We start from the raw sequence: 60,948 nt of genomic DNA on the forward strand, positions 1-60,948 counted from the left end.
CGAAGATGAATACCATTTTGTGATGGTTTGTGTCCGGTATAAAACTCTGCGTGAGAAGTACATACCTACTAAATTTATATCATACCCTACTCAAGTTAAATATAACATGCTTTTGGCATCAACGGATGTTAATGTCGTGAGAAGGCTGGCCATGTATATCTATTATGCAAACTGTTCCAAAATAGCCTGTTGATTAAATACTCTCTCTCTCTCTCTCTCTCTCTCTCTCTCTCTCTCTCTCTCTCTCTCTCTCTCTCTCTCTCTCTCTCTCTCTCTCTCTCTCTCTCTCTCTCTCTCTCTCTCTGGTGTGTGTATACATGTGTGTGTGTGTGTGTATCCACATACATACATACATACATACATACATACATACATACATACATACATACATACATACATACATACATACATACATACATACATACATACATACATACATACATACATACATACATACATACATACATACATACATACATACATACATACATACATACATACATACATTATATGCTGACTGACCACATGTATGTACATGGGCCTGAGGCCTACATTCTTCATGAATAAAGATCGAATCAGAGCAAGTAATGGTCAACACAATCGAACGCCTTGCTAAAGTCAATAAAGAGACAGTAAAATCTTCCACCTTTTGATTTAGACAAATGTTTCTGTATCATTCCATACAACGTGAAAATGCTGTCAACTGTTGAACGTCCTTTTCCGAAACTAGACTGGTTTTCATATATTATATCATTGTCATCAGACTACCTTTGAAGACGTTCGTTGACGATTTTTGTAAACATTTTCCCCAAAACGGGTAATAAAGAAATGCCTCTGTAATTATTCACACTGTTCTTATCACCATCTTTATACAGCGGACATATAACAGCTCTGCACAATGATTCCTGATAGACACCAGACTTCATTAAGATACTTTAATGTACGTATAGCTTTCTGTTTCCTAGTTTCTTCATTCACCTGATGAAAGAATAAGAATATACTCGTAACATCGTGTTTTGATTCAAACATATTTATTCAAGAGTATGGTTTGGGTACAAGTTATTCCAACTTAGTGAAACTCTCTCCGATTTACAGTGCTTACATACAAAAGTGAAACAAGCTATATGTACAGGGGTAGAAAGATATATACAAAAGGAGAATAAGACAGTAATACATTGAATACATGAATTATTTAGATCCTAAACATTACATCCAATTACTGAACATCGTGTTCCACAAATACAGAAGTTGACATCCATAAATTCTGTTAAATACCTTTAGGTATTTTACAAGTCCCTATTTTTCACTAGGGCTAAAGCTACACATTTGCCGTGACGTCATAAGGACGAGTATCAGGAAATGAGATAATACCCAGCAAATCCCTAACAACCAGTACCTCCCCTACTCCCCATGTTACCCGTGAAGATCCGGGTTAGAAATGGTCTTTCGCAAGCCATGCTTGTCGTAAGAGGCGACTAACGGGATCGGGTGGTCTTGTTGACACATGTCATCGTATCCCAATTGCGGAGATCGATGCTCATGCTGTTGATCACTGCATTGTCTGGTCCAGACTCGATTATTTACAGGCCGCCGCTAATAGCTGCAGTAGTGCTGAGTGCGGTGTTAAACAACACACCAACCAAACCTACTCCCTATGTGGTTTAATGTTGCCAAAATCCTATATTATATTATATTATATTCTCTCTCGACGTCGGGCTTTATTGCATCAGAGATGGAATTTTATACACCCTGTGCCTTTCATCTGGTGTTTTTATATGTGCATATTTCAAACATATATATTTCTACTTTCATGTTAAAAAAGGTATTGTTCTAAATGTATCTGCCATAGTCTCTCATACCTCTACAAGAATGGCTTGTGTACATACCCATATGTTTTACTTGGTCATAATGTTGCTGTACATAAGGTGAGGAGCACTGATCCAGAGCAATTTCCGTGGACTGGTTGTTGCTTTTGTTATTGTTTTTCTCCCGTGAGTAGCCGGATGATATTCCCACAATTCTTGACTGGTTTGTAACCTCTGCTGCGCTACCCGCATGCGCAATTGATAGTATAAGTATAGATTGATCAACAAAGAGGAAATCGTTTTTACTCGATAATATTTCCATCTTCATTAATTTGATAACAAATGAAAACATTTTGAATTTTAACCATCTGCCAGTGGTGAAATATATTAGGACTGAAAAATAACGAAGTCAATGTACGTCTTTATATTTTGTCTTTAAATCCTAGTTAGTTTATTATCATGTTTGTATGCATTTTGAAACCTAATAAAATGCACACGATCTGCTTATACTTATAACATGACTGTAATATCAAGACATTTTACAGATTGCCACGTCGATTATGTATTATTTCACACACACGCCCCAAGTGCGACCTAGTGTATGTTGTCTGTCTCATCAGGGAGAATAGAAGACGTAGACTAACCCTGGTCTCATTACACTTCACGGCGAAAAAATGATTGTGTATAGTGCTACAACAAATGAATAAAAACAAAATGCAAATGTTAAAGTTAAAACAGACTAAAGTTACAGCAAATGAATAAAAACAAAATGCAAATGTTAAAGTTAAAACAGACTAAAGTTACAGCAACAATGTCAGGCTATTTTACCTTGTTCGAGGAATGTATCCATCAATATCCACATAAAGGAACGACATGCCATTCACCTTCAGTTGACAAAGAATCCTGCTCCATGTCATGTGTCTTGTAACAGTCTAATATGCGAAAAAGTGATATATCGTTTCAGGTTTTTCACATTGGTAGTCTGATTGGTCACCCAAGATAGCACACCTGGCAACTAATTGCATGATGTCCGCCATTCTTTAACAAAATAATTTAGTTAGCCAATAATGAGCAATCAATCGATGTATTGGCGGTTAATCCTTTGAAGGGAGGACACAAGGCACTTTACGACAGGGTGTATTCAGTAAAGATTAGTAAATCTACATGCATAAACACTACCTTTTGACAAATCCACTGTGCAAGATAAAAGCAATTAATCAATCAGCGCGTTATCGGTTAATCCTTTGATCGATGTTTGTTTTTGTAACTCAGCTGATAATCTCTCTTGCTGCACTTCCATGCGCATATTACATAAGATGTAATACATTTGCCACATCAGACCTTAATTTATAATGTTGAGTATTTACTCCAGACACGAGAAATGCCAAATGGGAACCTTTGTCGGGTAATCTGAGTGGTGTTACCACTAATTATAACTGTTATAAATTCATTAACTGACCATCAAGTGAATGATGACAAATAACATATTTGATATTAATGGTAGTAGTGTTGGTATATTAGCATATGCAGATGATATTGTTTTAATTGCTGCGTGTGAGAATGATCTTAATGTAATGCTTGAATGTCTGTATAACTGGACTGTTTGTAACAAAATGACGGTTAATTGCTTGGTTAAAGTCTAAGGTTAACCATTTTAGTGGAGCTTCAGTGGTCAGAACTGACGTTTTATTTTTTTGTGGTGATATGCAATCTGAAGTTGTTGACAATTATACTTATTTAGGTCTTCTTTTATCAGAACATCTAGATTATGGTCACATGGCTAAAGCGGTATGAGTTCAGCTAGCAGGGCTTTAGGTTTACTAATAACAAAGTGTACGCTTTTAGGCGGTATGCAATTTCAAACTTACTCTACAATTATATCACTCTATGGTATGGTCTACTATTGATTATGGTTGTGCAATATGGGGTACTTATAGTTTCTCCTGTATTAATGCTGTTCATAACAGAGCTATGCGGTTTTTTCTGGGTTTGCGCAAGTTTGCTCCTAATAATGCTGTTATCGGAGATATGGGCTGGTACCCAACAATTGTAAATCAGTGGAGGCGTGTGTCGATGGTTTTTCAGACGTCTCTGCCATTTAGAGCTTAATCGAGTTACAAGTAAGATATTTAGATGGAGTCATGACTTAGCGTTAAGATATAAGCGGAATTGGAATTTTAGAGTTTGTAAGAAGTTGTCGGATTTAAAACTGAATCATTTTAAGGATATCAACGTTGTGTACCATATTAATTCCTTTTGTAGTTTCAAAAGTTAAAGAGGTTGTTTCAGCGACTTCGTTTATAAATGGAAACAGGACCTTTTACAACTTGGTAGTTTAACTGGTAGGGGAGGTAATAAGTTACGCACGTACTGTACTTTTAAGGATTTTGGCAGTGAAGTTTATGTTAATTGTAATATGTCGCGTTCTATGAAAAAAGCACTAGCTTTGTTTAGATGTGGGGTAGCGCCGCTTAGAATCGAAACTGGCCGTTACGTTGATTGTCCTTTAACTGAAAGAATTTGCCTTTACCGTAAAGATCTTATTGAAGATGAGTGTCATGTTTTATTGCATTGTCCTTTGTATGCTGATGAGCGATTGCAACTTTTATCTAAATGTACGATGTCCAGATGTATCGTTTTTATCCGCCAAAACATCTATCTATCTATCTATCTATCTTTCTTTCTATCTATCTATCTTTCTATCTTTCTATCTATCTATCTTTCTATCTATCTATCTATGTTTACCACCAAACACGGGTTACAGAAAGGGAGTAGTAATCGCTGTATTGCATGCAATTTTAATTGCCTGACAAAAACGTATGGGCCGACACTGTTTTGAGGATACGAACGGAACTGCATTGTTGCGTATGAAATACATATACGTATTTGCTGTATATACCTATTTATCTAAGTAAATTTCCAGATTTTTCTAGCAATGGCAAGGTGGGTTTGTTTAGTTTACGGATTCAAATACACCAAATGTGTGTTTTTAATAGAATAGCATAGGTAATAAACATCATATTTTTACGACATGATTGAATATCGAGGTGAAAACTACAGAATTTTATAGGATCAAATTGCATCAGTCATTACACCATCCAGACAGTAGAAATCTGAAAATGTTTACACTGCTGGGATTCTTTATGACAGTCAGACAAGAACTACCGGGGATATTTGGAAATTGGAAGTAAGAGGGTTGGGAAGATTGCGTATAAGTTCAACTGAGTAAGTAGAGTATAGTATATTGTGGCTTATTGTGCAGAACAGTTAAAATGTTGCTGATAAGCTAACAAGGAGCCTACTGAATAGATGAAAAGGGGTTAGATTTAAGGTTAGATGTTAAAAAGTAGGCCTGGGGAGGCAGGGCACGGTGTTTATGCTTTGGTTGTAAAACGTGCGGTGAGTGGCATTGACATTGTGAGTTAGTCTGGATAATTGAGTTTATACTGTAATGTGTGGCTGGATAGAGATGTTTTTAAAGCGCGGACGTCGGAGAAGATATCCGCTTACAGAATTTGGATCCCGATCAGAAATGTAAAATGAATGAAGTTTATAAAAATATCGTGGTGGTAATTTATGTGTAGACTAACGCTTAGTCTATGAATATATATAACTTTGATAGAAGCAATAAATTCCACTTAAATCGCAAAGGAGTCCAAGAAAGATGGCAAATTCAGAACCTGGGAAATTCAGAACCTGGGAAATTCTAGTTTTTCTTTAAGGAATTTAGCATTGCAGAAAGGGCTGAGCGGAAGGGAAAATAATGTGGTTTTGGGCTTGACAGTCTAGTTTATGCGGTGTATGGTGTTGTTCATTTGGATGAGCCTAGGTAGGTTGGTATGGAAAGGGGCTTTATTGGCTTTATTCTGAGTTTAAGGGTGCCTTTTTTGGTCTTTTGATATTTTGATGTCAGCCCCAGTCTGGTAGTGTACAGTGATTTAATTTCTTCTTTGTGTGATTGATGTGAAACTTGATATCAGTATCAGATGGGTACCAGTCTTTGCGCCTGTGGCTATTTTGAGGACTTTATATCGTAATGAGTTTAGTTTATCATTATTGGTGTGTAATGGAGGACGGGAGCGGCGCAGTCCAGTGCGAACATGATAAATGTTTTGTAGATGTGTAGGAGGGTTTATTCGTCTGCATCCCAGTGAATGTCACCTATTGATCTCATCAGATTTGAATCGTTTTGACACGATTTGACCAAATTATAAACATTATAATACAGGTAGAAAATTCCATATATTGAACGATGACATCTGGAAACGAAAATGTTACACACTAAAAAGGGTTATTTGGATACACGTGTCACCAATCAGCTTATCAAAACCTATTCGACAACGTGCAGCTGTAGCCTTTGAGGTCCATATATTCTCTATAAATGAATTTTCACAAAGCTCTCGCAAGCCTAAGATCTCGTAACTTTTCTCGTAGCATTCGTACCTCCTATACTGTAACATATAAGTAAACAATAGAAAAACAGCTGGCTTATGTACATATGTGTGTTTTATTGACCTTAACAAAGCATTTGACACTGTTGACCGGAACTGCTTATGGCATAAGCTCATGACTATTGGTCTACATGGGAAGATGCTTAATGCCGTTCAAGCCATGTACCAAGATGTGACGTGTGCGGTACGTGTAAATGATTACATAACTGACTCCTTCAATGTCACAAAAGGTGTGAAACAAGGCTGTAGACTGTCTCCAACCCTCTTTTCCATTTACATAAACGACTTAGCAGCCGAAATAAGAGACATGGACTGTGGTATACCTCTTGATGATGAAATGCTATCAATTCTGTTATATGCTGACGACATAGCACTGTTAGCACCAAATGAGATATGCCTCCAGAAAATGATGGATACAGTTAGCAATTGGTGTTTTAAATGGCGTATTAATATTAATAATGATAAAACAAAAGTTATACATTTTAGAATCAAATCTGTCTGCCGATCTTGTTATGAATTTTCCTGTGATAATAACCCTGTCATGTATAACAGTGTTTACCGTTATCTTGGCTTGTGTTTAAACGAACATATGGATATGCTTAAAACTGTTAAAGAGCTCTGTAAAGCGGCTAGTAGAGCATTATCTGCTCTGTATACTAAGTTTAATTGTGCTGGTGGCATGTCATATGAAGTTTTTACCAAATTGTATGAATCTTTGTTTGAACCGGTTTTATATTATGGTTCTAGCTTATGGGGTATGAACAATTACAGGGAAGTAGAAGTTGTACAAAGTAGAGCATGTAGAATGTTTCTTGGTGTAAGTAAGAATGCGCCTGTTATTGCACTTAGAGGGGACATGGGATGGTTTTCAGTGTCTGTAAGACAAAAGGTAGAGGGTTTCAGATATTTATTAAGATTGAAATCTTTGCAGCAACATCGGCTGCCATATGTAATTCATCGATGGGCAAACGGGATTCCTTCCTCTTGGGATAACAAGTTAATGAATATCGTTCGACAATATAACTGTGCCCATTTGTTAAATAATAATTGGGAAACTAAATCTTGTGTAAAATATTTTAAAGAAGTTTTAATGCATGAGGACGTATTAAAATGGCACGCTAAGCTCTGGGATGATGACGGTAATGCTAATAGGAATAAGCTACGAACTTACAGAAAGTATAAGGTTTCACATGCTGTAGAATTTTATGTAAAAAATGTTATCTTTCGAGACCATCGTCGTATATTAGCTAAGTTTAGGTGTGGAATTTTACCATTGTATGTTGAAACGGGTAGATATACCAAGCCTTCTATACCACTTTAAGAGAGGCTATCTAAAGAGAAAATACTTGTACATATTTTATTGAAGATGAGTTTCACTTTTTGATTCAATGTACTTTTTATAACGACATTAGATTTAACCTTTGAAAGGCAGCTGCAGAAAGCAACGGTAATGTTAATCACCTTTGTGATGAAGATAAATTGTTTTATATAATGAATTCCGATGTTTTACAAAAAGAATTAGCAAATGCACTTTATAAAATATTTAAAAGACGGCAAATGGCGGAATAATGTTCATTTTATATATACAATGTATATCTATTTCATGCATTTTCATTTTTGGACTTAATTTATCATGATTATTTTAAGAATACCCTGTTATTCTTTTTCATTCTCTTTTGTTGTTTTATCGAGGAGTGTCTGTTGTTGTTATCAGTATGTCTTATCTACAATCTGCCTAAATTTCTATCTCCATATATATATTAATGTACTTTTAATGTATTTATAGCGTACTTAGCTAATGTATGGCTGGTGTCTTCGTAAAACATGTATTTATGGACGCACATGTTTAAACTGTTTTATGTGATTCTGACAATTTAATAAAATTACTACTACTACTACTACTACTTTACTAGACTACTTTTACTACTACTACTACTACTAGTATTATAAGTTACGATGGCAGTCACATATCGCAAACAGAATGGTTTATACATCGACTTTCGGCATATATATATCAATGAAACTGCCTAAATAATATACTTATAACATGCATTTATTGATTGTTATTCACGGAGTGATATGACATGGACACTTGGCTTCATTATACAACATTTCTATTGAGTAAACATCAATCAACTTACTGTACAAACTTTACTCATGTATGTATAAGCCTTTCCTGCAGTATTGTACATCACTTGCTTGATAACGGTGTTAGAATCTACACCAAAACGTCGCTTACATTATAGTAAAGGAAATGAGTACATCCATAGAATTTTCCCCGTTGTTCATCACACCAACTTCTAAATGCCACTCAAAGAAGTTAACTATGGTTAAACCAAAGATTAACTGCGTACTATTTTCAGCTTTGATTAGACGAACGTTTGACTGAAACCTGTGGAATGGTTCTGTTATACACTGAGGTACCAAGGTGCTTTGCTGTTGTGCGTCCTTTGGTAGGAGCGATCAGACCATTGGCTGTGGAATGGTTCTGTTACTAATCGACTGAGACAATCCAGTGGTCCAAGAGTGCTTTTGCGCAATTGTCATGTGCGTCTCCGATCCCGTTATCCTTTGGTAGGAGCGATGGGTTTGGGTTCATGTAGGTGAAGATCTTTGGTTAATAAATTTCATCATCTTTATTCATTCAAAGAAACTACAGCTGTATATTTGATCACCCTGAAATACAATACAGTGACATAAACATACATGTATAAGTTCCCATACCTCATTTCTAATTCCTCCGCCTGTAATCAGACAGTATTTTTGGAACTTAATTATACCCCTAATAAGATGAAGAACGATTACAGTTAAGCAGTTTACTGTCAGTGGTGTGTTACAGAATTGGATACAATTGATAAACAGAAATACATAGCATATGGATTGACAATAATATGAATACATGAAATATATACAAACAACTTAATTTAGAAATGTCAACCTTTGTATTACTAAAGGGGAAGCTAGATAGATTGGGGATATAGCTACAGGTAGAGCTAAGCACACTGTCATGTCTAGAGAGAGAGAGCATTACGACATATATGTGAAATGAATATATATTATGCTTGGATTAATGCCTCTAAACTACGATGCGTAATTCATTAAATGATGATAGATATATACACAACATATACATACAAATTAAAGAAAATACATATCGTAAAACACACAACTTATTGTGCATGATTATTCATATAATAAATAATTAATACGTATTACCCATATACAAACAAGGGGGATTACGGATACAAAGCGCACATGTGCCCCATATTATTGGAAAGTGAGCAACCAATAAAATCATAAACTGTCTAGATTAGTCCATACATATATACTACTCACACTTTGCTAAGGATCACAAAAATTCCTAACTTTACTTAAAACATAGATATATAATTTGAAGTTGTATCAATTTAAAACTGGATAAATAATAACATGGTAACTCATCTTTAGGCAAACAGCCACTTTAATCTAACCTTATGCACTTGATACATGAGTAATCATAAAAATGGCTTTCATGGCACCAATTAACCATTTGCAAATCATGGAACGAGTCATTGACAAGTACACAACACCTGTCAATAGCAGGTATGGGATCCACAAGATGCAGTGACATACTGAAACCTAGGATCCATGCTTACAATAAGCTTAGATATTTAAACCAAATTAGACCCCACATCATACTTATTCTGTTGAATCAATGATCTGATCATTAGCAAAGTGTGAATAGTATATAAGACAACGGTATTTAATTGCAAGGCGTACATGTTTCTTACCTTAATAATAAGAAGAAGAACTTGCAAACTGCAATGATATATGTGATGGGCATTTGTCCCTGAACATAGTCGCATTACAGGATATATTTCAGGGTCATATTACATACCCAGCGTATTGCAACAGCGACGTCGAGTACCACTGGGTCACTAGCCTGATGAAGAGCAACGGTAGTTCTCACCTACATAACCTGGCTTTATGTGCAGTAATGACGTTGGATTTGACTGCTAGATGTTCGTACCGTTTCCAGACATCGCTCAACTTGAGAACATGAATATTATCTGCCGCATAACGGAACTCAGAGGTCAACCATGCCATTGGCGGGTCTGTGTTACTGTCATGAGCATTTTTGGTGGGTTTTTTTTAGGTAGTTCTTTTAAGGAACTAAGACAAGGCAAATGATATTTAGCCATCGGAGGCAATTAGGTTACATACACCAGCAAGTTTACAATTCAAGCTCTGTTCAAATCGAGAAGCTTCCAGAATATCAGAGCTGGCGTTTAATGTCATCACGGAATACAGATGTTGTTTCAAGTTAACTTCTTGACAAAACATACATTTCTTCCAGTCAAAAGGGTTTGAACATGAGGGTTTCATTTACATTTTGTAACTGTAAATGCAGTTTATTATTCATTCTGTTGTTTTTTATTTGCCCTTATTGAAAGTAGATACATTATTCAATTACGAATTTACATAAATATCAATGTAAAAGGAGGAATACTTATAACAATTGTACCAGCAACTTGACATGTCTTAAAAAGGCAGCCATCAAAAGTAAAGGGACCATTCATTATTTCTAATTGTCAAATTACCAGCTCTTAAAAAACCCCATTCAAAACAATTACAACTGTGCTCAGTAATGTTTCATAATGTGTTGATAACCATCTGAACTATGTAACAACTAAAGGTTTTGTTAACAACTTATTCCTAATAATCTATGACAATTTGATAAAATATAATTTTGGGATGAAATAATGTTTTTAACAAAATCCAATTTAATTATTGTTTTTGATGAAAGGCAGTTCTATCCTTGTGGTGACTACAATATTAACATTGTAATTATACAGTGGGCATTTATAAAAAACAAGTTTTTCAGTTGATATCCTAGTTTTTCGTGATCAGCACTCTTTAAATGTAAAACAGAGTTAGGTTTTAAAGAAATGAAAATAGATATACAGTCACAGGTGATGATATACCGTGCACACCTACCACTACTTGAGGTGACTATGGCGGCCACTTTGTGTTTCAATTTTGAGGGCCCAAAAGCATTTTTCAGCTTGGAATCCTATTTATTTATGATCACCACTCTATAAATGTCTTAGAATGTCACGTTTCCAAAATTTATAAAATAGAGATACAGTCATAGGCGAAAATACTGTGCACACCTACTAGTATTTTAGGCGATGTTGGCGGCCATTTTGTTTTTCAATTTTGAGGTAAAAAACACTTGTTTCAGCTTGGTATCCTATTTTTTCGTCGTGATCAGCACCCTTTAAATGGGTAAAATAGCTTTCATACCAACCCCTACTAAAAATGCCTCCACATCTTTTATTTGAGCCTTTTTCCAGAATCGGGCCTAGTCTAAGCCGTAAACAGTCTCCATCACACCACATCACATAAGTGTCAACACGAAGTTACATGAATGTAGCTTACTCTGCTGAGATTTCATGATGTCAGGCAAAGGCAAACAACAGACCATTAATGAATCTGAAACATGTATTTTTACTGGTTGCAATGAGTTGTTCATGATTTCATCGTTGAAAATATATGTTTGGTTTTATGATCTAGGCAGCCTCAGATGCATGGAATTGATCCACGATCCCCGTCTTTTATAAACAGTGAAATAATTCAAACTGTATGTGTATGATAATAAAAAATACGTCTTTATTAATTCCTTTATACATTTTATGCATATATAACCAGTTAACAAGCAGTTTTCGTAGATAATCTTCATTGCGTATTGCATTATCTGGCTGCTATGATGGACACTGTGCACACAGGTACATGTAACATCTGCTGAGAGCGTGAATAAAATATAATGTCACTATAAATATATAAGTCTATAAGAAAACGTTCGGATTTGTGCAACCAATAGGTCACTGGTTTGGAGTAATGTTTGTAAATTGTACTGAGTTTGTATCTTTGACTAAATACTTACCCCATCCAGAAATACAACCCATATAACTGTGTTCTTGGCTGTATGTATATATATGAATCTTGTTTATATATATTTTATTATTATTATTACATGATATTTATATAGCGCACATATCCACGTGACTAGTACATGCTCAAGGCGCTGGTATTTCCTTCGATCAGTGGATGTCAATCTGAACGGCACATCGTATTATCAATCTCAACTCCCCAGGGATCATACACCTCTTGCAGCCACACGGCTTTCTCACCCTTATGAGGTACCCATTGACAGCTGGGTGGACTGGGACACATTGTCACAGTACTTTGTCCAAGTTCACTGCACGTTGCTGTACCCGCAACTAGGTGTTTGCACGTATTTATGTGGCCACCATCTGGTCATATACCAACGGATTCGTGGGTTCTTTCAAGTGCACAGGGTTGTGTACTGTACACAAGGGGTTGTGACAACACAAAGTTGACTCCAAGGTTGTTACACCCAGTCACAGGTGGGCTCGATACCGACACCTCAAGCTCGATGGATCACTAGCCTGGCGCTTTTGCCAGCTCGCCCACCGTGTCCCCCATTAGCATTTGTGCTGTTTGTACTTGCAAAAGTGCGAAATTGCTTCTAATACATACAAACTGTAGCACTGATTAATCTTTTAAAAAACATCTGAGACTGTTTGGTGGTATTTTCCGACCTGTCATAGGCATGTTATAGGTCCCGCGTGAAATATATTTGCAGGATGATTTATTTCACCAGGGACCCAATGCAGATAAGATATTGGGAACGAGTTGTTTTTACGCTACATATGACCAAAGCTCCTTTGTCATCAAGTCATAAAATATCAACAGAATTTCACCATGTCCATTTGCCCTTAATAATGTAAGTGCGTATGGATACGGAATCTGTGAATAGTTTTTAAAAATGCATTTCTTACAGCATGTACCCCTGCGTACTAAAGTTAGAGAGAACTACATTTCCCACTGGGGTAGAACACAGGCAAGTAAAATTGACCTTAGTCCTACAACTTATTTTTTGACAGAACAATACTAGAATAGACCATAGCTGATAATGACCCATTGAGCTCATTAATGGAAAAAAATGCTTTAACAATAAAGAAACACGTTGACATTATATATAACATCATTGACTACTACGAATATTCTCTCCTTTAAGAATATCCTTAAAGAGTGACTTGATGTTTTAACCTATGTAGCTGAAGAGTGTTATATTTATACAGTATACAGGAATGCTGTTGTCTTCGTATTTGGTCCATTTTTCAGTTATTGGAGTAATCAACATATTCATTCCATAAACGCCCCAAACGAACACAGTTTCGTTTCCGTCTGGAAGGAGTTTTAAAACTGTGTAAGCTGAACATCACGTTTCTCAGTATCTTCTGCTGCTTCAGCCTGGGTTTGTGGTGCATCTGAATCGGAATACTCATTAGCGACCCCATTTTTTAGTAAAAGGAAAGCTGCAAAAAAGCCAGCTGATGATAATAACTGAAGTCCTACGTCCATCCCTTTTACACGATATCGTAGGCTTGGGATATCATACACTGCGCATGCGCCGACCTCACCACACGTTGTTTCCCAGAGAGTGCACGTGGTGTCAATGACCTTTCCATAAACGATAGGTGATGGAAGAAAACCTGGGGAATAAAATCAATTATCATAAGTGACATCAGAATATACACTCTTTACTTTATATACATTCCAACTCACATTCCAGTTAACTTTAAAAGTTGCTACATATACGTACATATAATGAGTCAATTTGATTTACAGTCTGTCCAAGATGAAGCATATATTTGGATTTTCATTCTTATATGTTTAAATGGAACCTACATGACACAAATAATTACAATACAAATAGAAGGATGCTTAAGTAGTAGCATTTGTTACAGCTTGGGCTGGTATCGTTTAAATGCATGTCCATAAACTGTCATTGCCGGTATGTAAGGGTATTCCGAGGAATAAGTCTCTTTCACCCGCTTTAAGTACAGGGTTGATAGAGTAAGATCTAGCTCTGTGCTAGTCAAATACTAGCAAACACGAGATGCCCCTTATGCTTTCTTTTACTTACCGACAAAACTACTTAGGAAAGACGATATAGCCACAGCCATGGATTTGTCCCTCGGGTGTACTGTTCTTTATAGGAATCAAATAATCAAATAATCAGTCAAAATAATTAAACTATCAAATATATAGTTAATTATAAAGACGTAAGGGAAACGAAACCAGTCATATATCCTTATCGAATCGTGTCGACAAAGTATCTTCTTGTAAATATATGGCACAAAAACATTTCCATTGCCTATGAAATTTCCACTAGCTTGCATTCAGTGGGGTAGTACAAATTTGATATATGCTGCAGCTTTGTTGAAACACAAAAAGTGATTTGCTGCGATTGGAACCTTGGAATACAATCTAAGCTGTTGAGCGTGGGAAAGCTGTTTTGTGTCTGATGGCAGGAAGTTAGTTGCTTCTGATCATGTCTTCTATTAGTCCAAGTGTAGCGATGTTGACTAATATTACCAGTCTCATTCAACAAAGGCCCAAGTATACGCTCTTATTGGAGGAAACGTTTTTCATAATCCTCACCTATTCGACACCTATTGCAGCTGAGTTAAGGATGATAAAAAATACTGACAGAAATGATTCTGTTAAAAAAGTTATCTTATTCCACAAAAAAACTAAAATAGCCTTATTGCCTTTTACTAGTCCTCTTTCACTTAGATATATTGATAGCAGCGAGGATTGACCCAAATGCCTCATATCCAAAATCCAGCAGAGTGAGTTATGTCAGCTCTAAAATTGACTCTTAACTGTGTTGGACTAATGCGTGATGTCATGGAACCTCGGCTGAGAACAGTTAGAAGTCTTGCAAGAACATGAAGAGCATCAGAGAGAAAGGGAAACTATTTCCAGAATTGAAACAAACCTTCCTCGACAGTCTTTGAATGTCCCGAAACACTACTGGGTTATTTGTTTTCGAGACTGTCCTGCAAAAATATGCCACTCGATTTGCTTGATTTTGCTACGGTTGAACATACAGCTTCAACGGTGACCTATCTGAAGGGAATGGATGGCAGAACAAATACATCAGAATAGTCTGCCCATCCATGTAGAGGAGGCCAACACTTGTTCATCCTCATTGTATACCCTTTAGTCCCTCTTCCCAACTCTGTAAGACAGTTCAAAGGCATGTGTTCTGCATGGAGTTTGGAAAAACAAGACTTGAGAGTTCTCCATTGTTAAAAACAAAATTGGGCCCTCGAGGTTATATATTCTATACAGAAATGTTGGATATATTCATGTGGATCGAATTTGAGGGAGCTCATGAAGTCCGGTACTGCGTGCGTGAATGAGAATCTGAAGAAGGTATTTGTGAAATTGAAACTGTAGTACCATACTTAAGTTCTGAAATTGAAGTGCCACACTGCAGTTCTGAAATTGAAGTACCAAACTTCACTTCCGAAACTGAAGTACCTTACTTCACTTCCGAAAATGACGTACCATACTTCAGTTCGAGATTTAAATACCATAATTCAGTTCTGAAATTGACATACATTACTTCAGTTCTGAAACTGACGTACAAGACTTCAGTTCTGAACTTGCGTCATTTGCATGCTCAGCAGTCCATCGGTAGCAGATGTAGAAAGAAATCCGAGCAGTTAACAGTGTCCAATTGTCAGTGACAACTCTTCGATTATAAAAGGCACATTCAATGGTTTTAGTCTCTCAATTGATGTGTAACATAACTCATGACATACGTGAGAAACGTGCTGATACAACAAAACACACGATGGCGTATATGCATTGTATATCCATCATGTACATGCTTGTTTTTAGGTAAACGTTAATATGTGAATCATATATTTTGGCACACACTTACGCTGAAAGGGAAGTAATTTGTTCTACTTGTTAAAGTGCCTATATAGTTTGAAAATAACCCATTGTGGCTCAACATGCTGAAAGAATAAAATCCAGTTCCACGCAAAAAGTGTTGCTGCATAGCATGTTAAACAAACAGGATGAAACAGTTTAACTGGTTGGAAAGTTATTGTGCTGCTGACAGGATACATCGGATAACAAAAAATCAATGACATTCACTCCTGTGTGTTTCTCTGAATAGTGAGGTCCCAGGTCATGGTAATCATCACCAGCTGTCTCCAACTGGACAAAGACGAAAGTATCAGTGAATACATTAATGTGGTGGTGCTTTCCAGCTTGATTGAACGTAAGTATCTATAAGGCTACATACACGCTTAAGCTCCACTTAAGCCTAATTCTCTGTGCGTTTCTAGATACAACAGATGGACACATTGTGTTCCCCAGCCATGTTTCGTGCTCCAGGTGCCGAAATAAAGTATGAGTTTTTATTATGATTCATTTAATATAAAAAGAAACAATGTAGAGAGGGGGACTAAATTACCTAACTATATCGGGACTAAATCGCTTTGTATTTATCTGATGTCATATATATTCTTGTAAACATTAATTAACGGTCTCGCAAACAGGTGTGCGTGTGTGCGTGTGTTTGTGTTAAAACCACCTACTTCATTATGGTCATGACGACAGGGACTATGGAAATTGTCGCCGCTAGGCCGGACAACAGGTCAACGATGATGTAGGGATAAAGGTAGGGGCAATCTAATGGGCATTTGCCCACTGTGCCTTCGTTACCAGGAATCTCGCTGCACCCCTTGTATGTCTGAAATAAAGCCGCATAAAACACAAATATCAAATACTTATAAATAAAAAAACAACCAAATGTCACCGGGGCATTATCTGTATTTAACTGTGAATAATCTAATGACTGATGAAATGAGATACCTTCTAGACATTTTAGAGACTCACAGAGCAATTCTGAGATGACATGTCGCACTACCTTGAGTGAGATACCCACAGTTCAGGTCTCATATTGGCATCCCGAAATACGTACAGGGCACCTTACAGGGAGTGAGATACTTACTGTACCAATCTGAGACTGGCGTCCTTACATACAGAGAACCTCACAGGGAGTGAGATACTTACAGTACCGTTCTGAGACTTGCATCCTGCCATACAGGGATTGATATATGTCACTCCATCAACGCCACACAGAGGCATGTACTCCGTTGACTCACAGTTGCAGACAGTGTCATTTACCATGGAATATCTGAAACATAATTATTTACTGCCACGTATTTATGTATATCTTTCATTATCTTGAAAACAAACTTCAGAATATATTTCAGTATACAATCAGAAGATTTAAGTGTATGCTGTATTCAACCCATCATATCACTTATTAGTGTAAGGTAATATCTTTGCATGATAGTAGTTAAAGAAGAAAGAACTATGATCGTTCGTTTAAATAAGCTGTAAACTGCAAGATTAATTGGATCTCCAAGATCAAAGACACCGTATATTAATTTGTATTGGCTATATTGGGAAATAACAAGCAATTTCGTATCCGAATCAGTACGTATTTGAATATGTATCAAGATTCAAATATAATCATGAAGAAGAATAGCATTTCGAAATTGTTGATAGTCCTAATATGTGTACCTCTTTGTCTTTCAAATCGAATTTCTTCCAAACATTAACATTGATAAATCTCGTAATGCACTCTCTCGCAACCGTTGTGGTCCTCATACACGCCAAATTGGAGTGGTCAGATATCAATATGTAAAGAGAGACCAAAGACTCTGTAACCTGGTACTATGTAACCCCAGTAAAACAGTTACATGGAAAAAGAATACCATGGTATGTTAACTTTGAACTGACATTCAAAGAAAATATGAAACTTTATAGTAAGAAACTTTCACAACTTATATTCCATGCCTTAAATGTCATATGCCCTTGTATGTAATCTGTGAACCTGACTATCTAAATGTACAATGGGTCGATGGCCAACAGTGCGTAGTAAATACAGAATATCAAACTCTCAATGTTCTGGTTCTAACAACTGGTACCTATCTGCTGTCACCTAGACACTACGTGTTTTGGTTATGTGAGCCCTGACACTTACCTCTGTCACCTTTACCCTCCCCTGGACGTAATAACTACCTCTTACCTGCTGTCACCTAGACCCTTGATGTTCTGTTCGTCGCAACCAAAGACCAACGTGAGGGAATAGAGGACAGTTCCAATTGATATCACTATGGTCGTGAGCTTTGTACATCCAATGCTGGTAAGCCGGAATCTGCTGGTGATTATGCCCCCAAGAAGGGTGCCCACTAACGCCCACATCAGCTCTAGAATACCTGCAACACATTCAGGTATGGAAATGTGAACTTCGATAAAAAGTTACTGTGATTTGGTTTCCACTTTCAAACAATCATGTAAACCCCATTCCTAAACCTTAAATGTGCCTCCGTCAGGTTTACAGACAAAGAATCCATCTAAACAGAAAACAATATGTGAGCTCCCCGGTTTATAAATAAGTTTACACAGCTCCAATCTGATTCAGTCACAGAAAGCTTAGAGAGACATTGTGGAGACTGGACATGCCAGTCTCAATGTAACTAAACTGCGTCCTACTCACTGATGCACACGTTAAAACATAATGTCAATAAATCTGTCGTCGCTCCTTACCCAATATGAAGTTCGCCTCAGCTGCCGTCCTTGCAAACTGGGTCTCGATGTATTTTGGAGCAAAGCTTAAATAGCCTCCGACAAAAAAGAAAGCACTGACATTCCCAAGAAGAAGACAGGCGACTACTGGGTTCTTCAATATCCGTAATATGGACCTTGGCATGTCTGCAGGAACAACAGAAATAATTCGTTTCGCAGAACAAGAGAAATTTTAGATTCCAACTTCTGGATGGGTCTTTGTGTATTGCGTTTCCGTAATCAGATATATCAGCAAGAGACCGATTGGTACGGAGAGATGATGGGTAAGAGACATCACATACCGAAAATGCCGGCATTTGTATGACATGGAACAAACAGGCAATGAAACTCCGATGTATAACCACTTGGAATTTGCACTGGGGAACCATCCCCTTAGTCTTGTAGACATGTTTCCATTTATTACCATACACCACCCATTTAATATAACCTCAGAGCAAATTGTTAAAGGAGTAATTACAAGCATGTGACAAGGTACCACACCATGATGTCTTGTACTTTTCATACCCAGAAAGAACGTGTACAGTCCGTTTGAGTCAGAAACGGACCGATGAATTGCATATTTAATCATTGTACAAAATTGCCACGTAAATATAAATAGTACACATGTTTATCATTTAGTAATACCCAACAGCTTTCTTATACACATGTATTTGAAGATTTTCCGGACTCCACCAAAAAACGTTGTTTAAGAAACTTTCATCATTGAAAACGCAAAAGTTGTTATCTGTCGCGGCGGGGTGAACCGCAGAAACGGAACAGCCACTATCTCGTCGTGCACGGGATACACATGCCTGATGAAAAATGAAGTTGAATGCTGACGTGAAACAGTTGATGATTAAAGTGTACGATTTTTTCCGTGCTGAAGCCGAAAGGGGTAAACCATTTTATGCCATTAATAAATTCCGTAAGCGGGCAGCAAAAGCTTTAGGAGTATCAGCAAGGGTACTGACAAATGTTCTGGAACACAAACATTGTGAGGGTGATGCGAAGCAGGTAGGGGTCGTGTCAAAATCACACAAATTAAAACATTTGGACAACTTTCAAAAGAACCTTGTAAGGCAGTCTATCAGCAAGCTCTATTCTGAAAACAAATACATGTCGCTGAAACTTTTTAAAAAGCATTTGAAGCAAGAACACAACCTCAGAATATCAAAGTACACACTCTGGCGACTCTTACACTCTTCCGGGTATCGTTATAAGAAAATTTCGGGGGAGAATAGGTCAGTACTCTGTGAACGCCCTGGTATCGTTCGCTTGAGAAATAATTTTCTCAGGGTTATAAAAAAGAAGCGCGAGGAAGGGTTCGAGCCATTGTACTTAGACGAGACCTGGGTCAATGCCTCGCACACTGCCAGCAGTCAGTGGGTACCCGATGGGGTTGATAAGGGGTCACGTAGAAAGCTGCCTCTAGGGAAAGGACAGAGACTAATCATTCTAAATGCTGGTTGCTCCAGCAAAGGCTTTCTCCCAGGCTGCGACTTGGTATTCAGGGCAAAGTCCACAGATAACAGAGACTACCATTCCGAGATGAATGGTGCGGTTTTCCTCGATTGGGTTAAAAACAAGTTGGTACCAGCTCTACCAGAGAAGTCTTTTATCGTAATGGACAATGCCCAATACCACAGCGTGCAGGACCCCGACAGTAAAGCCCCGACATCGAACAGTCGAAAAGGTGATATGATATCATGGCTCAACAGATTGCAGATCGCTCGGCAACGAAGCCTCAGCTATATGAGATCATAAAACCCCACAAAGGTGAACCTTTCTACAAAGTTGACAGTTAGATAAAAAGTAAGGGTCACGATATTCTGCGACTTCCACCCTATCACTGTGGCCTTAACCCCATTGAAATGATTTGGGGTATTGTCAAAGGAGATATTGCCAGATCAAACACAACTTTTAGATTACGTGACGTAGAGGTTTTGGTTAAAGAATCCCTTAACAAAATCACGAAATTTGGCAAAACTGTGTCAACAAGGTAGCTCTCGTCACTGAGCAAGGTTACTGGTTTCGGGATGGCTTACAACAGGCACCACTAGTCATCCCTTTAAGTCGTGACTATGACACTACGACGGACGAGGGACCGATAGGTCTCCTGGAATAGACTTTGAGATGTCCCCCGCCATGACTGGCTGTTCCGATTCTGCGGTTTCACCCCGCCGTGACAGATAACAACTTTTGCGTTTTCAATGATTATAGTTTCTTAAACAACTTTTTTTGGTGGAGTCAGGAAAATTTTCAAATATAAGAAAGCTGTTGGGTATTAGTAAATGATAAACATGTGTACTATTTATATTTATGTGGCAATTTTGTACAATGATAAAATTTGCAATTCATCGGTCCGTTTCTGACTCAAACGGACTGTAGAAGAGACTCACCGACTATATCGTTTTTCAGAGACTTGGTCGTGTCAGTATCATTAACCATTGATTTCTTAATGTGCCTTGGAAAGCAGCCCAAGGGTACAGCAAGAAAGAGGGCTGCACATCCAAAGATCAGGTACCCGATCCACCATGCCCCTATCCACTGGGGGTGATGGCTGTCTAACTGGGACTCTTGAAACCAAACCATACAAGGAGTATATATTTCATAAAAACATGTTGTGCATGTATGGCGTAAAGAACAAAAATTCCAATAATGTAAGTCCCCTGGATACCAAACCTATATTTGAATTAACATTCGCGTGTAGTTATTCCTTGTAAAGCGTTTTTTGTAGAAAAAAGATTGAATGTGATTACTTCTAATCACTAGTTAGTGCCAGCACAAAACCAACCGCTTAGATCAATGGGAATGTCACTGAACCATCCACCAAGACCGAGAGCAGCAGCTGGTCCAAGGTACGCCATCGTCATAATGATACCTGCAAGACCACGATACAAACGCAACGGAATCAGGACATTAGCTATAAACTCCTTCTACTACATAATACTTCCACTACAGACACTCCATCCGCTACATACACTATTTCCGCTATACACACTTCTTCCTCTACAAGCGTTCTTTCTACAAGCGTTCTTTCTGTTGTGCGCTTTTCTGCGGACGAGCTATCCGTTTGGCTCTAAAGCGGACCGATGAATTGCAATCTAACTTGAAAACTGATAAACATATAATACTCAATGAAACACTGATCATAGTCAAAACATCAGACCAACTCCTTTGTTCCTCTCTTTGCACTCCTTCCTCGTAACAAATAGTGAACTGTGTCAAAATTTTAATGATAGTTTGTTAAACAACTTTTTCATTTTTAGGACATAAATTCTGCAAAAAACTCACAGAGTTGGTCTGATGTCTTAATTGTGATCAGCGTTTCATTTAGTATTATATGTATATTAGTTTTCGAGTTAGATTGCAATTCATCAGTCCACTTTTGAGCCTGGACAGACTATACCACCACACACGCTCCTTCCACCATACACAACCTGCTTCTAGATTCGCTCTTTCCTCTGCATGCGATACATTTTGAAACTTGTGATCTACAAACACATTCTCTTCTACATACACTACTTTTTCTTCATACTCTAATTATATACCGAAAGGTTTCATTTGGCTAATTAGATAAAACTTAGATTTTACAAACAAACTAGATGTTTTTCTCTATTGCATAATGAATTAAAATATTTATCATGTTTACACTCATCTTATAAACTCTCCCCTTCACATCATGTAAGACCTGAGAACGTACCTGTCAGTAAACTCGACTGCTGTTTGTCACGGGAATTATTGTCAACGTACGGTAAACCCAGGGAAAAGCGTGGGGATTTACCCACTCCAAGTAACACCATAAGTACAGCAAGGACACTGTACACCCAACGTCCGTTGTCAGTCACTTGATCCTCCGAAGACGGGCATCGCTCCTGCTCCTGCACGGAATCCAGACACAGACCTGACTCTTTGTGAAGAAGAATAGTTGGAGGCAAGGTCCTCTAAAGTAGGAAGCGATACAGGATTCATGAAGTGTAACAGACCCGACATTGAACTAGCAATACCATACACAGCTAATGCACATGACAGGATCCTAGGTATAAAGCGCTTTCCCCCAAAATGGCTGAAGAAGAAAATAGCTGAAAGATAGCCGATTTCGCTGCAGCTCAGAAGTAGGCCACTTTTTGTACTGCTGAGTCCAAACTGCTTTTCCAGCGCTGTGATCTGTGACACTGTGTACAACTTAACTGACTCCATCACCAGTGACGACATGCTGAACACGGCTGTGAACCAGAGGATGTTGTGGAAACACCGTCGTCCACGTCCTCCAGACTCAGCCATGGCATTGACACTCACGCCGCTGTACGCCATCTTGGATATCTACTGCCTGGTCAGTTGAAGGAGATATAAGTGAGTTATTTCATAATTGCAAAGCATTATGTAAAGCAAGACTTAAAAAATGTCAAAGTTGTGGCATGCTGTGTGTACTCCTGTGTTACTGTTGGTGATTCAAATGTTGTTGAACACTTTATATACTCAGCAGCAAAAGAAACGTCGGTACGAATTCAAAGTTAGATAGGCACTGTTATCACATCATTACAGAAATGAACATAATAAGCGGATCAAAAACAATTTTTGTGTACCATATCTTAAAACATCAATGAATAACTCAGCACAATTCAAAGACATTACGTGAACGTTTGCAGTCCATTCAGACTCTTGACTTTAGTAGCTGGTGTGACCTCCACGAGCGGCAATAACTGCAGCACAGCGTCTATGCATGGAGTGCACCAATCGATTGATGAAGGCCACTGACACCTTGAACCACACTCTCAGAAAGGCCTGGCGTAATAAATCGGCTGTGTTCGGCCTTGGTATGATAGATGTTCAACTGGGTTTAAATCAGGACTAAGTGCTGGCCACTGCATAATGTTGACACCGTTCTGCTGTAGGAAGTCCTGTGTAGCTCTGGCAGTATCGGCCCGGGCGTCATCATGTTGGAAAATGTTGTTCCGGTGACATGCGAAATGTGGTATGACGTGGGGTCTGAGAGCTTGGTCGATGTAGCGCACGCTGTGATGCCGCCTCCTCTCCCTGTACCAAGGTTCTGGAACACCACAGGACCCACTCTGTGGTTCAGGCCTATTCCACCTCCCAATGAGTCTCTTTCCATAACACATTGGTCTGAGTAACGCTGGCCACGTCGTCGCCATATTCTTGTTCTGCCATCTGCAGTTGATACGCAGCACCGACTCTCATCTGTGAACAGAACAGTTACCCATTGCCTGTATCGCCAGTTTTGTGTTGTAGGGCAAACTGTAGACGTTCACGCCGAAGACGAGGGGTGAGGATAGGTCCACGGTAAGGTCTACGGCAATGGAGGTTCCCGCTGTTAAGACGTCGGCGTACTGTATCAGTACTGATTGGTCTTCTGTGTGTTCCCACTGTCTGGCGTGCTGTTTCGGATGCCTGCATGAAGGGATTCTGTACATGCTGTCGCATAACATGGCGGTCCTGTCGTCGTGTGGTCACCCTTGGTCTGCCAGTACGGGGGCAATCATTTGTGGTGTTGGTGGCCCGGAAACGTTGCTGCAGCCTGTAGATGGTCCGAACGTTGACCTGGAAGTGATTGGCAACAGCTTGTGCAGTGTGGCCAGCTTCAAGTCTTTCTAGCTCCTGGTTGCTCTGAGCTGTCGTTAGTCGCGGCATCCTGCTGACGTTGTAATGTGAATGTTTCAACCAGGTTTGGGGTGCATTTCATAGGGCTGGCCCTTGTGAACAGCACGTGCAGCATGAGTTGCATGAAAAACATGGAGAACACCATACCATCTTCGAGATCAGGTTGCGTTTTTGAGACCATTTCCTGGGTTCTATTCTGAGTTAGAGAAAGAATGTCTTTGCTGAGGTGAAATTGGAGATGTTGTCAAAAACATACAAACAAAACATTAAATGAGTTTACAGTTATCCGTTTCTGCGAAGGAAAATTCCAAACTGACGTTTCTTTTGCTGCTAGGATATTTAGGAAACTTGGAATATCTGAAAATGTTTCTTACGGCAGCTTGGATTTAGCCATATTTAGAGTACGTGTCTGACAAAATGTCTTCAAACTAACTTTCAAAATATGATTTCAGTACGTTCTACATCAAACTGAGGTCTGACATTGTTCGAAAAAGCAAAGCAAACTTTTGACCGGCATTTTGCATTTTCCATCAGAGCATTTTAGCTCGCAAGATTTATCCTCACAGTTATGCACTGACACAGTGAACGTTGACATATTAACACCCAATGTTGCACATGTTCTGTTCTGAAGTCATGGAAGGTAAAGCCGCTTGGTTTTAATATTTCAGATTCAAATGTTTAGACATTGTAAGAAGCCAGACAGAGATGTACGAATAGACCCCCTTTCACTGCTTTGAAGTGAGTGAGTGAGTTTGGTTTGTGGCAGAGGTCTTCTGCAAAGGATTTAATGGATCATTTAAACACTGTGTTGTGTTTCAGCGGTTTGTACCATGGTACAAAAGTGTTCTTCGGCTCCGTTCGACAGTTAACTCCACCAACTAACATTCAAGAACTATTCGTCACTTTTGGTAAAGATAAAAACATCATAGTTTACCACTGCTATTGCGTGAAAATATCAAACGTCTATGCTATAGTACTACATCTCTAGTCCATGGTGAGGGGTCGGAGTCTATTATATACAGTTTGTTTGTTGTTTCCCGCCACACGTAGCAATAGTCCAGCTATTTGGCGGCGGTCTGTAAAAATTGAGTCTGGACCAGACAATCCAGTGACCAACATCATGAGCATCGATCTACGCAACAGTAGGGATACGATGACGTGTGTCAACCAAATCAGCGAACCTGATCCCGTTAGTCGCCACTTACGACAATCTATCTTATCTGGATAACTATAAAAAGAAACACATGATAAAAGCATATGCCCAACGCTTTTTTTCAGTGTCCCCATCTTCCGCCCATATAACTGGAATATTGCTGAGTGCGGCGTTAAACAACAAACCAACCCACTAAGTATTTCGCTGTTTGGTTACATCGTAAGGTCATACGTATATGATGTGTCGTCATTAGATTTGAAGTATATGAAACATCCAATGTCTGGATTTATCAACACATGCTCATAATATAACCTGGACCGCACAATCGAGTAAGACTGTGGCAGTGATTTCTTATGGATGTCTAAAGGTTTTGACGCACATATATGTTGCCACATTCATACTGCATTTGATCCCGTGTCATCCTCTCCATTACCCGCTATGCATGCCTGAGGATTGTATGCAGTATAATCATCGTCTATATATACAGCATGCTATAAAACAAGATCATTGAAATGCTGCACAGTTCGAAAGAATCCAGAACAATTACAAAATTCTATCTTACCTTTCAACTCCACTTGGCGTTGCCTATACGTCTGTAATCACACGCACAGACACCTTCCTCTCTTCATGTTCCAGTGAAATGAATCCCAACACGGCATAAATATGTTTGTGTGTTTTAATATTAAGTTACCTGTTGATGACGATTCATGGCTCCTTTCGTAAACATAGATGTTTTATATGTCTGACTTGAGTCCGAGAAAATGTGAAAGTAGTACATGTAAGCCTCCCGAGAAGAAATCATGTAAAATAACAGTACATGTAAGCCTCCAGAGAAGTGTTAAGGCGATAACCTTGAATTGCTGAGTGGCCGAAAGATCCTGAGCAGTGATAGCTGCTTTGTATTTACAAAGTACATAATACACTTAGTCTATAAACTCATTAGCGTGCCATGGAATACAGATGTGGTATTATACGCAAGGTATATATATATAGATCTCAAAGATAAAACACGACTGGTGGGGTACACCATGGACTAGATACATACCTAAATTATGTGTGTATGTCGCCCGCAAATAGACTGAAGATGCCATTACAAAACCTATGTACATCATGAACAACAGACGTTTTTGTGTCCAGTAATAAATAAACATCACAGGCACCCACCCCTCAGCATGGGCTGGAAGTGTGCTACTATATATCATAAACTCCCTCCGCTTACCATTGATTGGGAGGTGTACAAATATAATATAGACATACCTTATGGACGTTTCGATACGGATTCTTGTACCGTTGTCAAGCAGGAATGTAACATGAAGTGGAAGGCATGTATACTAAGTGTTACAAGGAAAACAAAGAAAACAAGATAATAACATAATAGGCTTGGCAGTAAGCTGATAAAGCCAGTGTGTTTACAAAAGGTAAGGCGTACAAGCAAAGATGTACTAATGAACATTGTAGTTTAAACTATTCATGTTACATTCCTGCTTGACAACGGTACAAGAATCTGTATCGAAACGTCGCATTCACGAAATACAGAAGTTGTCATTAATAGTGTTTCTTCACTGTACTTCCCAACTTCTAAAATGCCACTCGAAGTAGTTTACTACTACTACATAGACCTCAACTGATCATATCATTATTATATTGTTATAGATTCCCACGCCTCAACATGTACTACAGATACATTAATGTATACTGTATATATCAGTAACATCTCTGACCATCCACTAGGTATGTGCCGCTTAACGTCATACATTCGTGACCCTACTTCTCACCGACCGCCTCCGTGGTGTAGTGGTTAGAGCGTCCACCCGGAGAGCGGAAGGTCGCGGGTTCGATCCCCGACCGCGTCATACCAAAAGACGTTAAAATATGGTACTTGTTGGTCCCTGCCTTGCGCTCGGCATTAATGGGTACAACAAGGACTGGTCGGCTCGGAGTCAGTATAATGTGTCTGAGGGTATTCATGCTTCACTGCGGCATGGTATCTCAGTGGGCTAGCACTATAAAACCAACTTCAGTCAGGGCTAGTACAAGCAGCCGCACATACACATACACGCGCAATGCACGTCGTCATATGAGCGAAATATTCTCAAGGACGACGTTAAACCCAATTTCACCTCACCTCACCTACTTCTCACCACCGTTCTTGTACCATCCGTTTTACATGGAACACAGAGTGATATATTTGTGCTGGTACCTTGTCATCAGGGAGTACGAACTGCTTCTATTAAGAAACATCTTTACCTTCACCGATACATCTGGAATACCAGTAAATTACAAGGCTCCAGATAACTTTTGGGGGGTGTAAGTGTACTTACACATCATATTGCAAGCGGAGGTATACTGAGAATTTTGAAGGAGTTCTGACATGTTTTTGTGTGAGCGAGTTGATGTGGTTTGTCTGGACGATTCATCGATCACTATTTCCAACCATGTATTTGTATTTGAAGACGCGTGAGAAATAACTGAGCGACTGTGTGATGCGCGAAATGTCAGGTCCGACTGGATATAAATAGGAACAGTGTAGTTTTTAGCCAATCGAAAAATAGTGACGCATATCGTTGCATGGCAACGCAAGGGATTCCTACTGTCGGGGTTTCCTTATGTGTCAAGTCGTGTTTCGCAAAGAAACTCTTGACAAGTATTTATCCGAAATAGATTTCCATTTGCACGATACGCACGGAAATTAAATGTTAGACGTACGAAGGTATTTATGTGCGTACACGATACGCTTGAAATCTTATATTGTGTCGTACTTAATTGATTTTGAGGCGTACATTACGCCTGTACGCCCCTTATCTGTAGCCCTGAATTATCACCAAAACACGATCTCCCACTAAGCAGCCCCGCCCATTGTCGTCTGGAATATTTGTAATATTTGTAACCACCTGGACATCATTTCCACTAAGGTTTTAGGTTTCACTCCTGCAATTATTGCACTAACTAGTACGGCAGAAATGCGTGTCTTGACTCTTGTAATCTGCCATTTTCGTTGCGCTACATGTGTCAACAAAGTCAGCGAGCCTGACCACCCGATCCCGTTAGTCGCCTCTTTCGACAAGCATGGATTACTGATGATCAATTCTGGCCCAGATCTGCACGGATTTTAGATCTTCTAATATCCCGAATTCCCAGGTAGTAATAGCACTATTGACAAATGATTCTTAACGCACTAAATTATCTATGATACTTTTGTATTTATGGAAACCTCATTGCACATCAGTAAGTAGATTTTGGGTTTCCAGTACCAGTCAGTATTGATCAAGCGTTCCATATTTTTGCAAACGCAGCTTGTTCGTGAAATTAGTCGATACTATGAAGGATCGGTATAATCATCTCTAGGTTTAGGTATTTGGGACAATTATATCATCACGCCACGATAAACGAAATTTCCTCTACGTCCAAACGTCATAAAAATGTTTAAAAGAGCTTCAGAAGTTGATAATGTGTGTAACCAGCTAGTGCAGCATGTTCCATGTCAGTTTTGAGCTCATGAATAGGAATTGCAATTTTCCCCATTATCTGAATTAGATGATAAAGAAAGTATTGCCAAAGTTTCACCAAGTTTACTAGGAATATGGGATGTATTGGTTGACAACTGGTCTCCGTCTTGAAGATGGTGAATGCTAGATTGAGAACATTTACCTTACATGTCATTGATATTGAGCGTGGTGATAATCTACGATTTTTTAATTGTGACAATTACACCTTCTGGCCACTTAGCGTGGAGACAAGACAGCCTCAAGGAACCAAACAACTCTTTCTCTCTCAAAAGTTGATTAACGTGGCGTTATGCAAAGTCAACAGTTAGTGCTGTTCAAAAATAAGATGTGAATTGTGGTATACAGTTGAGTCATCTGCCAATGTGTTTTGGAAACGCCACCTTTTATGCATTTTCACCCGATCTGCAGTTGAAAAAAAGATTTTCAGAAAATGGCAGGATCACACAGGGATGTACGTGCTTCTCGGCGCGAATCACGTTTATCTGCCGTAGTCAGGTTACTTCAGGCACAGGTAGGGATTAAAATTATTTTCCCACTTATTAATCATAATGGGGTGATGCGTTTCTAACGCATTCTAGTAAATGTATCAGGACGTTTGCATTTCATCACTAAAACATCATGTTGGTAGTAGACCCTCCGCAGCCTCATTGGAAGAAAGTAAGCGAGCACTTTACTTTTAGGACCGACACCGTGACGATTTGGGAGCGAGTACATATACATCGTTCTGAAGTGTAACGTTTAAAACAAAAGTAGTCGCATTCAAAGAGCATGTATCGCAGAGAGAATGATCGATGAGCGTAACAGCATTATCAGCATTATCACTCCCATATGACATGTCATCGTTTAAGATATATAGTAATGAAACAAAAATTAAAAAATTGGAGCATTTGTATATTACTCATTTCCTGTTCCCATCTGACAAGTGTAAATTGGCACAGCTAACATTGCCGAAGCTTTGAATATACAATGCATTTTAGAAAGAGGTCAAATGCAACATATGGTATATTTGGGGTTTCACTTCCTCAGATGGCAATATCTACAAGGGACTAACATCATGTGTATGTCTACATATTTCGTATATCAAATTAATTAAGATTTTAAGTGGGGAAGGTGAGATAAGTTGAAAGGAGAGGGCAAGTGACTTGGACTTAGACTAGGGGTTTGAGCTTGACTTCAAGAGCGGAGCGGAAACACAAACCACCCCTTTTCATTAATGTATTCTCATTATCTATCTACCCCCTGCACATATAGAAAGTTAACAAAAAGCCTAATACATGGAATAATATTTCATAAAAACAAGTATAAATATTCACAATTATATGTGAAAAAAACCCGACGTAAAAGAATGGCCCCGTGTATTGTCTATTTTCGTCATATCTTCCTTTATTTCTGCGCATAGAAGAAAATACTAAGGACATACGTTTGGTATACCTAGATTGCATGCATATAGATAGTAGCATGCCTGTTTCCATTAGTTTTCTAAATCACATTATCATCATTCACAGATGCACTTTCACCATACCTTCTTGGACTTTGACGGTGTCTTGGTTTGTTAAGTGTTTCTGAAGACATATTTTTATTGACATAAGCCAAATATCACACCTTGACATGCACTATTTTATGAAATATACATGTCTTATGCTTTTAGAGGTGATATAGACATTACGTTCCTTAAACAATATTTCGGTCATTCTAGATGTGTCATCCAATAGAGTGGGCTGACCATTTTGACTGACATAGAAAAAACGACAAATACAGCAAGAGAAAGACAGTGGGATTATGAAAGATCCCTATCTAGTCTGGATTTTAGTCTTCCATTTGACCAATGAGAATGGTAGGCACATATCTTACCATTTGAACAGCTGCCGTGTTTAAAAGTTCAACATGGTTGCTTCTGTGAGGTTCTGAGCATTTTACCACAAAGAATATTACATAATATTTTGTCAAATGTTTTTGTGAAAGAAATGATTTTTTATAATTGTGAATTTCTGAAAACTCACACTTACCCGAAATGCCTTCATCTTCCCTCTTTCTAATGTCTTTCTGAATGTACACAATATAAGTGCGCCCACAGTAGGCAAAGTGCCGACACTGCAAGTCAATATGCCATCTTTATTACTTTATTATTGTCGCTTGAAATAAAACGGTTTATTAGCTCGAAAGCTTTTGAAATTGAACAACAAATATCGAACAGTTTGTTACTCACACAAGTAATATTTAGTGAACAATTATCTTTTTGATAAACACATAACAATGAGAAACACATAACAGTCTAAAAAACGTTGCTTTGTGCTAATAATTATACGTACCTTCTTCACAGTTGAGATAATTTCAGGATACCTTCTTAGTGCTGCTCCATGCACAGTCAGGGTTCCCAACTTTGATATAGCTTTCAAACTCTGTAATGAAAGACTTCTCCTTGCGCTAAACCGTTTAAACGTTTACGCAATAATGAAGTAGATCAATCACCATTTTAAAACATGGTTTAAGAGAAATAGTTGAAATATAACCTTGCGTGAATAACAAGATATGTCAAAACTAAATTATGATAGCTCAAGGCAAAACTATTCTTTAATGCAAAACGTAATAGTATGATGCTTGAGGCCACTGCGTCTTGAATAAAGAAAACCTGGCGTCACTAATAGGTTTTTATCGAACTATGTTTAGTTATTATCATTTAGTTATTAGCACATTATCATTAAAATGTTGCTGAAAAAACTAAGATCACAATCAAACCTGTTTTCCCAAGTGAAGAGAATTCCTAATTTCTTTGTCAATGCAGCTTAGCTTGATAACCGTTTGTAGTACTGAAATAAATATTAATCCATAATTATAAAAAAAAGTGCTTTAGCGGAGGTTCTAAGATTTTTGTCATAAATATGTTTGTATATAGACACTGTGTATAGATCAAAGCTGACTTTCACTGAGCAGTGTAAATGCATGGCGATACAATCACGTCCGGGGTAAATATGTGTAGATATTTGGGATATAACCTATGAATACATATATTTTACAGTACCTTCCAAAATGAGGAGCACAATCATATTATGTGCTGAGATTATCAAGCAACTGCATGTATTTTCTCTTGCTGTTAAACTTACTTGTTTGACGTTGATATGTAGCCTAGCAACAAACGACTGAAAATTACGACTGAACATGTTCAATTATAATGGTATATCTTCTTTAAACTACTTGACACATTTCTTTATCAGCGAGTAATTTTCCGCCAGCAAGTTATCAAAGTTGGCACGTCGCAGCGTATCAAATTACAACACTGCCTGAAGTCGCAAGTCTTCCATACTGCACTAAAAACAAGGGACTAAATTAAACTGAACCTGAACGTATTACTTGATATTGTAGCCTACAATCATTTTTAATAATGTGTTGTTGATTGTCAAGAAGATGTAAATACAATGTGATAATACGATGTAATAGCCTAATTCAATACATATATCTGTTGAAAATTGTCATTAGTACAGGCAAGAAAAAAACCCGAAAAACATAGTACTCGACTTATTTAATGAATTCCTGTCACACTTACACTACAAAAACTACATCTACAAATAATTTACCTTGACTGAGCAGAAACTGATCTTCCTTCATGTCAGCGAGTCCAAGCGGGGACACGTGTTCGACCAATGCTATTCACGAAGCGTGTGTGTAGGCGCTTGTGAAACTTTACATGCAACCGGGACAAGATACAGTTTCAACTAAAAATACATTTTCTAGCCTTGAAAGGGTCGCGGATCTCAGTATCTCACCCGGTTCCGTGTGTGTCCCCGATTGAAGGGTGTGTATAGATACCAATGTCCCCGGTTTCTACCTTTAACAAACACACACAAACACACACACACACACACACACACACACACACACACACACACACACACACACACACACACACACCAGCTCCAAAACACACGAGAATCCTCGCCATACTAAGGTTGCGGCAAAGTCCGTGGGTTTCACCGAGGTGGTACACGCCTTTCCTCAGATATCAGTCCGGGATATTACTGAATGATGTTTAAACCCATCTCACTCACTCACCATGGAACATATCCCTACTCTGTGTATATTGATATTAAACTCATGAAGCCATTATTTGGGTTTTGTTTTTATTATTTTTGCAACAGGAGGAAGAGGAAGTAACCCTATATTACATGTATACAGCAAAGGAATTCAGAAAGGCAGAAAAGGTCATTCTGACTTCATTTCTCAGATTCAATATTAAACCAATCGGTCTAAATCTGAGAAGACTTGTACCTAAAAGGAAGAGGTGTGTTATTTTGTTCAAACGGACGTGGAAAATCTCCAGTATTTGTTCAATACAGCAGAAATTAAAAGAATAAGAGTATTGGTTACACCTGCTGTGCTACATGGGTAGGTGGCAGGTGGTTGTATGTAGGCTGGACGAGAAGCAAGAAGGGCACATGTATTACAACTATGGCATAATTCACATTCCAATGTTAGTTTAACATAATGTGGTTAACATTACAACTTTTGTTCAGCGTCTGCTTGGAGAGAAGAAGGTTGTTGGCTCCATCCCTGCCGACACCATACCAAAAGATAGTACTCGGCATTTATGGACTCAACAAATACTGGTCACAATACTGAATCCCACTTTTTCATTTTGTCCAGGCTGCTAAAAATATGTCAGGCTGGTCCGGTCTCCCTTTACATTGGCTGGCATCATACCAATGTTGCAGGTGCCCCCAGATTGATACAGCACATGAACAATAACCCAAGGCACATATAAGACATTGTTTTTTTCTTCAGTCCTCAACTTGAGACATTGAGAAAAAGGAGGTGTAACACTGGATCATGTAAAAAAAATGTAACCTTTGCTTCACCCAACAACATGGATCACTTGTCATACAGAGAGCACAAGGGTTCAAGAAGAGTTTGTATATACCTCGGCTTATATATGAGATCAGTTTATCTGCCGTATATATGGGTTCATGTTTACTACAATTCTGCTGTCCGCTATCCCTTAGGGGTCAAACCAAAAACCTCCACTCGCTCGTTGAGTTACACAAATCTTGTCTGTGTCATTCGCTCACGTAGTACAAATAAAACACCTCGACTCGCTCGTTGAGTTACACAGATCTTGTCTGTGGGATTCGCTCACGTAGTACAAACAAAACACACAAGTATACAACAGTAGGATTTATTCTGTTTGATTAGAGACAGTAATTACCGCACCACAAACTGTGCAACGTTCCACAAGATGGAATTCTATCATGGATTTACATTTAACAGCAACTCCTTTAACTAGCTCAAGGATATATAACCAATCTGCATACATACATTCTTGGAATGAAAATAATTGTGTCCGACCTAGAGCATATAAATATTCACAACAAAAATATTAAGTCATCCTGAACAAAACGAAAAGCTCCAAATAACGATTTAGAACATGGTTTGTTGGTCGTATTTTTCTATAAAATTTCCTAAAACATACGACGGATGTATGTTTTAACAGTAACAAATCTGAACTTGTGCGACTTTACGTCCGATGTGTAATAACTTACATGATTTAGTTCAACACATTCCGACTATGCTAGGGGTAAGACACCACGTGGTGATGACGGCTCCAGTTGGATGTGACGGTATAGCAGATAGCAACTTAAAGTCAATTGGCAATACCAATCACACAGCAGGCCAGTCGAACGCCAGCATTCCCTGTCTTCAAACTTTCTTCGTTGCCTCCCTTACCCAGGTCATCTGGTTTAGCGTGGACCTGCAGAGGGAAGTGTCAAATAAACATATAACGTCAGGCAAATGCACACATCACACCAGTGTGCTCATCATGGAGTGTGCATCATGTTCCAAACAGAAACGTACATTTTAATGGTCAGGTTAACTTGTCCTGCACATAAAAACAAAACAAATGATAGAAATAGTCGATCTCAGAAACGTCCTGTGAATTACTATTATATGTGTTTAGTTATTCTTTAATCTCTCACTTGACAATTGTTGAGAAGAGGTTGTGGAAACATTGGAGTGGGTAGATGTCACAACACTTCGTACAAACATAAAATGGTTCGCAGAAAACACCTTGAGAAGTTTTGCTACAAGTCCCACATAACTGAAAGTTAACTGAAACAGTCCCCTCAATGCTTAATTCAGCAAGTGAAAGGTTATGTCTTTTTAGGAACAGGGACACTTTACTTTTTGTAGCTGACCAATATTCATGATATTTATAAGGCTGGAGCGTGAACTTGTACCTACACTAGAAAATTTTAATTATAAATTGTATTTATATACTTATCCTATCTCACGATTTGCACTTCTCTTTCTTGCTTCGGCACTGAGTGGAACGAAAGTAAACTTTTCCCATAGACCTCTCTTGTCCATTCGCCCATGCACTCCTGGCTGCTCTCCTTATAGGACAACTACCCTAGGCCCAGTTGTAGCATGTAGCACGCTCCACTACCTGCCCACATGACTACCTCCGAGTGATCATTCTCGTTCTTGGGTCCAACATTGTAATCGGAGTAGTGAGATATGATAGGTATATTTATATATATTTTATAGTTAAAATGTAAAAAAAAAATTAACATTATCCTGTCCACAATTTGCACTTATCACATGGTTGGACGGTAGGATGCAGATTACCCTGTGTGCAGACAATCTAAACAGAGAACTGTGTAGACTGAAGACAACCGTAGATAGCAATGCACAAGGGAGGCCTGTTATCACACGCAACTCCCGCGCTCATGAGTTCTTCTGAATCCCTTCGCTTACTAAGCACAAGGACTTCCAGGGAGATGGGTGCTCCCGAGCGATGTGGTGTTCAGCCGCAACCTTTGCACTAAGACGAAATGATGTCACTTAACAAGTAATCTCGCTTCGCCGTGATTACAAGGTACCCCCATAATTATGGTCCCTCGACCAATAACCGGGCGAGTCCTTGCTTTGAAACAGTCCCAACAAACACTATCACGAGGAGGCTGAGAGGAAAACTGAATCGGAAAACCTCACAGGTTTAAAGTTCAGAACCGAAGCAACATTATTGACTTTTACTCCTCACTAAAGCTTAGTCAAAGGACGTGCTGGGCACTTAACAGCCAGCACGCAACGAAATCCATTTGAATCCGGGAATGACACATTGTATTGACAAAATTACTACTTAGAGTAGAGGTTAGTGAGCGCGTATAATGAACACTTACAGGGCAGAGTGACAAGTCCTCAGTGTCATCAGGCCCAAGTATAGGGGACAACCTGGAAAGGAAAACATTCGGTGTGGTTGCCCTGGCAGGTCCTTGTCCTCCAGAGACTCATAATCAGCAGAGACCAGAGAACGAAAGACAACAGAGAGGTCCCAGACCGGAGGTCTAAACTTCCTGGACTGGTCCATGAGTCTTTAAGAACGTAACAGGTACTGGAGCTCAGGAACAGTGGAGATCTTAGTTCCTGTAGTAGTAGCCAGAACCGAATTGATAGCTGCCAAATAGGTGGCTAAAGTAGTACCCTTGAGCTTCTTGGTAGCCCGCAGGTGTTACAGAAACTCAGCAACGGCATGGGCGGAGGCAGAGGTGGGCGATGGAATGCCCCTCGCCTTAAAACAACCTTCAAACCTCTTCCACTTAGCATGGTAAATGAATGAGTCAACGTACGATGAGCCAAAGTGATTAGCTGAAGCTACTCGCCGAGAATAGCCCTTAGCTTTAAGTGAACTCTTGAGATGTGCCAAAATTGCAGATGAGGGCCTGAAGGGACCCATGGCGCAGGTCTGAGTGAGGGTGAAGAAGCAGGTAAGCAGGGAAGCAGTACTGGGCTTGGCTCTACCAGGCTTCTGAGGTTTACGAACCAACTGCTCACCGGCCAGAAGGCGCGACCAAAAGCAGACAAATTTTGCTGGTCACTGACAACTTCTAAATTACCTTGGGTAGTAGAGCTGGAGGGAGGAACGTGTATGCGTTGAGACCCTCCCAAGGTATTGCCAGTGCATTGAGATCCCATGCAAGGGGATCTGGGATTGGGAGAGACGAACTTCAGAAGCTGGTTGTTGAATCTGGTGGCAAACAGGTCTACTTGGAGCTGTGATAACGAGTGAATGATCAACTGGAATACTTGAGGAAGCGGTTTCCATTCTGCCGGAGATCGGCAGTTGGAACGGTACAGGGCATCACATTCTTTACTCTGGGAATGTGTCTGGCTCTGGCTCTGGCTCTGGCGACAATGCCGAGTGAATCGATGAGATGAAAGAATCAAATCGTCCATTGCAGTAGATTCGCCAATCCGTCTATGTACCAAACCATGGTCGAGTTTTCTGAATGGATCAGTGGACTGGCTGCTCGTAACTATGTTGCCCAATGTCAGATGGCCAAGATCACTGCTTTGAATTCCAGTTCGTTGATGTGAAGAGTCTGTCCATTGCAAGACCACAGCCCGGCCACTTGGCGGTCGAGAAAGTGAGCGTCTCAACCCTTGAGAAATATCGACGAACAGATGATGAGTCGGTGTGAAGGGCAGTCTAAGTAAAATTTGGCTCAGGATAATCGTTACACTGCTATACGGAGTCTAACAAACCCTAGTAGAAGGTCGCGTCAGCTAACCTTTCGGACTGACCCATCAGAACACAGCTTACCATATTGCGAAAGTTAACATTCGCACATACCGTTTCAACCTTGACCTCAAATCTCGAACGATTCCGAGTGATACACATGGAGGACTCAATGAGCAAACAATCGCTGAAAATAGCGTTTTTGTCAAAATTTAAGGATGTCATCTTGCGGAAACATAAGCTAATAGTAACCATGTCATTAGAAACCCCTAAGCGTATATACTTCAGGTCAAATATCTGTGTTTCATGCGGATTTCTGTTTGTTGAGAGATCAGTGTCAGCGACAAGGAAAAGAAAATCCAAAAACCGTTTTGCAAATAGAGATTACTAAACGAGTGTCTGTCAGATACCATTTATCTTACAACGAGTTGTAAGATAAATGGTATCTGACAGACACGAGTACAGTAATCTGTTTCTTACATACCATACAATCGCACCATTTTATGGTCGAATTGATTCAAATTTCATATTTTCTCATCGTAGCTGCGCAATAATACACAACACAACGTTTATGAATGAGTGACTTGGCTTCCTAATCACTACTCATCCCCATGGTGACCCTCCACAAAAAAGTTTCTGCCACCTCTTCGCATCATAAAGGCAATAGTGATAAAGAAAACTAGATAACATCACAGAAAATCAATTAAACACTCTAAAACGATGATGGTACCGTGCAAATGTGGATGATTTTAATTCTTGCAAGCAAAAGATATTTGAGCATGTGACGTCATCGTTATCGCTTGGTGGTTGTCGTCATCGGAAGATTGTTTCGGATATCTCTGCACATTGGGGATCTGTACTTGTGTACCAGTTTCTGTTCAATGTTCTCCCATCGACCGGAGTCAAAACTATTGAGTGTGTGTAATTAGGTGCATCCAATGTGCTTGAATGTGACATTGCTGAGGTTACGTTCACTATCAATGGTGGACTACTCTTCTTCGCCACATCCTTCTCGTTTTCCCGAGCCAGAAACTGCCACTTGGAATGTAACGGAATTTACGGAGTTGTCAGTATGACATGTGAGTTGATTACATCCTGTATGTTATCAAGACATAAACTTTGCATTATCATGCGAAGGGGGAATATCAATGACTGTGTAGATCAACCGTTCCTGTACATGTTCGATTGAATAGAGAGGACGTGTGCCGACATTTGCACTCATGAAGCCTAGCAAAACGTTCAATGTTGATACATTGTTTCAACGAGTGTGTTTTTGTTCTGATTGTCATGAGTGAATTTGATAACATTGGAATCACATAGTAGCTCGAAGTTGGAAGTGGGTCTTCATCATACTGTATCAGTGAAAAATGTCATCTTCATCAATGCATCAAAGAAACAACGAGGCAAATCGATCTCACAATGGACAGGCACTGACGTTATCGTGACAGGTATTTTTGCAAGACGATACATGATACTTGTCTCATCTCTCAAGTAAAAGTACCAATGTTGTACATTTTGAATATTCGAAGGGAATCCCGGTCTTAATTTCTAACGGCGATTTTCACATAATTGTTTACACAGGTATCACTAATTGTTCGAGCCATTTTGAATTCATGACTGGAAATCTAAAGTGTTAATAAAAGGAATTAGAAAATATATAGATTCGTGTTATATTTATTCTAATTTTGTTTCATTGTATACATACCTGTTTATGTTACAATCGTGAAAATAACAGGTAGGTATAAAGGGGTATTTGTTTGCACGAGTAACAGGTTTCTGTTCGATTGAAACCCAAGTAACTTATCAATGAGTGAGTGAGTGAGTTAAAATTTAACGTCACGCCGGCAATATTTCAGCCATATAGTGACGAGAACAAAGTTAGTATATATGATAAATATATGTCACGAAGGACAGTAAAACGTTAGCAACGTATCACAGAATGCAAGTATAAAAACTAATCATTTCCAATTCTAAAAATGCAACTCGATGTGACATATATTAATCAGGAAAGAAGTCCGTCACAAACTGACCCTAGGTCATCTCCATGGAGTAGCCAATCACGGGATTAGAAATCGATCTCACACATATGTGTGATACCAGTTTTCTCACATGGGTTTCTCACCCACGGGTGTGTAAGAAGTCCCGCAAACCCTAAAATAGTAGCCGTTGCCTGATTGGTTAAATCCGTTCGGCTGTCTGGCGTTTGATTGGACGGTCATAGGTCGCTCAAAGGCTAGCTGACGCGACCTTCTAATTGGGGATTGTTAAACTCAGTATGGCAGTGCAACGAATAATACTGAGCCTACGTTTACTTAGACTGGTGTGAAGGGCAGCTTAAAGACTCCGGTGCAAATGTTCTGTTCGTCTAGCGACCATTCAAGACTGGATGAAGTGGTTCGGGAAGACAAATCAATTCCCCGGGGCTGTCGGCCTGAAGATACGGCCGTAGTAAGCGCTGTATTGGCCGAAGCAAGAGTTGGCCTCTGTACATGAGGGCCAGAGCTGATGTCAGAAGACTCAGTAACTCTTACCACTGACAAAGAGTTCTTGCCCGAGACAATGCCAACTGAATGCTGCATTATCTTGGCCCACCTGTCTTGCGGGACGAACATCATCAGCAGGCGGGGCTTTCGAATGTTGCCTCTATGAATTGGAGTCTCTGGGTCGGTATTAACTCGACTTCACAACATTGAGCAGCCACCCCAACTGCCGGAGCAGGCTGGTGGTGGACTGCAGATGACAAAGTAGGACAATCGAATCCTGGTGAGCCTGAATGCAATCGTCTATATACCTCCCGAATGTGGAAAGAGTAAGGAAACTTGTGATCTGCTTGGTATTATGGGTAAACATGGACATTCCAAATGGCAGGACTCGTCACTGATACTGGATCCATTCAAATATGAAGTGGAGATACTTCCGATGCTCTAGATGGATTTGGGCGTGAACACTATCCTGAACTGAGGTGGTGGATGCAGGTATTGGGCGTTGAACAGCTTCATATTGAAAATCAGCTGAATTTGGTTGCAAATTTTCTTTGGTACTAGAAATATTGGGGAATAGAAGCCTGGAGTGATGGATGAAGGACCGAGAGGTTTCTGCAGAAGCGTACCTATAGTGGCTCACAGAGTCGGGAGCTGGTCAGGCGGGTAGGTGGGCTGCTCTTAGGGTTCCATCATCAAAGATGGATTTCCGATGATGGGCATCTGATAGCCGTGATTCAGGATCACGGTGACATATGGATCGTTGAGGACGTTCCAGTTCAGCGCGAATAACCCGAGTCTGCCTGATGGAGAGTCGTAAATCATGAAGCGGGAGTTCCCCGTCGGGAGAATATGTCCCTGAGTCACTGTTTCCCGGCACACGTCCACTGAACTGGGTAAGCCTTAGGAAGGCATCGGGAAATACCACTTCAGTTTGACTTCTGACCCCATCAACTGGCTGGGCGGTCCCGAAAAGTGCCCCTCAGCTCAGGATCTGATGGGGTGAACCGATGTGTCTGTTGTTGTATCATTGAGTCCTGTACTTGAGTTCTTTGCAGTTCCAGGATCTCGACTGAAACTTGAAAGTGTGTTTCGTGGTCCACTTTACTATGATGCCATTGAACAGAGAGTCAGACGACGAAGGTTGCCGAACTCGGCCTTAAACCGTTCATCCTAAGGTGACAGGTTAAGTGGTCCATGACAATGGAAGTATATCCAGAAAAGTGAGATAATTGGTCCAAGATTATCTGGAATTGATCAAGTATGAGAGTCATACAATCCTCTAATGTAGGCATCCTGATCTGAATAAGCATGCTCCAAAGCGGCGGTGACAGCATCCACCACGGTGATGACACAGTTGAGGGATGGTAAAGTGTGGTGCATTGCAGTGTCCATATGGGTTAACTCCCTATCTTCAATCAGGAAGGGAGAATTGTGTTGTTATATCTTCATCAACCGGGGGAGCGTGAGCGGCTGACGGATTATATCTAAGAGAAGAAAGACTATCCCTAGTTCTGTTCAAACTCTTAAAAGCGTGATCCAGTGTAGTGAGATGTGAAATGCATGGACGAGGAGGCAAAGTAATGGTGGTCAAATCCCTACCCCCTCATATTATAGGAGTTCTGTAAATCATCCGGAGACTTGCTCTTAGCTAGATTCAACTTCTCAATGATCCATGGAAGCACATGAGATGATTCAACTAAGTCAAAACTACCCTCAGGGGTAGAAACATCAGAACAATTCGGAGATTTTAAGCCTAAAGGATGAGAAGAAACGACCCCAAGGGACGAATCTGATGGACAGCTAGTGGTTGCTGAGAGAACTGGTTGCGACACTGATTCCAAACATCAGTAATAGCACGAAGCATTGTTTGTAAGTCAGGTGTCAGCGTAGTATCCTGATTCGGGTCCCAAGACTCAGGCAATGATTGAGATCTTGGAGGCTGAGTCGTAGAGTTAGTTGATGCCAAGTTAGACGATGCTACACGTCTCAAAGACAAACAGGCAATAGGCGTCTAGTTGTCTAGTAATAGACTTGGATAAACAGGATGTACCAACATGATCTGAAGATCTGGAACGGTGAGATGAACTAGATCTGTGCGGTGAACCAGAACGCCAATGACGGGAAACCGTCACAAGAACAGCCAGATGATTTAGAGGGGTTCGAAGAATCAGATCGGTGATGAGATCTGGAACGATCCATAGAGTCAGTACGCCCAGGTGAATCGCTTCGGTGAGGCAATCTAACTCGGTTAGTTCAGCTTGTATGGCGATGACATCCAGGTCGGATTGGGGATATCACTCGGTGTTGTGATACAGTTCAGGGTGGTGAGTTGATTTGGCCCTGTGACGTGGTGAACTGGTTCAATGAAGTGACTCGGATCGGCATGGTGAATCGGGTCGTGAATCGGTTTGTTGTTTTGAATCGGTTTGGTGTGGTGAATCAGTTCGGCCTGGTGAATCCATTTGGCTGGGTGAATTGATTCAGCTTGGTGACCTTGTTTGACATGAATCAGTCTAGCCTGAGGAACTGGAACGATCACGCGAATCAGTACAGGCTAGAGAAATCATTCGATCATGTGAATCGGTTCATCCTGGTGAATGGGATTGACAAATATATTCAACTCGGACTGGTGAATTGATTCGGCACAGAGACGTAGATCGACGAGGAGATCATGATCAGAGGTGTAAATCGACTTGCTGGGGCGAGGTAGATTGCTTTTTTTAACAGGAATGATAATGCGAACTAGTTCGGTTAGGAGAACGGGATCGGAGACATGAGACATGGATCGGCGAGGTGATCTGTAATGGCCAACTCTATCTGATTTGATGAATCGGTTGGGGACAGCAGCACTGAATGCGACTGGCCAGGCTCACCACGTGAGGTCGACAGAAGAGACAAGATGTCTTGAGGTATCGTAGAGATCGTAGGAGTGGGAGATCGTCCCACAACCACAATTCTAGATGGTACGGAAGACGACTGCGTAGGGGAAAGATGTGTCCCTTAGAGCTTCCGAATATCCCCCGAAAGGTAGGAATCCAGAGAGGTGCCCATTAATCTTCTGCCTCGGAGGGCAGGGTCTTTGATCGCCTTTGAGCAGTAAAAGTAGGTCATTGAATCTTAGATTTCTTCGGCGGAGATGAACCATGTTCCCTAGATGCATTCCTAGACCATCTGCAAGATGTTGATCACATGCACGTCTATATGCATGTTGTGACAGGGAAGAAATCTTTTCACAACGAGTGTCCCACGTACATTGTCCGATACAGTCTGCGCACGAAGAGTGGGGATCCAGGTTAGGAAATATCGTCTTGCATTGAGCACAAAACTTGCGCTTTCTAGTAGATGGATCTGATTTTCCCATGATCGTGTTATACGGGAATAACTTAGAGGTTATAAACGTCCATCCTGAGGTGCGACAAGAGTGAGAAGTGTCTCAATAACCTAGCTCCAAAGTATCTATCTGACCTGATCACCAGATATCAGCCCAACCAAAGTCCGATCTGAAAATTTTGGTCTTCTTGATGTCCCACACTTTAGGTCCAGCACCAGGTTTGGGGATCGATCATTTTAGGTGGCAGGACCCACTCTCTGGAATCAACTTCCGCTGGAGTTAAGGACAATTAACAACCTGAAGATATTCAAATCTAAACTGAAGACATACCTTTTGAAGAAAACATACAGTGTCTAACTTTTCATTCTTAAGTTGTTCGGGGAGAGCTACTGAGAAGTACTTTTGGACTGGAATTGGCGCGTTATAAATATGATGATGTGATGATGATGATGATGATGATGATGATGATGATGATGAGAATGATCACTCAGAGGTTGTCACGTGTGCAGGTAGTGGAGCGTGCTGCGTGTTGCGTGCTTCAACTAGGACTAGGGTAGTTGTCCTATAACGCAGGAGCAGCCAGGAGTGCATTGGCGAATAGACAAGAGAGGCATATAGGAAACGTTTACTATCGTTGCACTCAGTGTCGAAGCAAGAGAGAGAAGTGCAAAACGTTAGATAGGACAAGTACAAGTTTAAAAATATGGTTAACAATATTGCATTATTTGTGTAACATTCTGAAAGCATTGTCTCCCCTCACTTTGAACGGAAGACAGTCTTAAAATCTGTGCTGAAACATCTGTGGCTACCCACCCGAACGTGGCTCTTAGGATTACTTCCAACAGATTCTCAGCTCACAAGACAGTGCAGGTTTACTAGTGACTAGTGCGGAAGAAGCTCAGATCACATCAGGAAAGATAATTGAATAACAAAAACATCTTCGTTTCTTCCATTGGACCTTGGAAACTAGGGGAGACAACTACAAAGGTTTTACTTTAGGCATTCACTTACTGATTGACTGAGTTGGGTTTTACGCTGCTTTTAGCAATATTCCAGCAATATCACAGCTGGGGACACCACAAACGGGCTTCACACATTGTAATCATGTGGGAAATCGAACCTGGGTCTTCGTCGTGAATGCTTTAGCCACTGGGCTACCCCACCGCCTGCATTCACTTACAACTATAGTTACGACACAGACATTCACTTACAACTATCGATCTGCCAATGATTGAATTGACGCCTGTCAAACTTATCATCCGGTCATCAATATTGATGTCTGCTACTCCATCAGCGTTGGCAACAACGTTGCCAAGGTCACCAGCATGTCTGTGTAAACACAAATATAACATAGATTTGTTGCTTTTCTTTAATTTGTTAATTTGTGGGCCTATGAGTGATGGAATTTGTGATTATCTTAACACTAAGACTGAAATGTTTAACAGGACAGGTAGACCTCAGTCTAAGTAAACTTAGACTCAGCATTATTCGTTACACTGCAATACTGAATCTAAGAAACCCTAGTAGAAGGTTGCGTCAGCTAACCTTTCGAATTGACCAATCAGAACACAGCTTACCAAATCGCGAAAGTTAACATTCATACATACTGTTTGAAAGTTTACCTTGAAAACGTTTGTACTCGAACGATTCCGAATGTTTTTCCGCACGACCGTTTCTGAGTGATACACATGGGAGATGGCATTATTCACAACAGTAAGTAAACAGCCGCTGAATAAGCGTTTTTGTCAATATTCCAGGATGTCATCTTGCGGAAATATAAGCGAATAGTAACTATGTCATCAGAAACCTCTGGGGGTATATACTGCAGGTCAAATGGATTTTCTGTTTTTGGGAGATCAGTGTCAGCGACAAGAGAAAATTCCCCCGTCCTGCTGAACCCTAAATAGTAGCTGTTTGATTGGTAAAATCGTCTCGTCTCGGTCGTCTCGTGTTTGATAATACTGAGCCTAAGTTTACTTACACTGGGTAGACCTAAACTGGGTTTTGTTACTACTACAAGAATTCAGCACTATCAAACAAGCATATGGCACAGCTGATCAACCAATACTCTCAAGGACGTTAAACCACATCCCATTCTTTCATATGGCACAGCTGATCAATCGATTTTACTCAACGCTGTTAAACCACACCCCATTGTTTCATATGTCACAGCTGATCAATCAATACTACTCAAGGACGTTAAACCACATCCCATTCTGTCATATGGCATAGCTGATCAATCTTGCCATTATCCTATAAGTAGAATATACCCACTCATTGTTACAATAATCTAGTAGTAGTAAGGAATGATTTGACCACTTCCGTTCATGGCGTTATTTATGGCTCCCAGCAGTCCCTTAAAATGGCGAGGGATGAGAGGGGACCCGTATGAAGGAATTTTTTATAATCATAATAGCTAGTGATTATGTTATGGATGGGGTCTCACATAAACTGTTCGAAGTCGACTAAGGAGTAGGTTGAGTACAGGGCAGGGCATTTGCTTGTCTCGAGGCTATAAACGACTAAAGCATCCATGAGAAGATCTAACCCTTCGGTACCCACCAAGCCTATACTATTAATCAGGGCCTCGAACTGACCTCGACTAATTACTCAAAGTAGAGCTGAATAAATATTGAGCCCTTTGACATCCACTCTGACGCGATTGAAAAACCTTTTCTTGATCAAACTCCACATGATAACCTATTTGTTCATTCACTAGTTTATATCTAATAGTGAGGAGGGGGTGTTGGTGTTGGTGTGTGTTGTAATATTGTGTCGTGGTGTATGATGGGCAATTCCACTCGCACGAATTCCCTGCCTGGTCTGTCCTTTGGTACAGTTTGATGGACCAAACTGGGTCGGTGGCGTGTTGCCACTATCTCCTTCGAGTTCGCCGGGCTTGCATAAATACCTCACGCTAACCCGACCTGAAAGTTTCTGCTCGTTACTCCTGCGTGGCGCTGACGATTCGTCAGTCATGGATTTCATTTTAAAGGCCTCGGATGTTGTTGTTTTTATCGATTACTCTAGTCGCCTCGTTATTGATCACTGACACAACTCCAGGTAAACGTGACACACATTCCGTTGATCGTTTATCCGGCGTTACCATCTCCTGTCCATACTGAAACCCGGCTAATGTTCGGTTAAATCTCTCGACAACAGCTTGACTACGATGCGCTTCCACCATGCCATGTCTGCCATTGACCTTATGTTTTGTATAGTAATATTGCATTCTCATGTACCACCGTTGGTGGTGTTTTGAGTAATAAATTGAACTGAATCGAATTGCTAGCAGCTGTGACACTGAGCCCATGAACGGCGTCGACTTGTAATTCTGTAGGCCATGTCCAAGGACTTTGTTTATAGATATGCTCCAGTGCACGAGCCACTTGAGTCGAATCTTTCGCTGGTAATGGCTCGGCCTCTTTGTATCAATTGGCGACATCCACGATGTTCGGGGCACATTTATACATTTTGCATCTCACCGTATTGTGCTGGAGAAACAAGAGGTCGGCCTGATGTACTCTACTGGGCGTCGAAATATCAAACTGTTTCCTTGGTATATATCGTGGAGCCGGCAAGTAGATTTGCAACAGAGTTTGTTTCTTCAACAAAGCCTTAGCAACCTCTTCAGCTTACGGAAAGCGCCTATACTTTTCCAATATCCCCTTAGACTGTAGTAAATTTTATCCATTATCTATTTTATTATATTCCCCTTTAATACACCATACCCATATGCATAAGTCGTTACACCGTGGTTCGCAATCCATCGCTTTGTATCCATCGCTGACAACGATGCTTTGTTCAACCTCAAACCATATATACTATGTTTGTCACTTCTCAGAGTTTTCATTTCGTGTTTGAACGTTCGTCTATGGAATAGGGCCTCTTTGATTTGTTCATGTTTTATTTTCATGACATATTTCTTCGCAAGCTTAGCTTTTCTTATCTCAACGCAGTTGGCTTTTTTCATGGAATACATTTTAGGTCTTAATCCGGTGTACTTAACAATTTGGGTCCCAGCACATTCGTCTTTCATTTTCCTCAGTACCTATTTATTTGCCATGCTGTGTACAGCGTGGTCTTTTGGGTAGTTACTTGTATCGTACATGTCTTGGGAACCATCACCAGATAGCTGAGATGTAGAAATCATGACAGGAGTAAAACGTTGGCCTCTAAAACATCAATATCACGTTTGCGCAATTTATGTATATGGAGACACAACCACCTTCACAAGCCTTGAGGGGGTCACTGTGATCTTGGATGAAAAAATTACACTCACGAAGATTTTTTTGTACCTAATAATATAATCTAATAAACCAAACGTTTACGCCCGAGAGTTTGTTGGAAAACCATTTGAAGACTATTTAATAAACTATAAATATGGGATTGGACCCGGCAATAGATGAAGTAACTGAAAAATTGTACACCATGGACGGATTTCGTTTGCAACAAATATGTGACATGAAACACCAACTAGAAAAAGAGCATTATTCACGACTCAGATTACATAGAAAATACCATAAAGCCGTCAGTACTATTGATATAGCATCGGGCTTGGTGTGATTGTCGTCGGTTTATTATCCACTATCATCACCGCACCTGTCGTGCTAGGTACGTAAATAGCGTGGGGAGTCTCAGGGTTAACAGGAATAGCTCTTAAATTTATTTCATGTCGATTGCAAAAGAATGCGTTGAAATAGGATAGTATTCGCGTTCTGGCGGAAGCAAAGTTGAATAATATCGAGGATCATATCTCGACGGCGCTCTCTGATACTAAATATCCGAAGAAGAGTTTCAAGAGTCAGAACTCACCAAATACAACGCAATGAAAAGAGATTCGAACAAATCTTGCAAAACCAATGGTATCAGCGAAGAGAAAAAACATCATAGAACAGGGGAGAGAACAAGCCCGTAAAGCATTCCATACCAAAACCAAAGAAATGATAGGAGATTCACTATAAACTGTTTCCTTGATATCAATTCATATTCCTAAAATGAAACAAATTTGTAAAGGTTTTATCTCCCAGAGTGATTAGAACACGAAAAGACTGTATTCTAAGTCCTGTTAAAAGGGTAAGGTGGAACTATTTATAGAGACAGCATGACTGAGCTCCCTCCCGCTGCTTCGTTTTTAATTCACTGCACATTCCATGAAAGTGTGATTCAGAAATCAAACAGTTATAGGAGGATAGACCTCCTGTGGCTGTAGTATTCACACTGTAACTCAGGCTAAATTTTGAAAGCTGAGAGACTGCTTGACCCAGTATATTTTGAGACTGCAACAAACCGAGTTGTTCTATAGCTCACACCTGATTGGCTGACGGAAACCTACGAACATTAATTATGTAAGCTCAGAATAGACCAGTAAAACCGAACATTTGGCTATGAGTACCCGGTAGCTCAATCGGTTGAGTGGTGCGGCTTATTGTGAGTACGTATCCCGTTGATGACTCTATGGATACGTTACACACTTTCGAATCTGTTTCGTTAGTAAGATATCAAGAGCATGTCAGGGGGGATCCTGAAAAGGCACTCTCAGGACGAGAGGACGGTAGCCGGCACAATCCCTAGGGAGAAGGTGCACAACATCGATCTTTCGATCTTTCTGACTATGCGATTGTGGCTGCCGGGGATATTTTGCTAATTATCAACCCTTCTATCTTTTTCATCCTAGGACAGCAATCTACTCATTAGTCGAACAGTTTATGTTACACCCCATCCATAACATAATCACAAGCTATTATGATAATTAAAAACATTCTCTTTCATACAGGGCACATCGCTGGATGTCCCCACTCATCCCCCGCCATTTGTAAGAGACCGCTGGGAGCTTATTAGCCATAAATAACGCAATGAGCGGAAGTGGTCCAAAACACCCCTTACTACTACCGCTATTCTTGTCTGCAGAAGTAATGCTGCCAAGCAGTCCCCTAGTTACCTATTTTCATCTTCTGGCGATCCATGTGTCTTTCCGAAAGGGTTGAAGTGTGACCCGGCACTCCTGCAGCCTGTCAACAAGTCACAATATCAGCTGCCTTCTCATAGGGCAAAAACAAGTCACATACTTGCCATACTAAACACAAAAGGCATATAGAGAATTCACAGAACTTATCAATGCAATACAAATTGAACTGTATTGTTTGATAGGGAAAACAAGTTAAAGGATGTATATTAAATAAAAACTACTGAAAACAATAATTTAATATTCAAAGCGATGATGTCAGTTTTATTTCATTTATTTGTTGCTGACTTAATTGTCTGTTTTTAATTCACTCTTTGTTTGTGCTGCTCTGTATTATCTAGAAGTCCAAAAGATGGGTGTTTTGTGACAAAACTATCACAGGGGATGTAGTAAAATACATGCCAGCCAGTAACCAGGGTAACATTCCTCCGCTGATCAGAGAAACCTTCAAATAGCATATTCTGAATCACTACATCCACATAAACATGTGCAGACCTATATCAAAACAAGCGATAAGCTCCCCAACAATTACCATCTGTGTAGTCTCCAAACTCGTGGACATGGAAGCCATGGAGCCCCTCTGGCAGGCGGTTGATGGTGCCTGTTACAGTCACCGGGCCGTCTGCATTCCGCTAATATGGTCATAGAAAGGTCAAGGTCATTATCTTGTGTCACTGTTTGAAATATTAAAGTTAAGAGTTGAAGATTTAGCTGGACCCTAGATTCAAATACAACGGCAGAATCTCAAATACACCCCCACCCTCCATTAATTTCAAACAATATTCAGTGTACACAATATATACTAAGCAGCACAAGAAACGTCAGTTTGGAATTTTCCTTCGCAGAAAAGGATAACTGTAAACTCATTCAATGTTTTGATTGTATATTTTTTTACAACATCTCCAACTTTACCTGAGCAAAGACATTCCTTCCCAAACTCAGAATGGAACCCAGGAAATGGTCTCAAAACCGTAACCTGACCTCGGAGATGGTACAGGCTGCAGCAACGTTTCCGGGCCACCAACACCACAAATGATCGCCCCCGTACTGGCAGACCAAGGGTGACCACAAGACGACGAGACCGCCATGTTCTGCGACAGCATGTTCAGAATCCCTTCATGCAGGTATCTGAAACAGCACGCCAGACAGTGGGAACACACGGAAGACCGACGTTTTAACATCGGGAACCTCCATTGCCGTAGACCTTACCGTGGACCTATCCTCACCCCTCACCATCGGCGTGAACGTCTACAGTTTGCCCTACAACACCAAAACTGGCGATACAGGCAATGGAGAACTGTTCTGTTCACAGATGAGAGTCGGTACTGCGTATCAACTTCAGATGGCAGAACAAGAATATGGCGACGACGTGGCCAGCGTTGCTCAGACCAATGTGTTATGGAAAGAGACTCATGGGGAGGTGCAAGCATCATGGTATGGGGTGGAATAGGCCTGAACCACAGAGTGGGTCCTGTGGTGTTCCAGAACCTTGGTCCAGGGAGAGGAGGCGGCATCACAGCGGTGCGTTACATCGACCAAGCTCTCAGACCCCACGTCATACCACATTTCGCACGTCACCGGAACAACATTTTCCAGCATGATAACGCCCAGGCCCATACTGACAGAGCTACACGGGACTTCCTACAGCAGAACGGTGTCAACATCATGCAGTGGCCAGCCCTTAGTCCTGATTTAAACCCAGTTGAACATCTTTGGGATGAAATTCAGAGGAGACTGAATAATGTCATACCAAGGCCGAATACAGCCAAATTTATTGCGCCAGGCCTTTCTCAGAGTGTGGTTCAAGGTGCCAATGGCCTTCATCAATCGATTGGTGCACTCCATGCATAGACGCTGTGCTGCAGTTATTGCCGCTCGTAGTGGTCACACTAGATACTGAAATCAAGAGTCTGAATGGACTGCAAACGTTCACGTAATGTCTTGGAATTGTGCTGAGTTATTCATTGATGTGTCAAGATATTGTACACAAAAAATGTTTTTGATCTGCTTATTATGTCCATTTCTGTAATGATTTGATTACAGTGCCTATCTAATTTTGAATTCGTACTGACGTGTTTTTGGCTGCTGAGTATATTTCATGTACAAATGGCACAGCCTGCCTGCTTCAGATGCTTTCATGATGTCATTATTGTGACTTGATTTGATACCCGAGGTAAGCATATCATGAAACCTCCAAATTCGACAATTTGTATGGCTCACGAACTTAAAAACCCCAGCTGATAATATTGTCTCATAACTAAAAGTACTTCCCCAGATCAATGTTCTACGCCATGGAGATTCGAGGGAATATATGGCTAGATGCACGTTAGCGCCGTCTCCCGATTGTTATTGAGAAAACAAGGAATGTTTAGAATATGATCAGCTGCTGATGTTGGCTTGCTTACATGAAACTATTCTATAAACACCTGTTACTAGTCTACTGTAAGCTAGTACATAGATCAACTAGCGACTTGCTATAAATCATGTCATCTCCAAGTAGTGAGTCAGCACTTTTCATACAGTGAGTCAGTATGTACTACTCACACTTTGCTAAGGATCACAAAATTCACAACTTTATTTAAACGTAGATTTATAATGTGAAATTGTATCCATTTAAAACTGGATAAATAATGATTTAGTAATCCCTCATTAGGTAAATAGTCACTTTAAGCTAACCTTATGCACTTGATACACGAGTAACCATAAAAATGGTTTTCATGGCACCAATCAACCATTTTGCAAATCATCGAACGAGTCATTGACAAATAAACAACACATGTCAATAGCAGGTATGGGATCCACAAGATGCAATGACATACTGAAACCTAGGATCCATGCTTACAATAAGCTTAGGTATTTAAACCAAATTTGACCCCACGTAATAGTTATCAGTTGAAGCCATGATTTGATCCTTAGCAAAGTGTGAATAGTATATATGTCTATCTTCATATTCTTTACTAGACAGGGAAAACAGGTTGATGTATTTAACTTTGTAAACTAACGTCATTTCACCGGACTTCAATTTAACGCACAACAGGACAACTATAGAGAAAGAGGCTTTATGCCAGGTTTTACATTATTTATTGAATGCAATGTCAAAATACCTCAGAATTTAGGAAATTAATACATGTTTTTAAGCCAAACAACAATTTTCCAAATTTGCCGGCCAAGGGCACTACATTTTTTTAGTTTAGAATTTTCGATAAGTTTCTATATATTTCTGTTCCTCAATATCCTTCCTTAACCAACTGTGAGCAGCACCAAAGGCCTACACAGTAATAAAGAATAGCAGTGTATTGACCATTGGAACACATAAAAGCCAGTTCCACATAGGATTAATGTCTCTGTATTTTATCATCGAAATAATTCAGACGCAATCTGCGATAATTTTAAAACTAGATTGAAGTTACAGAGGTATATGAACAACTGGAAGATGTACTCAACGATATTTACTTGTGATTTTGATTTAAACATATTTTATTCAGTGAAGAACGGGATTAGGAACAAGTTATCCAACTTAGGTAACCATTAGTATTTACAACATGATCGATATACAACATCATACATGTAATATGGAAAGAAATATAATACAGACAGTGTAGAGACCATTCTACAGAGATAGTTACTTTCACATATGAAAATATTTACAGCATTCAAGATAAACGCTTGCTATTTGATATGTAATGCTGAACTGCTTTGAATATAGCATAATTTTGGTATATGATAAGTTCTTGCTGCCAGTTGATAATAAATCTAAATTTCATTAAAGCATCATCATGTACTTGTAAATTTTAAAAGGCTAAACATTTTTGTTCCGTGTTCATTATATAAGAAACACTCAAACATGAAGTGATAAACATTTTGACATAAATTACCACATTCGCACTTTGAATCTGACCTAATGTCAATATTGAATAGATCATAGTTAAGTTCACCTGCATGATATCTTAGACGAGTATGAATAATATTTTCTTGACAGATACCTGTAGAAAAATATGATGGTGAAATGACAATAGTTTTCTTCAAATAGGATTTAAACGTCTCTGTTGATGGTAACATTCGCTATTCTAATAGAATACTGTAGTTGATGGGATAAAGGATTGACATGAGTGTCTAAGTCTACATGATGGACCTACACAATTTTCACAGTTTCTAAGATCATACGTTGTAGAGTCACGAACAGTCTGAGGAAGTAAATCTATAAGATAAGAAGGTGCATTACAACATTTCATTTCATAATATAATGTTAATTTCTTCTTTCCATACGTACTGATAATTTTTCCCACCCAGTTTCAAACTAGAGATATTTAAGTGAGGTATAGTTTGGTAAACCAGTAACAATACGGGCTGCTTCCAGTTGTAGTTGTGTTAGTCTCAATGACTGTTCAGAATTACACCCATCCCAAACCTCGCAGGCATATTCAAAATGTGGTCTGATAAACATAATATAAATCTTATTGAAAATGTTCCTACTTAGTAAGAATTTCAGTTTACGCATGGAATTTATCAACTTGATATTACTATTTTGTTAATGGATTTTCGATTTCTAATATGCCGAAAACGCTAGACCTAAGTCTTTATGTTCATTTACATTACTTATTTTACATCCTTCAAAGTATAAAGTTATGTTATCACTTTGTTTTCTAAGGGTAAAAATGATAGCTTCTGTTTTATTTGGATTATATTTCAACCAGCCAAAACGTTTTCCCCCAAGAGCTCAACTTATGTAGGTTGGTGTTTAAAGTAGCCTCCAGTAGTCTATGATCAAGTGATGAAAATCCAAGGGATGTATCATCAGCAAACAGTCTTGCTAAATATTTATGTCATCAGCAATGTCATATATGAAAACAATACAAAAAATGGACCAAATACTGATCCTTGGGGAACACCAGCTGTCAAATATACCGGCTCGGATAATGCTCCATTCACAAAGACAGATTGACTACGATTGCTTACATAGCTTGATAACCACTTGAGCATACATCCTTTTAAACCATACATTTCCAATTTACACATTAGCCCCGAGGTCTTCCCACTTACCCAACTCCTATTGTTTCAGTAGAAGAAATCAGTAAGCTCCCTATGCCAGACACAATCAAAGGCTTTGGAAACATCCCAAAACACCGTACAAAATATTTCCGTACTAACCAAAGATAGACATATTTCATTATACAATTCAAGTAATTAAAAATGTACAGTTGAATGACTTTTTGAAAACAAGCTTGATAATTATAAAATAAATTATCATAATAAAAACAATTATACAAATGTTTATAGACTACTCTCTGAAATACTTTACCAACACAACTTATGAGAGATATTGGTCTATGATTTAAAACAATGGAATGGTCACCTTTTTCAAATAATGGCAAAACATGTGCTACTTTTCAATTACTGGAATAAGCAGAGGATTGCAGTGAGTAACTGAATAAAAGACATAAAACATTACTTATACCTTGCTTGTGTGTATGTATTATGAAGTATATTTTAATTTCAGCTGTTTCCTAAGTGTCAGTCCTAGTTCAGCCACTTAAAGCTGCTCTAGTATTACAACAGAGATCACCGTACTTGCTTACAGTATTGGTGCCCTGGGGTGCTGTGTTTTTGGCCCAACCGCTTATATCTAGTAACAGGGTCTCTCATGGGATTGGTCAGCTTATGTTCACATTTGCAAATGGAATCTTTCAGGGGCACAATTAAAGTTGTATTGAAAGATTTATTTCTGTTATCACAGGTCACGAGTACATTGTGTCCATTTTTCTAGATATGGTAGGAAAATTTCTAAAAACAGCGTACATGTCATATGAAACACTGAATGGAAGAAGGTAATAATTACTTATAACTCCTGATCATCTGTGAACATCAAATGTAACATTCTGTATACACCTCGATCAAATGTAGATATAGCATCACAATCGATCAAATGTAGACATACCATCACAATCAGGTAATAGGGATCATACTAATTACTGGGTAACACTATTACGGCTACTGAGAGACCCTAAGATATAGGGACTATATATATATATATATATATAAACTGTGCATGGACACCAAAAATTGTATTTTGTCTGTTTGAATTATCAAAACTAATGAAACTTGGATGGCAGTGTTGACAAGATTTATGTGAAACCACAACAGTAGTTTGCTACATGCATTTCCACTAAAACAATTACAAGACCAAAAACGCATTTCGCCATAAGCATGCGCGTGTGTTTTTTTCATAAACATAGATTACTGTATATCAATTAAACATCACACAACATGAACCATAGTAACATCTTTGAGTCCCACCGTAGGCACCATGATGCTGCTCGGGTGTAAGGTATGAGCAAATATTCTCATTTGAAAAAGATCTACCCACCTACTGCAGTACAGTACAATAGTGTTGGTTGAAAGAATATGACTTAAGTCTAGATCGCATCCCTCAGACAAACTCAAACATCATATTCAGTTAAATTAAGGGGTGGCAAACTTGCCCAAAACGTTATGTGATGTAGGTTTGCGGGGCAATTATCGCGCTATAGCGCTATCGCACTGTCTCCAGCGCTGTCTCGCTATATCGCGGTAATTGCTTCAGTTCACATAGCGTGCAAGAGAACGCTGACATTGCGGATATCAACTCTAGACAAATAAAATGCTCGGTAACAAATAAAAATTGTCACACTGCCTGCGAGAAGAAAATGGTTCCCATGATTCCTAGACCTCTCAGCACACAAACTGCATTTATAGGTAGCATGTTTCACGAGTAGAATTCCAACGAGCACCGCTTGTTGTAGACGAGACTGTCGAGAAATGCACAATGGTCGCCGGTGTGTCGTGTGCAAATCAAAAAGTGTCGTGTGCAAATCAAGCAAGAACGGAATCAACCCTATCCAGTAATTTTGCTTCGTCCATAACGCGTCTGTACGCGCTTCCGTACGTGTATTCTAGATGAACATAAGCAATTTTAGATTCAGTTAAATTAAGGGGTGGCAAACTTGCCCAAAACGTTATGTGATGTAGGTTTGCGGGGCAATTATCGCGCTATAGCGCTATCGCACTGTCTCCAGCGCTGTCTTGCTATATCGCGGTAATTGCTTCAGTTCACATAGCGTGCAAGAGAACGCTGACATTGCGGATATCAACTCTAGACAAATAAAATGCTCGGTAACAAATAAAAATTGTCACACTGCCTGCGAGAAGAAAATGGTTCCCATGATTCCTAGACCTCTCAGCACACAAACTGCATTTATAGGTAGCATGTTTCACGAGTAGAATTCCAACGAGCACAGCTTGTTGTAGACGAGACTGTCGAGAAATGCACAATGGTCGCCGAAGTGTCGTGTGCAAATCAAAAAGTGTCGCGTGCAAATCAAGCAAGAACGGAATCAACCCTATCCAGTAATTTTGCTTCGTCCATAACGCGTCTGTACGCGCTTCCGTACGTGTATTCTAGATGAACATAAGCAATTTTCTGAGAATCATATTTACCTAAACACAGTTTTAAAATTTTCAGTAACGACAATAAAACGCTCAATCGGAGTTATTTCCCCTTACCAAGAGATAATCTGCCTCACTTTGCCTACATGTATTTTTATATGCACCTTCACCAAGTGGCATGGTGATATCTATCGGCCATCAGATGAACATAAGCAGCTTTCTGAGAATCATATTTATTTAAACACAATTTTAAAATTTTCAGCAAGGACAATAAAACGCTCAGTCGGAGTTATTTCCCCTTCCTAAGAGATAATCCGCCTCATTTTGCCTACATGTATTTTAATGTGCAACTACAGCAAAGTGGCATAGTGATATCCATCGGCCGACAGAAACCATCAGATTCTGTTACCAGAATTTATAAAACGCTGGTGAGAAGCAAGAAATAAGTTAAAATAACTCTGAATTATTGTCACATCATCTGCGATTATTCCGTGTGTATAGCTTCATTCTTCTTCTATTTTATAAATATCCTTTATTCGTACGGCCGAGTGCGTACTGGACGCCAGAAAAGCAAACGAGCAATCAGCTTACTCATACAAGTGAGAGAATTTATGCGCAATGTTAGAGGTTCAGGGTATTTATCACAACGGACTTGAGAAATAGTCTCATTGTCCTAGGTAGTTCAATTCTTCACATTTCACCATTTTGTTTAATTTTATTCTTCGATAGAAATATCAACATGAAATAGCCATCTTGCTGATTTACTGAGGATTTAAGATTTGCATATTACTATAGTAAAACATACCCCATACCTCATATAGTAAAACATACCCCACAATCAAGCAGAATTACTGAAACTACCTCCGAAATAAGACACGGTATATTGTTCGCTCTCAGATTTCATTTTGCAGTTGAATTAATTTTTGTCGCACAGTAATTTATGGATACGGTACAAACTGGTGAAATGTCAGCGTTTGATACCGACAAGAAAATCAAAATATCGCGTATCTGTTTTTCAAGCCAGTTTAATATTTGCAGTTACGTTTACATCCTGAGATACAAAATTTTATGTTTTACGTCTCTGCTTAATTTTATAATCAGAGGTAGATCCTTTGCCGCGCGACCGCAATTTTCCCATAGCGGCGACGTTTCAGAACTTGTCAAATTGTGTGTGAGAAAATATGTGGGCATCCAGTATTTGACGACCCAACACAATCAATGTCAGCTGTCTGGTGACTGTCTGTACAGACAAACCAGTGATTATCAATCAGTCAAAGCTGTCCGGGTAGGATGACACGCAGTCTGCCAAGTTACCGACTCGATCCACCCGATCCATTCAGTCGACAGGCTTAGCACCAGTCCAACATTGTTCTTGTTGCGGGTGGCAATGACACTGCCGACCAATCAACATCTGTGCGAAAGATCGTTCAACAATATGAAGAAATATTAACAGAAATAAAAGCCACTAAGGACGTCTCTGTCTACGTTTCGTCAGTACTTCCTCGCCAAACCCCGAAGTGGCACAACTCGAAATCCAAAGAGGTAAACAAAAACTTACAAAGGATCTGTAAAACACACGACAGTGCGTTTTTGGACACTTTCGAGGAGATGATGCACTTCAAGCCACGTGATGTGCTCGTTCAGGATGGCATCCACCTGTCTAGGAACGGAGTGAAAGTGCTAAGCAACTTACTAGTGGAGTCAATATCCTTAAAATCTCAGTGCGAACCATACGTCACAGGAATCTTCGGGCCCCTCCGGCACAGAACTTCTTCTCATAACCTGATGATACAACATTCTCCATGAGATATGCGCGACCTAACCGTCAGTTCCCGTTCAATGTGAATCAGATGCCTTTCATGCCACATCCATACTATCCAAATATGCCTCCTCAAGTACCAAGTTCAATGTGGTCTCATCCCCGTTATTGACTGGGGTTTTCACTATTTATTTTCAGAAATTAATAATGACTGACATAGCAACACAGAGCTTGTATAGGTCTTTTCTATAATGCAGTTTATGCATCATGTTTTAAAAGTCAGATCTTTTATTCAGACAGTTTCTCTATAATTTGCTTAATTGGTTCTTCTTTATTTGTAAATGGATCCGCAAATGTTTAAGAAATTATCAAGCACGAATTTTACATGTTAGTTTCATAAGCAGCTTGTTACTTTTACTTCTTTCGGGCGATGTTGAATTAAATCCAGGCCCCACAAACTCTGCAACCCAGTTATCAATATTTCACTTAAATGTTAGAAGCATCCTATAATCCTCCATCGGTGGAGACAAGATCCCTGAACCTCTCTACAAGAAGTTTTTCATCAAATATCTATCAAGATTCATCCATCCTGGGTCAACATCACAACAAACGTCCAACAGGCACCAACATCAGGTAAAGTCTACGAGAACAGCTGGCCACCTCACTGTGCAGCAATCAGCCGCTTTGGAGTTTGATCCATCATATACGACTATAGTGATAGTTCATTTTCATGGAACAGTGAAAACAAGAACTGATCTGTTGACGCCCCATATATATTAAATTATTATAAAATAGTACTTTTCAAACAAACCAAACTGACTTATTAAAAACATGAAAAATGTCTCTGCTACATCATAAAGTACAGGTATGCCTTAACCCCATGTATAGTGTAATAAAGTACAGGTTTGCCCCACCCCCATGTATAGTGTAATAAAGTACAGGTTTGCCCCACCCCCATGTATAGAGTAATAAAGTACAGGTTTGCCCCACCCCCATGTATAGTGTAATAAAGTACAGGTTTGCCCTACCCCCATGTATAGTCTAATAAAGTAAAGGTTTGCAACACCCCATGTATAGTGTAGTCTTAGATCAATAGATTTATCTGACCCAATTGCAAAGGAAATCATTGTCAACAACAACTTCAAACCATTACGCAAAATTACACCACCACCAAATGTATAAATTCAGTTGGATTGAATATTGAATTATCTTTCAGCAAAGATATTTTTAATTCATCCCTTGCATATACAAACATGAGCAACTAACCAGTAGTTCACCAATTCAAAGATTTCCAAATGATGATTGACCTCTAAGACACCTTGTCTTGGGAGAAAGACAGCAAATGAACACAATTCACAGTATTCTCATGCACCTAATTTCAACATTCAATCAAAATGTAGATCTTCAACCAATGAACCTCAAGGAGATTGTTGTCAGAGTGAATATGTTTTACCGGTTGAAAATAATGTCAAACCAAATAGTTTAAGATTGTTTGTGTGGTTTTCAGCTGTGTGTCACTCACTGATGGAAGGTATGTGTATCATGTCGCACCGCCACCTGGCGTAGAACCACCCAATCTTTAAACTCCTCGCACCGCACTTCCACAACTCATCACCAGCAACACGTAAGTGCAGATAATCAACTCCAAGTAACACATCCATATTTGCCATGAAATTGTGGTATATCATATATTATATATGGCGGGTTGATAGGTTACCGGCTGTGCTGCCCCATCGTAGATTATTATAGTAATTTTGGGATACACGCTTTTTGCCGTAGTGGTAGCTCGGAGGTGACAACCCTACAAATAGCGTCACCTGTACGTGGAAGGTATAAACAAGGGGCCCTACACTAGTGGCATGTCTCTAGACGTCCACACATATTCTGTTATCATTGCTGCCTTTAGCTTACTGTATTATATTAATGTTGGTTTGAAGTTAACCTTCTTCAGAACATCGTTTCATGACCGTGAGGATCGGATGCGTCTAAAGCAACACCTGGCTTAAGTGCTCATGCCCTTTGGGTGTATGCACTATTGTTGATTACTTTCTGGTTTCATGGAGAACTCTGGCCTGTTTTCCCCTTAGGATACGAAATTGGACGAAATATAAGCTGAATATTTGACATGTAAACCTCTGAGAACTATGTAGTACTCCTGCTGTCCTGGCAGGTTGTGAAGAGAGCATATACTCCAGCCTGGCGGACCGATTGACGCTGTATTGAGCTGCGGGGCTGGGGGAATGGACACCATCATCAGACGAGGGTAAATACTCCCGACCACATTTACAACAACAATCTGGCTCAGCAAACATCCGGACCAGTTATTCCTGACTATGAGTTATGTCCCTTTGTTGCTGTAGCGCCGTTCTAAACAGTGTTTCTTAATAATGTGTACAGTAAAATACGTGTTGTTAGCACATACAAGGCAT

At 39.7% G+C, this 60,948-nt stretch overlaps 3 protein-coding genes across 5 annotated transcripts; all 3 read right to left on the reverse strand.

Annotated features, from left to right (window-relative positions):
* Positions 1–12,825: 12,825 nt before the first annotated feature.
* Positions 12,826–26,210, reverse strand: LOC124281054 (solute carrier organic anion transporter family member 3A1-like). Its single transcript, XM_046717062.1, has 10 exons — positions 26,107–26,210; positions 22,473–23,099; positions 21,564–21,650; positions 21,169–21,345; positions 18,752–18,916; positions 18,231–18,420; positions 17,207–17,330; positions 16,729–16,883; positions 14,253–14,317; positions 12,826–13,818 (listed from the first exon to the last, which is right to left on the reverse strand). Exons 2-10 carry the CDS (start codon positions 22,570–22,572, stop codon positions 13,523–13,525), a joined length of 1,359 nt encoding a protein of 452 aa, XP_046573018.1. The 5' UTR covers positions 22,573–23,099; positions 26,107–26,210; the 3' UTR covers positions 12,826–13,522.
* On the reverse strand, positions 22,610–23,083 carry LOC124281055 (solute carrier organic anion transporter family member 2B1-like). The gene has a single exon (XM_046717063.1). The coding sequence runs from the start codon at positions 23,081–23,083 to the stop codon at positions 22,610–22,612; it is 474 nt and encodes a 157-aa protein (XP_046573019.1).
* Positions 26,211–34,452: 8,242 nt separating the features above from the next.
* On the reverse strand, positions 34,453–56,658 carry LOC124281079 (superoxide dismutase [Cu-Zn]-like). Of its 3 annotated transcripts, none has more exons than XM_046717091.1 (5): positions 56,514–56,658; positions 49,871–49,970; positions 49,315–49,384; positions 44,585–44,702; positions 34,453–34,790 (listed from the first exon to the last, which is right to left on the reverse strand). In XM_046717091.1, the coding sequence occupies exons 1-5, from the start codon at positions 56,580–56,582 to the stop codon at positions 34,683–34,685; spliced, it is 465 nt and encodes a 154-aa protein (XP_046573047.1). In that variant the 5' UTR covers positions 56,583–56,658; the 3' UTR covers positions 34,453–34,682. The 3 variants fall into 3 exon arrangements, with proteins under 3 accessions (XP_046573047.1, XP_046573046.1, XP_046573045.1); XM_046717090.1 differs by lacking the exon at positions 56,514–56,658 and adding an exon at positions 56,009–56,144; XM_046717089.1 differs by lacking the exon at positions 56,514–56,658 and adding an exon at positions 56,006–56,144.
* Between the last annotated feature and the right edge of the window lie 4,290 nt (positions 56,659–60,948).

The sequence above is a fragment of the Haliotis rubra genome, unplaced genomic scaffold (genome assembly GCF_003918875.1).
Source record: "Haliotis rubra isolate DU_JTF1 unplaced genomic scaffold, ASM391887v1 Scf279, whole genome shotgun sequence".
Classification (NCBI taxonomy): domain Eukaryota; kingdom Metazoa; phylum Mollusca; class Gastropoda; order Lepetellida; family Haliotidae; genus Haliotis; species Haliotis rubra.

Coding starts and splice junctions, on each gene's coding strand:
- LOC124281054 (XM_046717062.1), bottom strand. CDS start 22,572: ATGGTGTTACTTGGAGTGGGTAAATCCCCACGCTTTTCCCTGGGTTTA. Junction 21,651..22,472: donor GCAGTCGAGTTTACTGACAG/GTACGTTCTCAG, acceptor GTGGTCTTGCAG/GTATCATTATGACGATGGCG. Junction 16,884..17,206: donor GCAAGTCTCAGAACGGTACT/GTAAGTATCTCA, acceptor GCTTTATTTCAG/ACATACAAGGGGTGCAGCGA.
- LOC124281055 (XM_046717063.1), bottom strand. CDS start 23,083: ATGGCGTACAGCGGCGTGAGTGTCAATGCCATGGCTGAGTCTGGAGGA.
- LOC124281079 (XM_046717089.1), bottom strand. CDS start 56,077: ATGCTACCTATAAATGCAGTTTGTGTGCTGAGAGGTCTAGGAATCATG. Junction 49,971..56,005: donor CCATTTTCTTCTCGCAGGCA/GTGTGACAATTT, acceptor TGACCATATTAG/CGGAATGCAGACGGCCCGGT. Junction 34,791..44,584: donor TCATTGGCAGATCGATAGTT/GTAAGTGAATGT, acceptor TTCCCTCTGCAG/GTCCACGCTAAACCAGATGA.